Source organism: Glycine soja, chromosome 8, assembly GCF_004193775.1.
Source record: "Glycine soja cultivar W05 chromosome 8, ASM419377v2, whole genome shotgun sequence".
NCBI classification, from domain to species: domain Eukaryota; kingdom Viridiplantae; phylum Streptophyta; class Magnoliopsida; order Fabales; family Fabaceae; genus Glycine; species Glycine soja.
The window spans coordinates 7,980,685-8,035,277 of NC_041009.1; the positions used below are offsets into that span (position 1 = coordinate 7,980,685).

General features: G+C 32.0%; 6 protein-coding genes, 5 non-coding genes and 1 pseudogene across 18 annotated transcripts; 4 read left to right on the plus strand and 8 right to left on the minus strand.

The window, feature by feature from the left end:
- Nucleotides 1-1,401: 1,401 nt before the first annotated feature.
- LOC114421610 (endoplasmic reticulum metallopeptidase 1-like) lies at nt 1,402-10,908 on the minus strand. 2 transcript variants are annotated; one of them, XM_028387628.1, is made up of 21 exons: nt 10,357-10,908; nt 9,697-9,782; nt 9,437-9,538; nt 7,919-8,025; nt 7,697-7,797; nt 7,516-7,603; nt 7,298-7,386; nt 7,044-7,183; nt 6,798-6,963; nt 6,542-6,665; nt 6,256-6,352; nt 5,883-6,012; nt 5,292-5,351; nt 5,025-5,146; nt 4,656-4,780; nt 4,158-4,382; nt 3,794-3,954; nt 3,106-3,269; nt 2,594-2,676; nt 1,808-1,893; nt 1,402-1,736 (listed from the first exon to the last, which is right to left on the minus strand). In XM_028387628.1, exons 1-21 carry the CDS (start codon nt 10,564-10,566, stop codon nt 1,593-1,595), a joined length of 2,610 nt encoding a protein of 869 aa, XP_028243429.1. In that variant the 5' UTR covers nt 10,567-10,908; the 3' UTR covers nt 1,402-1,592. The 2 variants fall into 2 exon arrangements, with proteins under 2 accessions (XP_028243429.1, XP_028243430.1); XM_028387629.1 differs by having other exon boundaries at nt 5,025-5,143; nt 10,357-10,905.
- Nucleotides 10,909-12,147: 1,239 nt separating this feature from the next.
- Nucleotides 12,148-16,071, minus strand: LOC114421611 (F-box/kelch-repeat protein At1g67480-like). 4 transcript variants are annotated; one of them, XM_028387633.1, is made up of 5 exons: nt 15,941-16,071; nt 14,658-14,740; nt 13,672-14,567; nt 12,568-13,049; nt 12,148-12,440 (listed from the first exon to the last, which is right to left on the minus strand). In XM_028387633.1, the coding sequence occupies exons 3-5, from the start codon at nt 14,208-14,210 to the stop codon at nt 12,436-12,438; spliced, it is 1,026 nt and encodes a 341-aa protein (XP_028243434.1). In that variant the 5' UTR covers nt 14,211-14,567; nt 14,658-14,740; nt 15,941-16,071; the 3' UTR covers nt 12,148-12,435. The 4 variants fall into 4 exon arrangements, with proteins under 4 accessions (XP_028243434.1, XP_028243431.1, XP_028243433.1 ...); XM_028387630.1 differs by having other exon boundaries at nt 12,148-13,049; XM_028387632.1 differs by lacking the exon at nt 14,658-14,740 and having other exon boundaries at nt 12,148-13,049; nt 15,941-16,057.
- A 644-nt stretch (nt 16,072-16,715) lies between these two features.
- LOC114424852 lies at nt 16,716-16,815 on the plus strand. The gene has a single exon (XR_003669142.1). It is a non-coding gene; the product is annotated as a U6 spliceosomal RNA (small nuclear RNA).
- Nucleotides 16,816-21,868: 5,053 nt separating this feature from the next.
- On the minus strand, nt 21,869-23,064 carry LOC114422570 (probable signal peptidase complex subunit 1). Its single transcript, XM_028389001.1, has 2 exons — nt 22,911-23,064; nt 21,869-22,347 (listed from the first exon to the last, which is right to left on the minus strand). Exon 2 carries the CDS (start codon nt 22,345-22,347, stop codon nt 22,066-22,068), a length of 282 nt encoding a protein of 93 aa, XP_028244802.1. The 5' UTR covers nt 22,911-23,064; the 3' UTR covers nt 21,869-22,065.
- Nucleotides 23,065-25,849: 2,785 nt separating this feature from the next.
- LOC114421982 (60S ribosomal protein L17-2-like) lies at nt 25,850-29,100 on the minus strand. Its single transcript, XM_028388139.1, has 7 exons — nt 28,992-29,100; nt 28,849-28,885; nt 28,678-28,718; nt 26,593-26,823; nt 26,397-26,499; nt 26,248-26,315; nt 25,850-26,139 (listed from the first exon to the last, which is right to left on the minus strand). The coding sequence occupies exons 1-7, from the start codon at nt 28,992-28,994 to the stop codon at nt 26,077-26,079; spliced, it is 546 nt and encodes a 181-aa protein (XP_028243940.1). The 5' UTR covers nt 28,995-29,100; the 3' UTR covers nt 25,850-26,076.
- On the minus strand, nt 27,187-27,315 carry LOC114424822. The gene has a single exon (XR_003669119.1). It is a non-coding gene; the product is annotated as a small nucleolar RNA snoR74 (small nucleolar RNA).
- LOC114424821 lies at nt 27,620-27,750 on the minus strand. Its single transcript, XR_003669118.1, has one exon. It is a non-coding gene; the product is annotated as a small nucleolar RNA snoR74 (small nucleolar RNA).
- LOC114424819 lies at nt 27,803-27,933 on the minus strand. The gene has a single exon (XR_003669116.1). It is a non-coding gene; the product is annotated as a small nucleolar RNA snoR74 (small nucleolar RNA).
- On the minus strand, nt 27,983-28,112 carry LOC114424820. Its single transcript, XR_003669117.1, has one exon. It is a non-coding gene; the product is annotated as a small nucleolar RNA snoR74 (small nucleolar RNA).
- A 3,805-nt stretch (nt 29,101-32,905) lies between the features above and the next one.
- LOC114421612 (probable arabinosyltransferase ARAD1) lies at nt 32,906-36,482 on the plus strand. Of its 3 annotated transcripts, XM_028387635.1 has the most exons (5): nt 32,906-33,510; nt 34,410-34,515; nt 34,633-34,706; nt 34,972-35,067; nt 35,530-36,482. In XM_028387635.1, the coding sequence occupies exons 1-5, from the start codon at nt 32,911-32,913 to the stop codon at nt 35,950-35,952; spliced, it is 1,299 nt and encodes a 432-aa protein (XP_028243436.1). In that variant the 5' UTR covers nt 32,906-32,910; the 3' UTR covers nt 35,953-36,482. The 3 variants fall into 3 exon arrangements, with proteins under 3 accessions (XP_028243436.1, XP_028243435.1, XP_028243437.1); XM_028387634.1 differs by having other exon boundaries at nt 34,410-34,706; XM_028387636.1 differs by having other exon boundaries at nt 34,410-34,706; nt 35,576-35,760.
- A 541-nt stretch (nt 36,483-37,023) lies between these two features.
- Nucleotides 37,024-40,768, plus strand: LOC114423381 (flavonoid 3',5'-methyltransferase-like). Of its 2 annotated transcripts, none has more exons than XM_028390126.1 (5): nt 37,024-37,326; nt 37,789-37,874; nt 39,253-39,400; nt 39,788-39,916; nt 40,140-40,768. In XM_028390126.1, exons 1-5 carry the CDS (start codon nt 37,252-37,254, stop codon nt 40,431-40,433), a joined length of 732 nt encoding a protein of 243 aa, XP_028245927.1. In that variant the 5' UTR covers nt 37,024-37,251; the 3' UTR covers nt 40,434-40,768. The 2 variants fall into 2 exon arrangements, with proteins under 2 accessions (XP_028245927.1, XP_028245928.1); XM_028390127.1 differs by having other exon boundaries at nt 37,029-37,326; nt 39,256-39,400.
- A 1,804-nt stretch (nt 40,769-42,572) lies between these two features.
- On the plus strand, nt 42,573-46,659 carry LOC114420889 (annotated as a pseudogene).
- Nucleotides 46,660-54,593: the final 7,934 nt, after the last annotated feature.

A 54,593-nucleotide genomic window follows, 5' to 3' on the forward strand; every position in this document is an offset into this window, starting at 1 on the left:
AGCATCAGCAATCATTTTTTTTTTTATAAACTATAAGCATTCCTTAAGACTTTGTAGCATTCTGCAGCCTGTAATAGGGATAACTTCTAAATTTTTTGCCCCCAAAAAAATCAAATTCAGGAAAGAGGTATTTATGATAGTCCAGATCTGGGTATCAAGTTTTGGTTTAGGTTTTGCATCTATAAATACCATGTTGCTTTTTCGGCTAAGAACGTTTGCATAAAGAATGAATTCCTATGCTGGAACAAGGATACTACATGAACTGTTATAGCAACAATTATTAAGGGTATTGATGAACGTTAAATTTATTAGATTTTCACATGTATTTTGTGACATTTATTTGATATTTTAGTTAACTTTAAATTTTGTTTTGAATCAAATTAACTTTAAATTCAGTTTTTATTTTGTTTTGAGGTAGAATTTTATGTTATAATTATTTTTAATGAATTTTTGATAGTTTTTAAAAGAAAAATAGGTCATTCTGGTTAAAGTTTCAAAGGCCCAAAATTAGCAGAAAATTCTCAAGGGAGAAATTATGAAAACTTAAAATAAAAACTAGGAAAATCAAAATTAAGACATTTTTCAAGGATAAATTAGCTGGAAAAAAAAGATAATTACTTGAATTAATTAGAAATATTATTTGTTTGTAATTCTTGTGGTTATCTCCTTAATTAAACCTAGCTACAATTCTACAAATAGGAGACTAGACATTCATGGTAACGATATAGAAGTCTCAAACAGTTCTTAGAATTATATTTTATACTTTTACCTACTAGACGTTTTTATTATTCCATTAGACACTTTAGGTTTCATTGTATTATTTTTATAAGTACAATTCCTTCCTCCTAGGAGAGGAAAGGATGAACCTTATTTCGCTTTAATTCTATCAATTCAATAATTCGTCTTGAATTCTTTATTTTTTATTTGTTTCCATACTTAATGTTTTTATTTGATTGGTTATCTTATAGATGAATTTAGGAATTGACTTGTACTTTGGTGAACCTTGTTAAAATCCGAACCTGAATCAAATACTTAATTACCATTATCTCTAGGGATATAATAATATTGGTTAAACCTCGCTAATTCTTGACCATTAATGTTGATTGTTTGTGTTGGTATGTCTAGGGGATTGAGTATCAGGTGAGTAATGTAGAATCAATGACTATGTAGGAATTGGGGTAGAATATATTAATGAATTGAGAATAAGCAAAGGAGATGAGTAGAGAATTGTGAAGTTACAGTATATCGAACGAATTTCAAGTTCAAATCTAAACATTCATTCATCAAGATCGACGTCACCATCCAAATCTAGTATTTCTATCTTTACTTTTGATGATTTTAGTCATTTAATTTTTATTGTAACTTATTTTATGTTATTTATTTTGTGACAATCACAAAACAAAAATACAAAAATCTAATTCTTAGTTAAATAATTACATGAAATTCCTCCTTTATTCCTTTGGGAGATGATCACGATTACTATGTCATGATTGTATTACACTTAACCTATAAGTTGAATTTAATGTGAAATAAAATCCTAACAGCTATCCTATAGAAATTTGATCTTGGTTACAAGACTTGTTTATTAAGAATTAGAAGATATAGCTAGACATAAAACTAGAATATGCAACAACATCAACCCAATCTGGAAAAAGATTCTTCAATCTCTTTATTGGATCAACCAACTTTTGGTCTAAAATTGCTAGGTCCACTCGTAATGCTTCAGAGTTGTTAGCCTGACATTATCAAACAAAATAAAATTACGTTGTTATAGTAAAGACAAGTTTAATACAACATCAAATTTTACCTCTAACCAGAAGGTCCAATTCCCATCGCTAGGTCCACTAAGACGACATATATATGATTGTGGACCATCACCATAGGTTTCAGTTCCTGTGCAAATGCAGGCTACATTAGGCAATGAAAACATATTATCAATTGATAGGAACCTTGCCTCCTCTAGATGGGATAATCAAGGTTTATCAGCATAGGCCCAGACCCTGGTGAGTCTCTGTTAGTTGTTTGTAAGTGTGAATAGGGAGGACAGATTAGGAAACGCACCTCGGACAGTTAGTTAGTGGAGTGTGTGTGTGTGTGTGTGCACATTCTGACATTCTGTTATATAAAATTCTGTAATGATGATTCAGGATCATCCATTGGGATCCTTAGTGGAATTTGGGTAGCAGAGAGACCCTCCCTCTTGCTTGGGGAGCCTCGGCTCTTGGCTAACATCTCTTCCCTTTCTTGCTGTCTTCTCCTTTTGTGATTTGCAAGTACCATTGATACAGAACGTATCATCAAACCTCTTGAAATTTTGAGCTTAGCCTAACTCAACTCCAAAAGCTAACTCAAGAGATCAGTTATATATACTATTTTGGTCACATCACTAGTCAATATGAGATTTCCAACATACCCTCCTCATGCTAGGGATTAGACATCTAAAGCATGAAGCTTGTAAGATTGAACATTTGTAAGTGATCTGATAATGACTCAATAATAGGTAACCTCATAGGACTACCAATAACCACTGGGATAGACTTTAATACCATCTTAGAATTTTGAGTTTACTAAGTGAACGAAACAATTTTTGTACCTGGAAGCAAATTATCTGCAAATGACCAACTTGATAAAGGACCAGTGATGTTGAGAACCGCAACCCAGACCTCTTCCAAGGAACTAAAATGATAATAAATATAGTTATACATGATAACAAAGTAAAAATTTAGGTATTTTAAGATTTCATTTTCCTTCAACTTTTTTCAGTTCACACAAGGTGGTGTAAAATTGATTTAAGACCATTGAAAACAAATTGCAGCTAACAACTGTGAGACAAAAGTTATTTTTTTATAGACAAAAATACACATAATGTTTGAAATAATAGAATACTTTATGTAGACAAGCACCTGCCTAAGAATCAACCAAGTTGAAAAAAATTAGACTACTAATCCAACTACCATCACAATTTGTACCCCTGCAATAATTCTCACGCATTGACTGCAATAATCAAGATTTCCACACTAGGCCAAGCAATGAAAATCAAGACATCACAACATAACGTATTTTTAACTATGTAGATTAACTATGTTGATACCATGATCCACTCACCCTAAATAAAGCTCCAAGTGAACTCTTCTGGGTCCCTTTTTGGAATTTAAAGATGGATTTTGAACAGACAATTTCGGAAAGAATTCATACTGTTTCAAAATATCATCCTTTTTCGCAGGGAACTTGAGACTATTTGAGAAGAGAAAAGAAAGTGGAAAAATTGCCTGCAAAGAGAAATGCCTTCACATTAATTTCATGAACTCACATGCCCTAGGAATATAAACCATTATAAATAAATAAATAAAAAGCAGTTGTTTTTGTACTAATGAATATATATGATGATAACAGTATATCTAAAATTGGTTAATACATGTAATATGAACAAATATGGCAACTACTGAACAAATAAACCAGCTAGGGAAGAGAGCTTGAATGAATTTCATTACTAACTAATCTAAGTCATCAAATATTTGTTAAACAACTAAGAATGAGAGCAAATAGCCGTGGCAAATCATAGAGAAGTTTTAGCATATGCGTTCATAAAAGTAAGCTAAGATCACCAACTCAAAATTTTGCAACTACTTAAGAGTCTGACTCAACCTTGAACTTCATTAATTAAAGAACAACCAATTAATCATAAAAATAAATGTGGACAAAAATATTATTTCAATCTTTCCCATTTTAATTGAGGGAGATGAAAAACTGCCTGAGAAAAAGATTCACATAGTTATATCAGTGTGCAACTCACCATCCAATCATTGTGTTTAGACAATGATGCAGATTCAAATGAAAACTCTGAAGTAATATTCAATTCCTTTGCCACTTCAGGTGAATGTTTGAAAAGGAAAAGTAAAGAATTGGAGTCAGTTACAGAAAAATCATAAGTGGATTCCAAAATCTGACTTGAGCCTGCCAAACCATAGGAAAAATGTTAGAAATTAGATCATAGAGGGGGGAAAAGGGGATATTTGGGGTACTGCAATGATAATGGAAAAGAAAACAAATAGAGGAACTTGTATAAGCAATTGTAGACACTAGATTAATTCGTTACTTCAGAGAGTATCAAGAAAATTATAATTGCCCACCATACTGCCATTTCTGATAATCAATACCTGCAGTATGGAAAGTATGCTGAAAAACAATCCTCTTAGGTGCAGACATGGTGTAAGGAAAGAACTGAGATGATAATGCCAAAGCAAACACACTAAGATGCAGAAGAAATTGCAAGATGGATGACCTGGCTAACCAATGCCCACATATGGGCATTAGAGGGCCTGTGCACCAACCAGTTACAGTTCCAATTAATGCAGCCACAATAACATCGGGAACATAGTGCCCTGCAATAAAAAGTTATGGTCAGCTGCAAGCATTTTGACCATTGTGAAATTGCTAGCATTATACAAAGTGATGAGTTATGCATACATTTCATTTGATTTTAAACAAATAAACTAATAAATGTACTTAATTCAAATGCAGTAGCATAAAGCTTAGTGATTCCGTCCCAATGGTCCGGTTATCATTCGATGCCACTCTATTATACATTAATTTAATTACTGGGCCAATCTACCATGCATTAATTTAATTACTGGGGTGTGTATATATAGACTAACCATATGGTAGTGGAAGAGAACCCATCATTCCCATCCTCTCTATCAGAAACTGGGCAAGAAAGCCACCAAAATAAACAGAATACGCAAGGCATGGAACTAGAGGTAGTATGTAAAACATTGTTGACCTGGAGAGTAAAAAAAAATAAGGGGAAAAAATTACGGAGATGAATAACAGATGCCAAAAGAAATAAGATAAAATAACAGCATGCATATAAAAACAGCAAAGACACAAGACAAATCTATTGTAATGAGAAGAGAGTTAAATGAAATTAGTGGCAGTAAGACCAAAGATGAAGCAAGGCACACAAAATTATTTGTACAAAAATAGTACATACAGTGATTACAATTACTTAAGAATTCACAACCAACCTGAGTGACCGTTGTCCAAAGAATTTGACTGACAAGCAGAACGATATCCATGCAGGAAGCAGGGAAGCACAAACAAAAAAGGTCACAAAACCTCCACTCAACCCAGCTACAAGATAAGCCTGCTTTTACTAAACTTGTTTTAGCCACACAAAAATATTCAAGAGAATACATTAAATCATGCTGTAAATATATATATATATATATATATATATATATATTTGTGTGTATGTGCATGTGAGTGCATGACAATTAATTAAATCTGCACACCAAAGTTAATACAGCATAGAACCCAAATGCTCCCCAGAACCTTGCTTCATCAGATAGTGCCTGGCAATTTATGTGTCAAATCAAAACGTTAGTAAGTTCGGACTCACAACAAGAAGACAAATTGGAATCACTCATGAAGAATATGTCCAAATTCACAAGACTACACAAAATCATTTTTACAAAGATCATGCATGAAGGCAGCACAAGCCAAAGTAGGTATGCTAATTCTGTAGAAACAGTTTTAAGCCTTTCTATCGGATAATATATTTCATTTAATAACTAGAAGAACCAAGATATAAAACTCGTATTATTCAAAAAGCAACGTAAGATTTGCTAAGTAAAGCTTGAGACTCAAACAGTAAAGTAAATGTTTGGCCAATATTTTTATAATGAAAGGAAAAAATCAAATTTAAACACAACAGTGGTTGTTAAGGTAAGAAGTTTGATAAAACAAAGTCTTCTATCTTGATTTAAAAAAAGTCTATTACAAAGTGTAAAAACTATTAATGAATAATTTCATAAAAAAAAAAAAACTATGAAACATGGATCACAATAGACTTGTTAAACCCATTTCAACATGTGCTGCAATACCTCTTTTGATGTCTTGACAATGGAAATATCTTGAGAAAGAGGAAAGTGTCTCCAGATTATTCTTGGAATTAAAAGTCCAACAAGTGCACAAGGTACAAACATTGCGAAAGCCAAGTATGGATGAGCAAACCTGGGTTTCATCAATTATGTTAACACATGAACACAGAAAATGCATAAAGATTTTTAAATTATTACACCTCAGATACTTTAATGGCCACAAAAAATGGCACTTCTAAATCTTTAGTATTTACTAAGAGATTTTCAAATGCTTGGAGCGGCTCCATCATACTTTGTTCTCCCACTGTATAATTTGATTAAGAAAAAATCTGTCACTAACTACAAGAAGCCTAAAGTTAACGTTAAGTGAACATACCAATTCATTGTTTGAGAAGAGAACAGTAATCTCAGAATAGAAAATGCAACAGGAACACCAACGGCCAATATAATCCCAACCGCATGGAACATAAATCCTGCAAATCCAACAAATTACAAAATATTATTCAAAGTGTCTACAAATAATATTTAAATTCTTCTAGAATAACTTGCCAAAAAAATCTCCTAAAATAAAGATTATGGCAAAAATTTAAAGTGATTAACAAGGAGATCAATTAGAAACATCTTACAAAGAGGTAAATGGAAGTAAACATGTACTAATTTACCTTTTATAAAATCACACAAAGCTGCTGACCAAGAATGTGACCTACCATGAGTGAAGGGCATGACAAGAAAGAAGAAGACAGGAATACTGTGAAGAATTTTAGCTACCCATCTAGGATAAAATATCTGAAATCCATTATTTATATATAAGACAACAAAGAGAAAGAGGGCCCATTTATGAAGATCATATTGCTAGGAGTATCAAAGGAAATATTAGATCATTAGCAAAAGCAGGAATCTACCAATTTCAGTGCATACCATAAACCATGAGAAATAATCAAAGAATACAGCCCGCTCATCGTTGAATGTGCTAGCAGTAACTTCACTAGATTTTTTTTTATAGGTGTTCTGTATATTAGCAGAATTAGTAAAGGTCTTGATTATGCTGAACAGATTTTCTCCACGTGCTTGGATGCTTCCAGGTCTGAGACAGAGTAATACATCAAACACATTTGCAATTTCAATTAAATATCTTGTACCAAACCAAGCACATAGGATACATACAATAGTCTCTCTACTGTATCATAGGAGGTATGGTAAAAATAACCACCAAGGAGAAAGATAATGTCAAGCCCGGGAATATCCCCATAGTCTTGGGAAAATATTCGGTAATCTGTATCTCCAGGAATAACAGGAAAAACGTCCTGTATGTTAAAATAGAAAATTCATGTTAATTAGTAAATACAAAAGGGGAAAACAATGGCTGAGCAACACAATAGAGTATTAAAGATATAGGGAGGTTAAAAGAGAAACAAAACCTGGGCTGCACTATTAGCCATAGGGTATATTGCTGCTTCTGCATAGACATTAGAAGGCCAAGAACTGGGTCCAGATTGGCAAACTAAATCTGTTAATTTTAGCAACACTATTCAGTGAAAATGTCCTGTATAGCACACATCATAAGTTGATGGACAGAGATGTTGAAGATTAGTTAATTGTCCTACTACTAATAATAGAAACTTTGCATCACATTTACCAGGCCCTCCAGTCCCAGATGCCTCCACATTTATAAAAGCTCCTATAGTGTCATGCCATTTATGTGTCTTCATGAATCCATGTGCACCCTTAAGCATCAAAAGTAAACAATACCTCATTAGTTTCATCATGGTAAAATTCATTCATGGATAAGCATCAATCTTCTATAGACAACATCCTACCAACATAAAAAGTTCCTCAGCACCATTAAAAAGGAAAATAACTGGGCGGTAGGGAGCCCAACCAGAGTCAACAATTAGTCTTGCAATTTCCAGCATAGATGCTGAAAAGTAGGGAAATTAGATGAACGATAAGATTTAGAATACTCAAGTTGATAAGGTAGATTTCCCAAATTTAATAATCTCTTAAATTCAAAGACGACATCAAATGTAGCCTCTACTCACCAACACATGAACCACAGTCACCAGCACCAGGGGAACCAAGGGGACTATCAAAATGCCCATTCACTAAAACGGATGGATCAGTCTCTTTGGAATCCACAGATGATATCCTATAGTAAAATAAAAATGAAATGCAATCAACATTCCTTAAACTAACACAGATATGTCAAACTTTGTTGTTTATATGATGTACAGAAAATATGTGTAGTCACTTAAGGTACAATAATGATTCACTAGTCTTGACTTGACATAATATGTTCAATAACAAATCACTATATCCAAATGTCATATTTCAAAGACCTTTAGATTGCATATCATTATCTACTAATGAGAACACCCCTTTTTATCAATGTCTTTGCAAACCCTTTCTTCAATGAACCTTCTTAATTTATATTAAGAGTGTCATGTTAGTTCTCACCTTATGTTCACTCCCACTCTAAAGTTAAGAAATGGTATATATCACTTTTCCAGGGGACATGTGTGTGGATGTCAGGAAAAATATCATTTCCAATTTTTTGTTTTATAAAGTAAACAGACAGAGAGAGATTGAATCAAAACAGCACTGTTTATTGCAAGATGGGTAAATCCAGATTACCCCTTTCCGTGTACTTCATTCAAATTTTGCATTACATATACAAAACTCTTTTTTTTTTCAATTAACCCTCTGAAAACATTGTTTATCTTTAAAACTATTACATAACTGTATGATAAGTAAAAACACAGCAATATCTTTAATGTTTAATAAGCCACAACCAGAAAGAAAATGATTCAATAAACTGTCAATTGTGAATGACTGTTCTGCAATTGACAAACTAGAATAGTTAGCTATCATGGCTGCTAAGTGGCCTTAGACAAATGATCGATAAATATTAATAGGACAGTGCATACTAGTGATAGACAGATAGTTGTAAGCCAGTTAAAAATCCATGCCTCTATGTCCTCCTACATGTAATTGGATATTGGAAAAAGTTGAAATTAGTGCTTTCATTTTACTAAATTTAGCTTGCTAGTATGTGAAACATTTGCTTACAAATTGCAGAACATCTTTCCTTATCCTTTTCCAATGAAATTATGCTGCAATTCTAGCATGAGTTCTGGCCACTCCAGCATGCCCTCCTATATTGTGGACATTTAGTTGCATGCATTGGTCTTGACAAGGCATCCACAGCTTTAATTTTTTTCTGGTTTATACTCAATTTAGTAGATGAATCCTAGCAGTTGTATCACTTTGTTGGTCGGTTTAGATAACAGAGTGGTGACTGGTGACCTATCAACTATGGGTTGAATTTAGATCATATTTGAATTATGGAATGCATTGCCCTAACATATACTAAGTTTGCATCTTTAGTGGTGATATTTCCTTAAAAAGTAAGCAATGGATAAACTACCGGCTCAAAACGAGGAAATTAGTGTATGAACTTGAAGTATAGGGGGTAATCTATTGCTGAAGAATATTATTTATAAATCTCAATACACATAACTGAATCCAATACAAATGATTATATTGAACTGCCAAGGTACCTCATAAGAATATTAGTATGATTTCTGTATCCCAGAGCTATGTTATGGCCCAAAAACAACATATTGAAGGAGCCACTCACAGTTGTCTCCTCAATCTCAATTCTGTGAGTAAAATATTGGAAATAAAATTAAATCAGACTCCGAGAAAGGAAAAAAAAAATACACTAAAAAGTGTGTATATTAAATAAAAATAAATAAGTGGACCAAAAAGGCAAAAATGAGAAAAAGAAGTGTGACTAATAATAATAAAGTATTGCAACCTGACATTGGAGGTAGCTCGCTCCTTTATTACTTCCAACTGACGCTTAATATATTGTGCTGCCTTTTTCAATCCAGGACGCCCTTCCTAATAATTAATGCACCAAAGGTCAATTCATAAAATCATGTCAGATTCATAAGAGAAAATGTTATCCGTGATTAATAAATAATGTGACATAAAAAGATGCTGTTAGACTAAAAGTTTTTACACTGACAACTATTTTAAAATAGTTATTATAAAAGTCAATAAACTACCATATTTGACATTAGTTAGTTTGTAACTGGATTTCCAGTGTCAATGGAGATATAAGGTTAAGGAAGAAAGAAAGAAAAGGCCGCGGGTTTGATCCTCTTTACGAATAAAACTAACATTCTAACAAAAAGTATCAGTGTCAATGCATGTTCAATTTTTTCTTAAAACTGTTATACAAAATATTTATGAGCTATTTTATGAATAACAAACACTTCTCAGTTCATAACACCGATGGCGATGAAAAAAGAGCTATCAGATTCCACCTGTTCGAAAGCGATTGACATCATCATCATGTCACACACAAATTAAGATCCCAAATTGTAAACAATATACTTAAAAAACGCAAATACCAGTGATCAAGTTTCACATTTCCAAATTAAAAAATAAAAAATAACTAAAATTGGCTCACTTGACGGCCGTCGATTTCTTGCGACAACATTCGAACATGTTCTACAGTTCTGGCTTCGGAGAATCGATCAAACGGCGCGTCGTTCCCGAGAGGGTTGACGAACTTCATGTGGATGACGGAGTATGTCAGCGCCGACAAGAGTCCGTACATGACCGCCAGAAGGACAAGTAATTTGACACCTGAGACATCCTCGGAAGACCCGAACGCCATGTCAGCAGCGTTAGTTGTGTTTGCTGTTTCTGTTCGTAAGTGTTCAGTTTAGTTTAAAATTTATAGTACTAATTTATAATAGATTGATCAAATGGTTGTTTCTGTTCGCTCCAGTGTGTGTGTCTGTGACGTAAATGGTTGAAGGCTAAGAGGAACAAACATTATTTTGTTTTTAACGAAACTGCTGGTGCTGTTTTTGGTGAGTGAATCAACGAACTGAAATTTCCTGATGTTTGTTGGATTTGGGCTTTAAAATGATTGCATTTATGGATCTTGGGCCTACTGAGTAGCTATTCGTCCACTCCAAAAAAAGATTGGTTGTTGGAGGGTTAAAACTTAAAAGGAGGGATAGGAAGAAAAGATAAAAAGGATAAATAGTTTTATTAGTACTTAAAAGTATAATTTACTCTCACTTAAGGATCTGAAAGTATTAAAATTTCAAAAAGATCCTTAAGTGTAATTTGTCGGCTAAATTTAATCATGTTTTTAAAAAACTTTAGTCAATGTTAATGTGTATGCCTACGTAACAGTTGATTGTACATACATGGATGAAACTTGACAATATGGTGGTTATGTGATAATGCATGATGAAAATTAAAATCTACTGGCACTATGGAAAGCAGGGGGAAGAGCTACATCGTTTGACATTGCTTTGGATTATGAATAATCTCTCTGCATCTGAAACAATGGGTTCATCTTGGATCAGTACGCCAATGTGAATCAGGTATGTATTAATTAACCATAAGCTCGAAGGAGAGTTTGAAACTCTTAAATAATACATCATTGAAAGAGAATATAAATAAAATATATCCACATTCATTACGTCCATTTTTTTTACACTTCCTAAGAGTCTTTCACTCTTTCAGCAACTAATTCTAATACATGCTCAAGAGAGCAGCAAGGAAACCTTAAAATGTCTGCTACTATCTATCAGATAGTATAACACTTCAATACTTCTCGGGCTGCTAAGCTATTTCTTGTTATTCACTAAAAGACCTCATTGTAAGACAATGTTCTTGTATTTCTGGTACCGGTAGTACTAGGAGTAACTGTTCTGCAATCATAATTTTCACCTCATGGCTTACATATGTCAAGAATTAAGAGTTGCTGTATTCAAAATTTGCACCTCCTCAAGCATTACATTGTTTATCGCATACTATTTCAAGAATTTTCTATATCATCAAAAGCTACTATAAACTTTTCTTTTAATCAAATATTTTTTACTACTGGATACTGCAGATCAACAAAATATTAAATATCAGTGTATATTACTATCATCCAAAGTTACTTCATTTGGAAAAGTAATTTTCGTAATTGCACCTAGCCTGCCTTAAATTATCCTAAATATCATAATTCACAAAAGCATATCGACAGCTTTGCTCAATCCTCCATTCGAAGTTATAACTTTCCCATGATCATTTTCTTTTGTGAAAGATTCATACTTTTCATTTACCATTTTTTTTCTACATTTCAAAATTGGGTTCTTTGCCTTAATATAAATCGTGTGCAATGGTCACCAAGGTATATCAAGCAAGCAACTTTCATCTATAAATCAAGTATTCAGTATCAATACTCATGATGTGCACAGATTTCAATATTATTTATTAGGAAGAAAAAAAAAGGAAGATGAAAAGGAAAAAGAAACTTGCCCACAATAATTTGAAGTAGTGCTTGGTCAAAGTCAATGGTTACGTGAATAACTGTAGAAACAATCCAACCATAGATCAGAGAGATGACATGCCATGATAAAACCAACAAGAACAGGCAAAAACACTAAATTAACATCATCCATCCTAGTAAACCAACAAAGGTCCTTAGTTCCTCAAGGTCTCTAAATTCTGAATCAGCCAACTTTTCAGGCCTTAATAGTTACACTGCATAAACACAAACCAGATGGTCTTATATCAGAGGTGTGCCACTCAGATCCTGGTGCTGCATTTGGATCATACAACAAAGTCTTATATGAAGGCTCTTCCTCCAGTGAGAAAAGCAACAACTTACCATCCAATATCCCGAACCGAAAACCAATGCTTGAACTCCCTGTCAAAGGGACTGGTACCATTTTCCATGAATTGTCCTCTGGATTGAATATTGCCAACTTCCGCTGGTTCTTCCACTCCATGCAGAACAACTTCTTTTCCAGCACTGCATAAGCAGTGACCATGACACACCCATTTTTCATCTCACACCACCCGTGCTTCTCAGGGTTGTAGACATCAACAAACTTGGAGTTTCCAATTGTGAAGCTTGACCTTCCACCCATGACATAGAGCTTCCCCTCGAATCCACAGGCAAAGCAACCCCATCTCGGGCGACGGAGACTCTCTATTGGCGTCCACTTGTCGGTATCCAGATCATACACCTCTGCACTTGAGAGACTGTCACCGGTTGCGCCATAGCCTCCAACGGCATAAACCAAGCCGTCGACTTCAGCACAAGCAAAGTCATACCGAGCCACGTTCATGCTTGACAATCTGCTCCAGCTGCAATTGCAATTACAAAGTTTAATAATAGCACTGTGTAAAGATGTTTCCTTGCAAAAAAAGTGAGGCTGATGCATGATCAAGCATATTTCATGTTTCAGAATTCATGTAACAATGTTGCAAATGTAAGCATTTAGTTACATAACTGGGAAATAGAAATCATACAAGTCAATTTGTATCAACCCATTCCAAGCTTTATAGTTTTTATTTTCTACTTTCTAGTGTTTGAGTGAAACATTTGTCTTAGAAAAAAACACTTCTTCCAAAAGTTAAAATCTTGTGCCAGAAAGGCTTCTAAGCATAGACAGACAGACAAGCACTCCAGATCTAACTTCTAAAACCAACACATCCCAGAAATGGATAAATTATAATGGAGAGAACTGGTAGCAGGATTATTTTCTCCCTGTATAAAAAATCAAAGGCTCAAAATCAATACTACAGGTTTATATCTCTCAAACAACAAATACTCAAAAGATTTCCCATACCAGAGTTTCATAAGCACAATGGACAATTAAATAAAGTTTCACAATCCTCCACTATCTGAATCATAAAGCAAGAATTATCATATCAAGTGTAATAAGTTCCTAAGACGCTCAGGTAAATTTACAGCAGAAAAGCATACCTGTTGAGGCAAGAATCATATTGGTAAACCTCTGCTGAGACAGAAGCAGTCCCATCAATGGATGAATAACCAGCCATAACAAGGAGCTTTCCATTAAGAACTACTACCCCAAAGCCAGCCTTTGCTGGACCAGGCATTGGTGGAAGAGATCGGCGATTATGCCCAAGACAATCCATGACCTCCCAATGGCTCCCTTTTCCTTCACTGCCTGCTGTCAAGATATAGAGCCATTCCTCATGCATCCCAGCCAATTTTCGCACGGTTATAAATTCTTTGCTTCGAATAAAGCCCCTCCATCTCTTGCAGACACCACCCATGGCTGGGAAGTTCGAACGAGGCACGAGTGCAAGGCAGTGTTTTGAAACATCATCAGGCAGCCCAGGTAGGATGGGGCTAGTACCATCATCATCATCATCCAGAGCCTCAGACCTCACATAATGATTGTTTTTTGTAAGAGTTGGTCTATCATGGTTGGCCAAATTGGTAAAACACATATTTGGCTCTACAAATATCTTCTTTTCAGCCACAAAACTAGGCATTTTTCAAATTAGTGATCACAAATATGATGTAAGACGAAGATGTAGAGAAATTTTGTTGGCGAGTGGCGACCAATCAACCAAACAATGTGAAAATGTCTTACTGAGTAATGAGTACAACTAACTAAAGAAATTCATGATACCCATCACCAATTGGGATTCTACAAGACCAAGGCATAAAAGATGTCGCGGAACGAATAACATGAGCGGTATAAGAAGATGACTTTCTGTGCTTTATCCAGTCTGATTCAAATTCCATAACAGAAGTTATGGTCCTACAATAATCCCTCTTACTTGCTTTCTGCAATTTATATTTTAAGCTTCCAGAGTTGTATTTTCCCTCACACATTGCCCAAGTATCTATGAATTAAGGAAAAAATTTATTATATTTCAAAGTTGAAAATAGAAATTTACCAATAATATTCATTAGCAAAAAATGTAAAGTCACACCAGAGTAGGCCATAGAACTTGCCAAGCCTTAGCCACCTGTAACTTTCATTTTCTTTAACTCCATATCAGCTAAATGAATCAAACTGAGAGAGGGAAAAAAGTAGCACACTATTTAGAAAAATTGATTATTCAATTGGGGAACGAGGTTTCAATTGAAAAATGTTCAATCTGCAGGGTTAACAAAAACAAATCACTCTATTCCTTTTACAGATATCACTTGGACAAGAAAGCATACTAAATGTTTGTAAGCACTATAATCTAAAAATATAGCAAGGAACTACCATCTAACAAAACTCCATATTCCAGTGTTTCCAGAAAGTCCACAAACGATTGTGATCTAAAATAAAATAAAACAAAGCAACCAAGAAACTACAGAGAAGAACCAAGTGAGAAATGTTTAAGAATAAAATAAAAAGACCTTTGCCCCTATTGAATTAAATCCAGGCATAGATGAAGTCATAATAAAACCACTCAATTGAAAACTACGAGGTGTCAATTGTCCTCTTGCACCAATACCCGGAGCAAAAGTAGCCACTAGATGCGTTTATAAAGAAATGAAGCTAACAAGAGATTTAAAAAAAAAAAAAGGAAAAACACATCCAAATCCACCAATCCAAAAGAAAGAACCTTTCACTACAAGGGATTCATGTTTGATTTTATTGGTGTAACCAACGGTATCCTCCCCGAAGCACGAGGAGGCAATCCTATTTGAGCCAAACAGTATAGGACTACTATGAACAGTAAAACTCTCGTTGAGGTGTATCTAGAACTCAAATGTGAGACCACTTTTTGAATAAACCCAGGATACCCCTACCCGAAATTCAAAGACTACGAATTCAAGATCACTGGTTAATATAAAAGAGCTTTATTTTTATGTATTAATAAATGAGACTGTATCACAGGATCATAATAAATTTGCAAGTGTACATAAACCTCAGCTGTTGAGAACAAACAGATCAATGAGAAATTAAAAACAAAAGGAATTCAAATCGAATCTGAGGTTTCAGAAAACAGGAACACACGTTTTTAGCATTGTCCTTTGGTTCTGAAGAGAGGCCAAACAATTTTAAGACAACCAATTAACTTGACAAGGAGTGCATACAGTACAGGAAAACAAGAATCCTATGTGTAGCTATATAAACCATGAGACAAATAATAAGAGTGTGTAAACAAATCGGATTCAAAATACCAATTGGTAGATCTGTAGCAAGTAAAAAACAAGAATTGGAATAATAAGAGAACTAAACTTGGATTATGAATTATGAAAAGAAAGAGGAACTTACAAGAATAATAATGAGATTGAAAGGAAAAAAGAAATAAGAGAAGGGTAGTTTGTGTAGGCAATATAGAGTTCCTGGGAAGAAGAAGAAGAAGATAGGAGTTGTTGATGGCGCTGTAAGAAGTAAAGTGTTATTTATAGGATTTATAAGGTACCAAAACGGTCGGAGACAAGATATTAGGATAACACTGACACAATCTCACCACGTCAGGACTTGTTTTGTTGACAAAGTAAACAGCAGAGTTTGCAATTGGACTTTCTTAACATAATGACAGTATTACACCTCTGCTAAGATAAATTTTCTTATTATAGGTTATGAATCGTGATTTGTTTGAATTAGTCTATTAGTCTATTTAAAGATTGAAAAAAAAAATGATCTCATCAACTCAGTTTAACCTGTTAAATATGAATTGTAAGTATATCATATATTATATTAGCAAATAATTTATTTTTTTTTGAATTGTAAAATGGGTGAAGAGTTTAAATTACTCTTCCTCACTTCAGCCACATCAGTTATATATGATTTGTGATTATCTTAAAATATATTTATTATATTTTATTTTCATATTAATAGATTATTTTATAATTAAGTCATGACATTAATAACTCGTGTACTATTTTTTTAAAAATAATACATATAATAACAACTGTAGTCAAAATTATGATGATCATTCATTAGTTTAAGTTAAAAAATATTTTTACCGAAATAGTAATTGCACGTGTGTGTATATATATAATACATGCACTAGAATAGGCGACATGCTCATCCCTATTTAAGTGATAAAATTGTCCCTTCATCCAATAAAATTGAAACAAGAAAATTAGCATGATTCCTGCGCAAGGATGACACATACAAATCGAGAAATTGTCTAAATTTCTACTTATAAGAAAATATTACATACACTAGCGTAAGTAGGAAAGTTTTTGTTGGCTTATCGTCTCAATAATCACTTACTGATTATCTTGCAGAATGTTGTACCTTTTTTTTATTTTTGGTGAATAGAATAATGTATCTACAACTAATATTTCCCTTTTTCAAGCAAGCACCATTAAGAGCCAAATACTTTGAATTCCATCTCCATCAATGATCATCAAGAACCACTTATTGATCTAGTCATGTTGTGATGAGCCATTGGTAGATATGCACTGTGCCCTATCTTCTTTCTCGACTTTTTCCTCTTATTGTTGACATTTGTGGCCTTACGAGCCAGATTTTTTTTACTTTATTAAAATTTAATAAGAATAATGCTAATGGTAGGAAAATGATCAATTCGTGATTTCTACAGAACGATTTTTCTTGCATAAAATTAATGAGAATAATGCCAATGATAGGAAAATGATCAATTCGTGGTTTATACAGAACGCTTCTGATTGGACTTGTTTCCTTCTGCCTTTACCTCCTCTAATTTTCGTGATCTTTTTATTTTTTTAGTGGAAAGAAAATTTGTGCAAATTTGTTCCATACCAAATACTCTCTCCGTGGCAAAATAATTGAAAATTGACTTTACCAAAAAAATATTTAGGCTTGATTGTAATTTGTGTTATCATATTTTAATTTATATATAATGTCAGATTGCATAATTTTGATCGTTATTAAGTTCTTATAATTTCTGAATTCATAAAATTAGGTCTCAGATGTGAGATCCTAAATTTTGTCTAATACAACATTAATTAAAAAAAGTTAGCTAGTGTCATTTTATTCTTGTAATCATATTTAAAAAATCATTTTTTTCTTAAAGATCCTCCATTGAAATTTTATCTTGAAAATAAATAACAGTCATTCGAACAAGAATCGCAATTAATTAAATGATATTTTTAGAATGATATAAGATCAAAGTAATTAAAATTTGTTTATATTTGAATCTACTGATATTTTAATGTTTTTATTTTAAACTTCAACCTTAAATTAACTTTTACATCAAGCATAATGACTCAGACCAAATATGGATTGGTTTATTTCACTTCATCAAATATGTATTTCATAATTTGAAATAAGGGAAAGCCCGAGAGTTTGTTTATTTAATTTTTCTACAAGCAGAGTTTATTTATTTACATAATCATGTCTATTATGCAAAATGACATCAAATTATGTAGATAAACAACTAAAAAAATATCAAGGGATCTAATTCAATTAATTGAGTAGAGTGCATGAATTATTATAAATTCTTTAATAATATTTTTAATTATTATAGATAAAAAAAATAACAACTAAAAAAACACATAAAGGAGATTGAACGATTATTTTTGATTAAAATTATACAAAAATAAAGAAATAATTAAGTTATTCCAAGAATAATTCTTTTTAGATTGTTATTCTTGATTTGATCATTTATTCTTATTTGAATAGTTAGAAATTTTTTACCAATAATTATGATTAGTTATTCATTAAAACTATTAGTTTTTAAAAAATAAATAGCGAAAATAAAAAGTAACCTATGTATAATATATTAAGTAAGTTTCATTAGTTTAATTTTATTTATTTATTTATTGGTGAATATTCATTAGTTTAATTTAGTAAAAAGTGTACACATAAACCAAACCGACACAACTGAAAGTCTGAAATGGTTTGGTAGATTTGTTAAATTCATGGAATTAATTGAAACCAATAAACGTTCTTAATCTATGCTGTAAAAGAGTGACAGTTGGTTTAATAAATGCTAAAGTCCAAGTGACGCAATAACCAATTCCCGCAAGGAATATCATCATGTCATATACATATATAAAGTAAAAATTGAAAGCACCTATAAAAATTCAGGATAGTTGAGTTGACATTAGTTTTCTAGTTATTTATTTTTATGGATCGGATTTGGATTGTTATTCCAGCTCAGCCAAATGCGTTTAGCTAATTAAGTCCTTGGAATCAAATATCTTGACTGCGAAAAATAAGAATGCAATTCAATTGCATGATGACAATTGTTAAAGGATCCCTGCCCTGATTTTTTCACTAAGATATCTATCAAATGAAAGTTTATTAATAATTTCGAGGATTTTTTCACTTATAATTTTGAGGATTTCTGAAAGTTAAATAACCATTGTATCGGATTTTCTTAATCTAATAAATTCCTTCTTATGTCATAAAAGATATTTTTTCATTTTTTAAAATGTTAAAATGTAGTTAAAAAAATGTTAAAATGCCTATTGTCATTGCTATTCAGTCTTGGTGGGTAAAGGATTGAGACATACACTTGGTGCATGAGTTTAGAGAAGCAGACATTTTATATGTAAAGACTAAAATAACCCTTTTTTTTAATAATTTAAAGATTTTTTTGTGTACATAATTTTAAAGATTGAAACGATATTTTTATAATTTTTTAAAAAATTGACTGATACTCATAATTTCAAATACTGATTTAATATATTATTCTTGTACATCCTGTAAGCGAACATATACCAACAATTACAAGTGTACAAGGATTACTCTTTCCTTAAATAAAGCCAAAGTAGATTATGACAATTTTTTCCTAGAAAAAAACCCGTTCTGGTGTGTTTCGTTGTCCCACTAGAATCTATGATTTTGGTTACCTTTCTACTACGACTGGCTGATTAATTATAACGCTCCAACGAATCAGAATAATATTCCCACTTTTCGCAAGAGAAAGTTTGAAATTTTTGTGAAACTTAGGCCAATAGTTGATTCTATTGATGGAGGAGTATGCATAGATCACCACAGATTTTGAGATTCCAATTGATGATGTGTTGAATTTGGATTGCAGCATGTGTTGATTGCTACATCATTATTTGCTATAATTCAAAAGTGTGGCTCAACTTTTAAGTTACTAATGATAATATTGTTGCATGTACATCAGTACATGTGTGTGGTGAACCAAGGCTCCCATTTTATTGGACGTTGAACACTCGTGTCCAATTAACATCAACTACTCTCGTGAATCAGACTATTTACAAGTACGTTTGTTGATGTAGAATTCTGGGCGTTGTCTCAATCTCTAGAATTCTTGGTGCATATCTATCTGCTAGAGATATCAGATATGTTTGAAACGGAGAGTTTTGTGCCATGTTTTGAAATGAAGGCTATGTTTGGATTATTTACAGAAAAAGATGTGATCGATATAATGAAATGAAATATAATAGAATCAAACTCTCTACTTCCAGTATTTAGATATATTGTTGAAAAACCCAAATAGCTAGAATAGAGTTCTCATTCTATAATATTTCATCCTCTTTTTATAAATTAAATTATAGGACATAATATTATTCCCTTTTATTAAATTTCCTTTCATCAATCTAGATATAACTAAAAAAACAAGGAGGAAAGAAATAGTATCGGAAAATGTAGAAGGAAAGAGAAAATAAAAAAAAAGACTTTTAAGTTGTATAGACTAAAAAACATGGAAAAACTGTTTTTTTTCTTTATTTAGTTAATAAAATAAAAAATGTAAGAAAGAAAATATTTTTTAATGTAAAAATATCCTTATAATGAAAATGAATACTTTCATTCAAATGGTGCATTCACACTAAAATTCGATATTTATTATATGTTCTCCATCTCTTCATGGGAGTAATATATTTACGGGAGGCCAGGCAGACAGGTTTAATATATATTGACGGCCACTATTGAGCTCCACGTAGTCTTGATATATTTATAAATAATTTTAGGTAGCCCAACTGAACCATTAGTGTCACACTGACTCGTTTTGTAAACTCTAATGAAACGCTGAATTGTTCATTAATGGTCACAGCAAGGATTACTCTCAAGTCTCAAGTGAAGAAGTGCACTTTAGAAAATAAAGTACACTTACAATTGTCAGATTAAAAAAATTTATAGGTTAAGAATTGTCATAAAATTATATAGAATAAAATCTAAATTATTTATAATTTCAACTGTTAATTTTTTAACTAATGATTATCTATGCACTTTATCATTTGAAGAGGAAAGCAAAAAACACTCAGAAGTGGCAGCAAAACAAGAAGAGCACATTACCAACCAAGACTACAAAAAAAAAAAAAAAAAGCTTGAGTTTGCAACTTACATATAACATAAGCTACAAAAACCCTTAGACCTGAGATATAAACAAATTTCTTTGAAGCCCAAAGCAATTACAGAGGAAAGTAGCACTAAAGGAAAAAGAAAAGTGAGAGACGGTTAAAGAGGAGGTCCTCGTAATGGATTTAGAAAAAGTTTATAAAACAAAGTGGTCCCCTACTTTCTCAATTTCACAAATTATCCTTCCATTTTTTTCAAATTTAATCCCCCATTATTTTAATTGTATAATTTTTGTTCATTCGATAATTTAACATCTATTATTTCAATGGAAATGTTGATGTGCCAGTAATGTGTCACATCAACATAAAAATGTTTGTGGTAGCAGTGCACTAAACTATCATGTCAACATTTCTTTTAAATATTGAATGCTAAGTTAACAAATGGCGGAAGATCAAATTCACAAAAAAGAAAAACGGAGCATGAAATTCGTGAAATTGAGAAAGTAGGACGACTAAGTGAAATTTAGTCACAATAAATTGAAAAACATTAGTGGAACCCATAAATCAACGAGGTCTATCAACTATCAAAAGTCTAACAAGCAACAAATTGATTCACGACTCTAGATAGGAGGTTATATCTTGAATAGCTTACAGTATCATTTGGGTTTAACTTAGATGCAGTTCCATAAGTGCTTTTAGTGTTGTTATCTAATTAGAATTAGAGCTTCACCTTAGCAACCTATTTTGACCTTTGATGGAAACCTTTTTTTACGTGGATTATCGAGGTGAAGCACTAATTCTGGTTGGAAAACAGCACCAAAAGCACATATAGAACTACATCTAAGTTTTCTCCTTTGGGTAATCACCTCATAAGATATGAATGGTTGAAATTGTACCCAAAACCTAAAGCCATCAAGGGTCAGAACTCAGAAGCCCAATAATGTTCCTTTTCCCCCATCATATAATCAAAATCTAAAATCTAGAAAACAGGTAAAAAAGAAGGAAAATAGCTAACCAAACCAACAAAACTACACAACTATAAGTAATGTCTAAAAGAAAGCAAATAAATTGTTGTACACTGTAATATCCACTGAAGGGGGAAGAGGTTAAGAACTGCAAATTACTGTCAAAGCATCAAGTACTTCAAAGATATATCATCCCCCAAAAAAGGTTTATAATAAAAAAAACCTACTTCTTAACGGGTTTCTTCTTTTGAGTTACATTGACAGATGGTTGTGGCTTGGGATGCTTTTCCACCTCAGTTGGATCCAACCACGTAAGTGGATGGCGATTGAAAAGGGGCCAATTGGGGACAGTGAGCAAGGTGGTGAAAACCACACCCCCAGCATATATGAGAATCATCATTTGGAAAGAAGCCATGACATATCCACCAACAAATGCAATCACAGCAAATGCAAGCAGCATTATCTGCATCAGTTGCTCCGCTAGCTTTTGCCCTTGCCAATCCATCTAATCAATGAAGGGGAAAAATACCAGAGCATCAGCAATCCTACATGTTAATTTAGATCATATAATAATACAATGCCAAAAATCAAAATCAAGTTTTTGGAATCGGCGTGACCACAAATTTCCGCCACATTAGCCGCATTTGTCTACAATTTCCCACAACATCCAGAATTGCAACTAAACTGCTTTCCAATTTTAAACCTTGGCAAAAATCATGAATAAAGAAATTACGGCGAAAATTTGAAGTGTTCTAATGAATTATCTCATTCTCTGTAATAACACAAATTTCGGGATCAGATCTGGGACAGCCGTAACCTGTGTTGTGTGAAAGCCCTGGTCTAGGTTATGCTTTAAAATTTGGGGAAAAGAGAAAATTGCCATAAAAAAAAAAGTGAAAATAAAGGTGAATTGCAGAAACACGAGTCGTATAAGCATCGCGATGTTCAGTGAAACAAAACCCCCCAGAAAGTGTCCTCTGGTGAATGGGATTTGGCACGTGTGTGTGTGTGTGAATGTTAGGGGAGGAAAATCAAAAGGAAGAGAAAGTTAGTGTGATGATACGATACCTATGGGGGAGACAGCAGAAGAAGAAGAAGATGGTGAAGTCGATTGAACGCAGGAGTATGGCAGAACGCTCACACTGAGGTACTCGTCGAGGTTTAATGTCTGAATTTTAGCGTCGACTTTATACCACAAAACAATTTCAACCCCCCTTTTTTTGTTTTTTAAATAACATAATAAATTTAAGGTTAAAATTAACTACAAGTTCTAAATTATTTTAAATATATATATATATATATATATATACTTAAAAAATTAATAATTAAATCGTTGAATCTATAAATTATTTTTAATTAATCTATAAATATTTTTTACTAAAATCTGTTAAATACAAATATTTAATTTTTTTTAAAAAGGAAAGGACTATGTTATTAATTTAATTTTTTAATGATTTAAAATTAAAAAATTAATTACATCATCATATTTAATTAAAATCCTAATTTCAAGTCCATAATTTTTACATCATTATTACTCTCAGACGTATATTTTCTTAGATAAAATCCTTATACTATTACAGCACATTGGTGATAAACTATCGATGTGGGACTAAAATGGCTTCATATATATTCATGACTTCAAGTGTGAGATCGAACTGTGCCAAGATGTCCTTGTCTGAGCATCATAAAAGATTGATATCAAAACATCAATCCAACTAGGACCTGCTTACCTTTGAATTTTTTTGTCCTCCATCGTCTATATAAAGTTATTTTCTCGGAGTAATGATGGAGCATATGAGATATAGGGAGCTTTTAGCTTACCACAATGTTGGATAAGTTAGCTTTTTTCAGCTTCCTTATGAAGCTCCTTTGTTCTAATGCTGGCTTAGTGGTTAGTGCAAATGGATTGGCAGCTTCAAACATAGTCTGATTCCTCGTCCTCCACTTCCAAAACTGCAGGAGTACAATACTTATCAGAACTGTATAATCATGATTCATGAAACTCATTAAGATGATAATAGAGTTGTTGGTGCCACATATTGAACCATTGATTAATTGATAGGGATATACAATCTGTCTGACTTTGCAGATGTGTCAAAATATTTAGCTCTCTAGCAAAAACCACAACTTGTTGCTCCACCTCACAGAAAACACAACAAAGAACACTCGTACCTTTCTTTCTTCATGCTTCTATCCACATAATACAACACGAAACAAAAAAGATTCTAACTTTTTTCCTTCAGTGCTACAACTAGTCGGAGCTTGATATGCCCTCACGGGTTAGAGGGGAAGGATCATCAAGCTTTAGAAGTGTTCAAGTATGTGCCTTTTGTGTTTATCAACATTTCAACTTTTTTCTTAGTTTCTGGACTTGGAATCCACAAGAATCGGTAATGCCAAATTCCTACCATTACTATGTCAAACTCAATTTTAAAGATCAAAATTTAACCCTGCGATTTTAACTGGAATACGATTTATCAAGCCTTTTTGACTGAATCATTGTAGCCAGCAAAAGACTATTCTTTGCATCTCCCGTTTTGTACGTCTGAATCCAAAGTTTCTGTGTCCACTAACAACATGGAAGAAGGAACCAAACACTCACATAGCATATCTCTTGCTACTCTGAAAGACGCAACAGTAACCAACAAAGGCAGTAATTGAAAGTTGTGGTTTTTGCATGGACTTGAAAAGGCATAAGATGTTGCAAATGTTTTAACTGGACAAAAGCGATAGTGCTACAAGATTTAAAATCATGAAGATTGGTATCGGGTTGTTCCCTGTGAGCTACCTATAAGGACATGGAAGAAGGTATTGTCAATACCACTCAAAGCACGAAAAAAAAGCAAGAGCAGCTAACCGATTAATCAATAATGGTGGTGAAGACAAGATGGTTAAGAGAGGTTATTGATATGAAGAGAGCTGCAAGGATGAAAGACCAAAGTCAAGGAGAACAAAAGGTTCTCTTTATTCCGATCCTATGCTGGGTCTTGGCCTATATCATAGATGCACTCCAAATGGAAAAGTACCAACAAGAGCTTGTAAACCACGTCAACTATGTTTCATACTATTGTGCTTCTTTTTTGTCAGGGGATAATGCTCTTGTTGGCACTTCTCCATTTCAATGTGTGTGCTAGGGAGCATAAAGAGTTGAAATCTTCCATGAAAAGAGAAGATGAAGATACCTTCACAAACATAAGCATTTGGAGCAAACTAACATTGGTTGAAACCCATATCATTTGATCGGATTCAAAAGGTTGAACTTGTTCATATTCCACTTGTTTCTCATTCTAAAACGGCAGAAAATGCTTCTTCCATGTTGGAAAAATCACTTTGCAGACAGAAACCCGAAGGAGGTAGTTGATAAAAATTATTGCAAATTCTATATGAAAACCCCTTAAAATGTTATAGTTGATAAAACCTTTAGATTTTATGGACTTTTATGCTATTATACACAGGAGATGAAACACAAACAAGTACAAAAGTCAAAAACGGGAGATGAAGACTGGTTCTTTTTACAAAAGGCACAAGAGTAAGCTGCTAATTTTAGGGTTACAAATAAGCTGCTTTCATTAAAAATTTGTTCGTTTCAAGTTATAAACCATTTAAAAACTTTTATATAGAAACGCATTTCTTTTAAAGTTGAAGGAATAAAAATCAACATGTTTCATCCTTTAAGAATTTCCACCGTAGACAAGCTTTCACATCACATTACTAACATGAACCACGAAAAAACACGAACATAACTACCAACAAATCTATATATTTCCTTCACGGGTGAGCTCGTAAAGTGGCAACCTTAAAGCAAGAAAAAATTATGACTCAATTTGTAATTTTGTAATTCAAAAACATTTTCAACATAAGAATTTATGAACGAGTTACGAGAGGCTATTGTCTGTGAACAATAAAAAAAAATAATTAATTCTTAGTTTCATTAAGATACTAATTTTGAATAAAAGGAATTTGAAAGAATTATGGAAAGAAAACAAGAAAAAAAAATCCAGTACCACTTAACAACCGATTTATCTTCTAATGCTTAGTATTTCTTTTGAAACTACTTTTAAATATCCATCCAAAGGAAACACCGAAAGAAATCCAAACTAAGTTTTTCGAATAACTTAAATTAATTTGAAGCATAGTATAAAACTCATACCAAACCATAACAAAAATTAAACAAACAAAACTCTCCTCTTGACATAATCTAGGAATATTGTGCCTCAAACAATTAAGTTGTATTCTATGACGAAGCGCCACTTCGAAGAGCTTGGGATTTCTTGCTTGTTGTTAACTTAGTCTCGGGCTACAAACCAACAAAAGAATAAGAATTAGATCATCAATCATAGGAAAAAAAAACAGGGGGAAGGGGGGCGGGGGGAAGAGAATCAACACAACTAGATTAATCAAATACCTCCTTCTTCACAGGTTCTTCTTTTTCAGATAATATTAACTCTATGTGGCACGGAGATGACATATAAGCTGCAAAAACAGTATCCATAAATAAAACCGTGTAAAAGATAACAACCCGTTAAAACAAAATTCTCATCATTTAAAACATACGATTGATTCTTCCATGGGCTCGGTATGTTCGGCGTCTTTGCTTCTGTGCTTGATTGACTTGGATATGCGAAATGTACAGTGCATCAACATCCAAACCTTTCACCTGAAAAGAAAAAAATTTCAGTTAAATTAATTTGGAAACAGTTGGCATAAAATAGCCATATGGAAAAGCAAAAAAAAGTATATATAGACATACTTCAGCATTGCTCTCAGCATTTTTGAGCAAATCAAGAATGAATTTCGCTGACTTGACAGGCCACCGTCCTTGGCCATTAGAGTGTCTATTCTTAGCCTGGGCTGTCCTTCCAACACCTCGACAAAAACGTCTGAATGGAATTGCCTGCTTGTGGGCAAGAACATCTTCCAAGTACCTTTTAGCCTTGACCAAGGGCAACTTCCTGATTGCAAAGGCAGTTTCCCTCGTGTTCTGAAATTGCAATTTAAAAAGCAATGTCTTAAGTCTAGGAAAATGGTATAACTCAATAAAATAAACCCCATAGTATTGTTCCAGCATCAATGAAACAGCATTTGTCATTCACAAAGAAGAAACATATATATTAACCCAATAATGGTAGCCATGCCAAATAGTTACAAGGGAGCTATGCCCTGAAACCCAGCTGACTACAGCATCCATTGGTTAAAAAAATCAATTTTCTGAGGTTTTTAAAACAAGACATAAAAATTAGAAGCAATACAAATTTTTGTGCAAGACATAATTATAGCAACAATATGATGATGATTTGCACAATCCTCTACCAAAAAAATTCTAACCCAAATTACTCATAAAAAACTATGTTCCACCATTTACTGAACCTACAGACACAAACAAGGAACCGAGGTTCCCCCAACAACAATGATTACTATATCCCTGAAGGTTACGAGAGTACTGCTCGCATAGGCAACAGACCTCTGCTTTTTTCATCAGGCTATTCTGAAACATTAATTTATAACTACTCGATATATCTCATTTTAAGAAAATAAGTGCAAATTGTAAAAAAAAAAAAAAAATCAATTTACAGATATTTTTAAGTAATGACATTAACCAGGCAATCATGTATGATGAAAATTGTAACTGGGCTTTACCCTTTAAACTATATAGAAAATCATTTTCAACATGTAAACAAAACAGTAACGAAGTTACACATTCACCACTAGATAAATAGTAAAAAGAAGACATCAAAAACAAGCTCAGCCTGAATCAAATTCATGATACAACAAATTCATTGTGTTCCATCATTTACTGAACCTTTCAGTCACAAACAGAGAACAGAGGTTCACCCAATAACAATGATTATTTATATCCCTGAAGATTACAAGAGGCATACTCACACAGGCAACATGCCCCTGCTTTTTTTCATCAGGTTTATTAAACTTCATTTAAAGTTTTCACATGTTTCTTTTTAACAATGTGTTCCATCATTTACTGAACCTTTCAGTCACAAACAGAGAACAGAGGTTCACCCAATAACAATGATTATTTATATCCCTGAAGATTACGAGAGGCATGCTCACACAGGCAACATGCCCCTGCTTTTTCATCAGGTTTATTCAACTTCATTAAACGGTTTCATAAATTTCCTTTAACAATGTGTTCCATCATTTACTGAACCTTTCAGTTACAAACAGAGAACAGAGGTTCACCCAATAACAATGGTTATTATATCCCTGAAGGTTACGAGAGGCCTGCTCACACAGGAAACATGCCCCTGCTTTTTTCATCAGGTTTATTCCACTTCATTTTTGTTTTAAAAAGGTTTTCCCACACATTCCAAATTAAATTAAACTAGAGCAAAAGGGACAGCCTCAAGTAAAATTAATACAGTTAAGGGAAAATATAATGAAGAGGATGACAATTAGTTCATTTGGATTAGCTTCAGAAAAAAAAATCAACTTTTAGATATTTTTTCTCAAGCCAATCTGGTGAGATTACTAGAAAATCTCTATAGTCTTTTTCTTTTCAGGATTTGTGATTTCCCAGAACAAGTTATCTAAGTAACTAATAAAAAAAATCTTAAAAATAGAACAAACAAAAAAGCCATTCAAATGGGGATGCTGTCCCTGAAGTGTTTCTATTAAGCAGTATCTATTAAGCATACTTTCATGTATCTATGATTCTAATAATCAATCAAACCATACTCGAGTTACGAAACAAAGTACATGCAAAAAGAAATTGTAACATTGATGTGAGTAATCCACAATTGGTAATACATTATTGGGATCGTTATTCCAAAAAATAATTAAACAGAGCATAACCAAAACCAAAGCAACAAACAGTACTCACCTTAAAATGAACCCTAAGGTCGGCGCCTCTAGCCTTGCAAGCTGCATATGAAAAACGATAAGAAAAAAAAGTGGGGGGCTCAGATTGAAAGAGACCACAAACGCCGTCGTTTTAGCGAATAACAAGTATCGATATCAAAAAGTAAAAAAGAAAAGTGTGAATAAAACCTACACTTAGTTGGATTGTCAGGCTCCCTTGAGTACTTCACCTGCAGAAACAGATGGTATGAAAAGACGGATCGGAGATCTGATACAAACTAATTCAAATAATCAAAGTGAATGGGATAGAGGAGGTAGAAATACACAAGTGCATACCATTGCGGCTTACTAGGGTTGAGCACCTACACAAAGGATTGGCTTGTCAGCAACACCGGAGGAGGAATGACCAACTTTATATAATAGAATTTTAAACCCTAGTCTCATCGTTCAGTGATATGGAACTATGCTGGAGCAATCAGGCCCAACATCTATTCCAGCCCACCGTCCATTTCATTCAAACCTCATAAAAACATGCTCTTGCTATTTACACCTCCACATTTTCTACGTACACCCCCGTATCCCCTTTCTACCTCCCAAATACCCATTATAAACTTTTCCCTTAAATATGTACACCAATTTTGCTTTCCAAAAATGTATTTTTTGAATTAAATATATCTATTCTGAAAATATATCTGGAATTATTATTTATAGTTTCAAAGATATGTTTATGGAATATGTATGTTTTTTTTATAAAATATCACTTAGGAATTAAGATAATTGATGATAAATACAAAAAAAATCATTGTTAAGATAAATGTTTATCTTATACTCGTGTTTGTTAGTATTATTTTTATCCTATCATTGTGGTTCTTTAAATCTTATATAAAATCTTATTTTTCATTCTATCTTTATTATTCTTTAAACTCTAATTTTAAATCATTTTCATCATATATTCATTATATAATATTGTGTTTTCATCAATAGCATACAATATTTTGTGTTTTCCTTTGTGTGCCACTATGTTTCAAGGTATACTCGTGACTACCTTTATCTATTATACATCTTGATTGTAAAGCAAAGCTTTTGACGATGATTTTTTTTACTTTAATGACAATTATTAATTTTCTAATCCAATTCTGCGTCAATAATTCAAGCCTCGACCCTCAACGACTCTTAGTACTTTATTGAGATATGATTTTTTATTACTAGAAATGTCTTTCTAAAAGTGTATATCTAGAACTATAAATTATAGACCCACATATATATTTATGGAATAAGTATGTTTAATTCTTGAAATATATTTACAGGGACATACATCTTTAAAGGGAAATTGAATAATGGGTAACTGGGATATAGAAAGGTGGTATAGGGTGTACTTAGCAAAAAGGGGTGTAAATGGTGGTGAAAAAAAATATAACAACGGAAACACAATTTTGTTCTATAGTGTACAATGGAATCGTGTTTTCGTTGTATATATTTTTTTCTCCGCCAACGAAAACATCATTCTATTCGCCCAAATATCAAAACCTTGTATGTGGAAATATGATTTTGTGCGGCCAAATATTACCACCTCTCTGACTAGAACAAGGAGGCTATAGGTGGCAACGGTGGATGTTTGTTGTGACTCATGATAGTTCAAGGGGTGGTGTTGATGACACGGTTGTGATGGGGAGTCACACGCACAAAGCCCTTTATTTAAGAGACAATATGAGTGAATTAAAATGCTTTTAAGAGAGGTCAAGGTTGCGCACGTAGGGGTTGTGGATCTTGGTAGGGTAGTGGCTTAGTGTTTGTTGAGCTATAGTGGTGATGTGCGTGGCCGATTTTGGGGTCACTAAGTTCAGATCTAAAGCGACAATGGTATGATGGTTATGGGTTGGGTGGTGGTGCGATGATGGGGTTGCACGGATCTGTCCAGGGTGGGGGCGTGCGGTGGTGTTGGAGGACAAGGTTGGGTGGCTTGATGAAAATTCGAAAGAGAAGAGAAGGGAGTGTAAGGAAAAACTATCACCATCATCATCATAATTGTCGTTTACACTGTCATGATTAAAAACATATTTAAACATAACTAGCTTTAATGCCTAATAATGTCTCGAACAAAAATATCTCAAAAAGATGATACTTGTAGGGAATACAAAATTATATGTATTATGTACAAAAAAAAATACATATTGGTCCATGTATATTTCCTATTTATTAAAGATAAGTCTTATGTATTTTCTTATTTTACAATCATGCCTTTGCAATTTTTCTAATGATTCTCTTATTGTGGCTCATTGTTTAGGTCACTTTAGGGTGCTTTAAGTATACGTGGAGGTGATGCCCATTCACAAAGTATCCAATGAAGTAAACAACTGGTAGTGACAAAATGTAAGTGGAGAAAAAATATGCATGAAGATAAGGGTCTTTTGGTCTATATATTTAACTAGATGTGGACTCATGCAAAAGAAGAGAAAAACACTACAAAAATAATCAAAGAAAGGGTGCAAACCCAACTCGCACTTGAATAACATGTAACAATAAAATGTGATAATAACAGTGGATGAATAAATTGGAGGCTAAACATAGCTATTAACACTATTGATTAGTGATAATATGTTTGGTAAGTAATCCAATGCAAATCACTCATTTGATAATTGATAGGGAATCCTATACTAAAGTTAGGGTTGGTCAGTAACTCATGTTACAACGCACAGTGGTAGAACACAAGATCTAGATTGGTGTTGGAGGTTTATGCAAATGCCCATGGTCAAGATGAATGGTCAAACATGGACTATAGGTCTAGTGGGAGGAAAACCATTTGTATCAAGATACATGGTCGGCTAATAATCAATAGCATGTCCAAAGTTAAGCCATCATCCCCATAAATATATTTCTATAAATTTCAATCTAGAATTAAAGTTATATATACACTCACCCAAACCAACTCATTTGATTTGGCTTATTTTATTTTATGTTGTTCATGATAATTTCTTACTTTTAAACTAACTTAAATTAATTATTTTTTATTAGTTTTGGATCTAATTGTACTCAATCTTGAATCAATCATGATACATCGATGTTGGTAAGAATTGTAGAGTATTTTTTTTAACTCTAAATCTATGGAGAAAATACTACAAAGCTGAAGTTTTGAACAAGATAATTCTAAGGAGAATCCTTGAGTTTAAGGAGAAATTGTCACTCTTAAGATGATAAAAAAGAATTAAACTCAAAGTGTTAGTATATCAAATCCCACTCAATCTAATTTTTAAAGGATAATAGTGTGTTTGGAAAAATTTAAAAAACATGGATTGTTATCAGATTGGTAAGTGTATTAATTTTATCACAAGTAGTAAAAATTAAAATGAATGTTTAAGTGTCGAATCCACAGAGACTTTGATTGTACTTAAGTGATAAGTGATGCATACTTAAGTGATGCAAACCCAATTATTAAGCAATACAAGCTTAGCACGAAAAGATGTTAATTGTACTTTTTATACTTTCCAATTCTTCTAATAATATTGTATACTTTGTATATTTTTTATACTTTTCAATTCTTCTAATTTTTCTTCCTGTTTTTGCATCAATTTTTCCTTTAAATCATTTGAAATTTTCTTCTTTTGAATTTTGCTAATAAAAATTAACAAAAATGTTAATTTTTTCATTATTTCATTAAAAACAATAATAAAATAAAAAAATTACATTCACTTATTAATTAAAATTGATTATCAAATTAATTTATATTTTACCGTTATTGGATCAAGATCTTCTCTCTCCACATCTTGCAAGAAGTTTACGCTGAGACATGAAATAGTAGTTTTACATTTCTTATGCGTGTTTATTTCTATCAGATCGTGAATACTACGTTTTTTTTAAAAGCATGAAACATTGCATTCAAAACTACGAAAGTGCACATGCAAAATTTAAAAAGGTCAAATACTACATTTTTTTTTCGGAAGTGTGTGAGAACTACCAAAAATCAAGGTGCACATGCAATTTATTTTTATTGTTATAAGGGACGAGGGAAAAAATCAACTACAAGTGAATGAGAACTTGAAAAAAAAATCAAAGTTCCTTATTCAATCGTAAACGTCTGTCAACGTTGGCAGATTTATTACCTAAAAAATAAAGAGGTATATTTTAATGAATAATAAAGTAGGCTTATATTTGTTTATTAATATTATTATATAAGAAAATTATGCGTTGCTAGTTTACAATATTATTATATTTTTCAATTATAAAATCTATTAAATTAGAAAAACGACATACATGATACATGATCGCAGAGCTAAGAAAGCAACTCGAAACAGAAGCTGCAGAAGAAGATAACGTACAAGCATCAATCAAGCTCTCACTGCTATTCCCCAAAATATTTCAAAAAACAAAACAAGAAGAAGAAAAAACTGCAATGTATGGAAAAGTGGTTCTCTCGTTCATCTTCGTGCTCTTGCTCGTCTTCTCTTACTCAATTTTCATTGGCACCCTCGACATTCGATCTTATTTCTTCCCTCGCCTAAAGTTACCCGCGGCTGCACCTGCTCCCTGTGCACCCGAGCCTCCTCTTCGGGTTTTCATGTACGATCTCCCTCGCCGATTCAACGTCGGCATGATTGACCGCCGGAGCGCGTCGGAGACGCCCGTCACCGTTGAGGACTGGCCGGCGTGGCCGGTGAACTGGGGGCTGAAGAAGCAGCACAGCGTGGAGTACTGGATGATGGGGTCGCTCCTCAACGCCGGCGAGGGCAGAGAAGCGGTCAGGGTTTCGGATCCGGAACTCGCCCAAGCGTTCTTCGTGCCGTTCTTCTCGTCGCTCAGCTTCAACACGCACGGCCACACCATGAAGGATCCCGCCACGCAGATTGATCGCCAATTGCAGGTGCGTCGCTAGGTTTCTCGATTGTTCCGAATTGATTGGTGAATCATTCAAATGCTATGCTATGAGAGTTATTTTCACAGCTAGGTTTTGCATGTTTAGCCTTAGAACGCGATTAGTATGATCACTTGAAGATTTAGATACAGGATGCTTGTTGAACGACATTAGATGCTGAAAATCATAAGAAATTTGATGAATGCTAATATTCACACCAGTCTAGAAGGTAGGAATATCCTAATGAAGTTTTCTCAGGATCGCACGAGTTGAACTCTGCTTATGTACCTGCAGGGATTCCAACGCTAAGTCACTGTTTTATAATTGTAGCTACAGGAGGAGAATGGGCCTATTTATATAATTTATTTATATTATTCTACTATAGGCTATGGTAGTGCCTCTTACTTGATGAGGCGTGAGAAATACCTCCAAGGGTCAACCCTTTGAGGCTGCTTAACAAACTTTGGCATCAGATCTGGTACATTGCGACTGTATTGAGATTGGTGTGGTGCCAGAAGGTTCTTGCTGTTAGGCCTTATGTATCAGCTAATGAGCTTGATGCTGTTGGGCCAGCACATTGGCTTTATTCTTAGTTGTAGAACTGAGTCCTCCTGAGAGGGATCCGGAACAGCTAGTGTTCTGTCATGTTTGAAATTTGTGCTGTGGAACATAAAAGCTGTTTTCTCCACTTATTTATGTTGTGTTGTGGTAATTGTTAGTGTTTTGTTTTGATTGTTTTATGAGTTGATATGTAATGGATTTTATGTATGATATATAGTTTCTTGATTATTTTTTTTAGAAATGCAGGCTGTTTTATAGTTTGTAGTTGTACCTGTATTTGTGCAGCATAGCTATTGTTTTACAAATTTCTGTTGTTAATGTTAAACAGGGCTTGTTTCTGGTGTCAGGTTGATTTAATGGAATTATTAAAGAAATCTAAATACTGGCAGAGGTCTGGAGGTAGAGACCATGTATTTCCCATGACGCACCCCAATGCCTTTAGGTTCCTACGAGGTCAGTTGAATGAATCGATTCAGGTTGTTGTGGATTTTGGTCGCTATCCCAGGGGCATGTCTAATTTGAACAAAGATGTGGTGTCCCCATATGTGCATGTTGTGGACTCTTTTACAGATGATGAGCCTCAAGATCCATACGAGTCTCGCTCCACATTGCTTTTCTTCCGAGGGAGAACTTACAGGAAGGATGTATGTCTAACTGAGAGTTGGTTGAAGGAACAATGTGTTTCTTAATAGGACAAGATTCCTCTAAAGTAATTTTGTCTTTAAAGTGAGCAAGTAAGGCCATATCCACACCCTTGGTTTAATTTAAAGTGCATTGTGATCTTAACTCAGTAAAATTCAAATGTGGATATACCCATACTTGCTCACTTTAAATCCAATCTCAGTTTAGAGGAGCATTCTCCTTTAAATTCCATGAAAATTGATTTTGTGGTCTCTGTGATGTTTGCAGGAAGGGATTGTCCGTGTTAAACTAGCAAAGATATTGGCTGGTTATGATGATGTTCACTATGAGAGAAGTGTTGCTACAGAAGAAAACATAAAAGCGGTATGCAGTATAGTCATGCAATTGATCTTTGCTTACCTTACTTCCTGTAGTTGGAAATATTTGTGGTTAACCGTGTAAAAGATTGATTATACAACTATTTTTGTTTCTTCATTGTAAATCAAAGGCTAGGATTCCTTTAAAAAAGCAAAAGATATTTCAGATAAATTACAAAATAAGAACTGATAAATCTTGCATTGGTGAAATAATACTAGTTTTAGATTTTTCACTTTCTCTCTCAAAAACGTTCATATGATATCCTGAATCAAAAACATGCTTCATTTTGACGGTGCAGAGACTTTGAAACTTTTTTGCAATATAACCAAGATGAGCTACTTTCTTTGCCAAGGGAGAGGAATTACAGTCATTTTTTTGTTTGTTTAATCTTCCTTTTGTTCCCCTTTCCTTATCATGCCAAAATCATTAACTATAGTGTTCCTTTATTCACTGATCTTGATACAACAGTCATCTAAAGGGATGCGTTCATCAAAGTTCTGTTTGCATCCAGCAGGAGACACACCATCATCTTGTCGGCTTTTTGATGCCATTGTGAGTCACTGCATTCCGGTCATTGTGAGTGATCAAATTGAACTCCCATTTGAGGATGATATTGACTACTCCCAGTTCTCGGTTTTCTTCTCTTTCAAAGAGGCATTACAGCCTGGCTACATGATTGATCAACTTCGTAAATTTCCAAAGGAGAAATGGACTGAAATGTGGAGGCAACTCAAAAGCATCTCCCATCATTATGAATTCGAGTATCCTCCAAAAAGAGAAGATGCTGTTGATATGCTGTGGAGACAGGCCAAGCACAAGCTTCCAGGGGTCAAACTTTCTGTTCATAGAAACTGGAGGTTAAAAATCCCAGATTGGTGGCAGAGGAGATGATTTTTAGAGCTTTCGTGTTGATCTTGTACATTCTTCAGTTACAGTGACAATCCCAGGAAGGGAGGAATATCATTGATACGACCTCTTATCTCAACATTTTGAAATTGAGATTTTTGTATAAGTTCTAATCTGCTATTTGTTTTGGCATTGGCTTCTAATTTGGTGAACATTTAATCACATTTCACTTGGGGCCTTGATGTTCATGACATTGCCACTTCCTAATACGCAATTGGTGTATATCTTCTCTTGGTCACTTTGATTGAATATGGACTTTCTAGTTGTGCAACCGAAGATATGCTCTCAGGATGGGGGGAAGATACGGGAGAAAGGGATTTCAATTTCCACTTTGTGATTCTACAGTTCACCAACTTTATAGTTTGTACATCTCCAATCTCCATTCATGTTAAAGAACTAAAGTTAATCCTAAAATTCATTTGAATTCATTTTCTTTCATGATTTGGTTACATTTTCCTGTCCATTTCCCATGTGATGCCGGGTTGTTTGTAATATAATTTTGACTTAAATAACAATTTGGTGCTTATAAAATATCTTATTTTTTGTTTTAGTCTTTTAAAAATGTATTTTTGTTTGTCCTTGTAAAATTTAAAATTTCTGGTTTTAGTTTCTATAATTTTATAAATGTTAACGGATAACGTAACAACCTTAATTACAGTCCATGTCACCACATCAAAAGGCTGATATGATCATCACATATATATATATATATATATATATATATATATATATATATATTTTGTGTCTGTAAATACTAAATAGTATATTTAGTTTATTTCGGTCACAAATAATGACATCTTTAACGAGAATAAAATAGACGGTGCTTTAGCAAATTTAGCTTAGAATGACATTGTGTATTCCGTCTCAAATGTCTTGACTTAGCATTTTTCAATTGAATATTATAAACATCAGCCAATACACAGTAATTTCAACTTTCAACGGTATATCCGGTGCCCATCTTTCATACAGCTAATACAAATACAAATACTTGTTTGATAGTATCTTTTACTTTTAATTTCTCTTTTTCTTAAAATATCATATTATCTGTCAGATTTATACTTTTATCATTTCTGCATTTTTTTTCTTCCCTCTCTAGACGTTAATACTGAAGTATCAACTACTAATTGTTTTCGTTTTAGAATGTCGGGAAGTGTGGCAGACTGCCACGTAGGGAATGATGCTTCTCATCTCAAAGATCAACCTTATATTCTTCTCTACAGCAACTAAATTGAGAAATTCATAATTCATCTAAAAACACCCTGCAATTTGCTCTGTACTCCAACCATGGATGAGTTATTTTCAAATAGGGAGGGCTCATCAGCACAGAAGGGCCTTCTCAAAAGTCCAGCACTCCTTAAGGTAATTAAATTGAGCCTATTTTTTTTATTTTTTTATTTTCATGTATGCATATACTTGTAATCAATCTCATACATCTAATATAAAATTATAATCCTTAATTTGCTATAATCATTAATTCTTTCTCTGCAAGCAAAATGAAACACCTCGATCATCATGTTTGTTCTGCGATCGGCACTATCAGCAACCCCATCAAGCCCCATTTATCAATTTTGTGCGAAATATTTTTTTTATTAATCAATCATCAATCTAGCACTCTAGCTTCATCGTTTGCCCAAAAATAATATGAAAAGAATTTGCAAATGTTCATCTCCATTCAGAAAATCTAATTTCTTGCAAACAATTTATTCCTATGTATAAAGCTTGTGTCATCTTCCTAATTCAATCAAGATAGATACTTTGTACTTCCCGACAATTTACAAATACAAATATTAACTTTAATTTTCTGCATATGTTATTAACCAGTACATCTTTGAAAGGAGTGGCTATCCCAAAGAGCACGAGCAATTGAAGCAACTCCGAGAGATAACAGTGCAGAAATACGGGGTTAAGTAAGCTACATTTACATACAATTTATATATTTGCATGTGCCAAATTAATTCATGGCTGTTATAAACTTATAATTACTAATTAGTTAACCGGATGGATCTTACAGTTTTTTCCTTTTCTTTTTCTAGATTTTTTTTTTTAAATTAAGCATGTAACTTGTAAGAGACACATTTGGTCAAGGAATGATATATATAGTGATATCATTCCTTGACCAAATGTGTTATATGGTGATTTTAGCTTTGCCGATCGCCTCCTTCTTTTGGGGGAAGCCTCTATTGATCATATGGATACTATCATGATTCATGAAGTGCCTTGATGTCTTAAGCTTCTCTCTGGCCAGAAGGTCTCTATAACAAAAACCAGATTATTTGTTTCAGACCCACTAATGAAAAAGAAACAAAATTGCTCAAAGGTTTGGAGGGCGATTGAAAGCATTTGGGAGTGGATTATGAAAGGTGGTATGGGCAATTGCAAATTAAATGAGTGTCAATTTTTAGGTGGATAGGTGCCATCCAAGGTTATTGAATATGTTGATGAGAGTCGCCTATGGAATTTATCTAAATTTTCTCACCTGCTTTCCGTTTTAGATTGTTCGGATATTATAGCTTCTGTGCCTCCAAGACCTAATAATATTGTGGATGACAAATTCATCTGGAACCTTACCCCTGTTCAACCAACGCAGCCTATCATTTGATCGCTTTCTCAAACCCCAAACAAGTTATGCAGATTTGAAAATTATTTGAGAAAGTGATGTTCACACTATAAACATAAGGACTTTTTATGGAGGGTCCTACAAGATGATGGTTTACCTACTAAATTGACCCTTGCTAACATTGGCATTATAACAATCACTATCTGTCCTATTATATGTAATAGACTTGATGAATCTCTCTCCCACATCTTTTGGAATTGTGTTGCTCTTACTCTTGCTCAACTTTGGAAATCCCTCAATGTCCCCCCTCCTGATTTCTACCAACTAGACGTGAAGGAAAGGATATTTAAAAATATTAGATTCCCTTCACATCCTCCCTTGCTTGACACCATTTTTTCTTGGCCAAGTCTGTTTGTAGCTGCTGTATATGAGATTTGGCACATGAGGAATTATATTGTGTATAGTCAAATGCAATATAATGTTGAAAGGATCTCTAAATCACATGCTGCACCACCTAGCCTCATTAGATTGGTACCCCCTCCAATTGGGTGAGTGAAATGCAACACAGATGAGAGCAAGTTTATAGACACACACACCTAACATCTATAAAATAAAACAACTAGTTCAGCAACTTGTGCAGTGTCTTAGTATTAAGTTAGTCTTTCTTGTTTTTGGGCCTTTGGCCCCCTTATTACCAAAAAATAGTGATATGTATGAATGTATGGTAGCAGGAGTACGATGAGTGTACCGGTGGATGAGGCCCAATTCCTATCCATTCTTCTAAAAATCATGAACGCAAAGAAAACACTTGAAATTGGAGTATTCACGGGTTATTCTCTTCTTTCTACAGCTCTCGCTCTTCCTTCTGACGGCAAGGTATCATGTTAACATTTTTTTTTTGAGTATTTTTTTTATGGATATCACAAGAATGTAACTACTTCATTGACAACCTTTATTTTCTCTTATCACATTACATCTATATTTCTTTCTCTTATATTTTTTCCAATACTTGAGTGGCCATGAAACATTTTTCTTTTTCTTTCTTTCTTTGGGTCTTACCATCCCTCCTTAACTCGTTTTACTTTTTTTTTTCTTTGAAATCTCAGCCACGGCTGGTATCACATTCTCGAATCAACAATATTCATATATTTGTTATCATGCTTTCATATATTCATATGGATGTTTTCTAAATTCACACATATATGTATATATGAAATATAAAATAATGAATAAAGTGCAAAAATAATTTTGTGAATGATTCAGATAATAGGAATTGATGTCGACAGACAAGCGTACGAGACTGGATTGCCCTTCATTCAGAAGGCAGGAGTGGAGCACAAAATTGACTTTATCCAAACGGATGCATTATCTGCCCTCCATGATCTTATAAATGTAAGTTTTTTTTTTTTACTTGATAACATTTTTAGATCTCATATTTTGACTTTGAAATAAAAATTAAAAATAAATTATGATACATTTAATATATTTGTTATATGAATTGTCAATTTATATAAATCAATTACATCACATTTAATATTCAACGTCCTTTATATATTGTCTTTGAATTGATATTTTCAGAATGAAAAATAAAAAAACAAAATGCGATAAATTGCAGGGCAAACATGAAGAAACATTTGATTACGTGTTTGTGGACGCTGACAAGAAAAATTTTATAAAGTATCACGAGCTGCTGTTAAAATTGGTGAAGAAAGGTGGAATAATTGCATATGACAACACTTTATGGCTTGGTACGGTGGCTATGTCTGAGAACAATGATAAAATTGAAGATAGCTTATGGCAAAATAGGGAGCCTACACTCGAATTCAACAACTATATAGCAAATGATACTCGCATTGAATCAACAATTCTGTCGATCGCGGATGGTGTAACTCTTTGCCGATGTCTTTAATCTCTTTAAAGGGAAGGGAGACATAACAACAATAATGAAGATGCATGGTTCAAATACACAAATATTATATAAATAAATTTGTCATTAAATTTATAGCCAAGCAAACCATAGAGCGAAGGCAGGATTGTTGAGAACATAGCAAATAAATTAGTTTGTAATGCTTTGCATGTTTTATACCTCTACTCATAAGAAAGAGTACTACAAGAAATATGAAGATGTTTAATAATGACCCAATAATGGGTGGTCGAATAAGTCCAACCTATCAATTTTGTTAGGCCATTAATTTTCTCCCTGTATGGCCTTTTAATTTTATAAGTTTCAAAATATCCAAATTACCTTCCTTTAGTCCATTTTATATGTTCTTTTGTCACCACTGCTGTGTCTCCAAGAGCTTCAACAGTCAAGTAGGTGAAGTTAGCAAACCCAGAAAGTGAATCAGTAAGTAGAAATTGTTGCAATAGAAGTATAGAACCCAAAAAGAACAATAATGAGAGCAATGTTCAAAGGACCAACCTTATGCGGGAAATGAGTCAAGGATTTAAAGAAGATAAGTTTAACTTGCAGATACAAGTTTTACCACCATTTTGTGATTTACACTAAAGAAAACCATTAGATAAACCACCACGTAGGTGCATTAAATATAAAGTTATTTCATTATATGGAGGATTAAATATACTACCACGTCCACTTGTCTCACACCTAGTGCATTCTTCTTTTTCTTTTTTTTACTAGATGTTTGATATATCTTAATAATATGGATTAAATTAATGAAAAGATTTTAATATAGGAAAAACTCATAAACAGTAACATTAGAGACCAAAAAAATAACAAAATTATAAATATCCAATAAGAAAAAGTTTAAGAAAATCAAAGTGAAAATAACTTAATATTATAAATAAAATGTATGAATATACTTTATCCGTGGTTTATGTCAAAAATAAAATAAAGAAACAAGTTATGAGTTTAATTCATGTATATAAAACAGTTTTACACAAATAATTATTATAAAATTAATAAATTATTATATATAATAAATTATGATTAAATAATAATATAAATTATGTAAATTATTTTTTACGCCATCAATGTATTATTTATTTTCCCATAGAGTTATTTCAAAATTTACTACTTTAAGTCATGTCGTACGCAACTGGCAAGGAAGGAACAAGCGGTTCCGTCATTGAAAAAAAAATGCGTGCTAGCATTTAAGTGGTTAGAAAACTGAAAACCTATTCAAAACGGGCATTATTGGAAAACTGTAAAGTATAATAAAGCAAATAATATTAATTTTTATTAGAGATATTGATGAAAAAGAATCATTAATATCATATTAAAAAAACTAAATGTGATACTTATTTTGAAATATTAGATGTGTTTATTTTTATATAAATAAAATTTATAATAAAATCTATTTTTAAATATAAAAAATATATTATAATTAAAAGTGATGATAAAAAAAATTATGAATATATACAAATTGAATTTTAGATTCACAATAAATAATTTATATTTTGATATAATATTTTTAATTATTCCTAACTTTTAAAAAAATTATAATTAAAATTAATTCATAACCGAGGTATCACTTTTATTTTAAAAAAAAGCCAATTCGTTGAAGTTTCTTAAGTTTGCCTTCCTCCGGTTTGAATGTTTCTTTGACCCACATTTTAAGGAAATGTAACAAGATTGCATATTAGCTTGCAAAGTTTGGGTGCAATTCCTCAAGTGATTCGTTGAAGCTGTGGAATGCGTGTTCTCCTTCTCTTATTCTTGTCCTTATGGCGGATCCCTCAGCAACTTTGTATTCTTGGAGTAGTTAATTTTCTTTCTTTCTACTGCTTTGTTCGTTTATTTTTCCACAAATAGATCGATTAAGAGAAAAATTAGATGAATTTTATACCACATACATTTTTGTGTTTTAATAATAGAAAGTGTGGCGAAATATATCACTGCACTTCCTGATCCTGTTGTTGTCAACCAAAAACGTGCCTATTCCCACGATTTGCTACTTAATATTAATTCTTTATCGTTCTAGAAACTCACGATTTGCTCCTCTATATAAAGCCAGTAAATTAATTAAAAACAATTACTCTTCCACAGATATACATTGCAGCTAATTTGCATTGTACTTCTTCGACCATGACGAGTCCCTCAGTAAACAAGAACATCCTCCAGAGTCCAGCATTTCTTAAGGTAATTAAACTATAAGCAACACTTGATTATTTTTTTGCATTTATATACTTCACATCATGTGTAGTGTGTGTAATTTGCTGCCATGCAAAATGTACAATCCACATACTTCATCAAAACAAAATATGTATAACATTAATTTTTTTTTTACTTTTATGAAAATTAATTATGAATCTAGCTTAATTTATTTTCTCAAAATTGATGATATGCATGAAAATTATCTGCAGATCTTTATCCGGTTTAATTATGAGACTCATACTCAATACGACAATACTTGTGAGTTGTGATTATCCTAATTCTAATCAAACTAAATAAATGGAATAGAGATATTAATTTTTCCGAAAAATATATTTTGTACAGTACATCCTTGAAACGAGTAGCTAGCTATCCAAATGAGCACGAACAACTAAAGCAACTCAGAGAGACCACCGAACAAAAGTACCAGGAAAATATGTAAGTTAACTGAATACAACAGTTTTTAATTTCTGTCTATTTAAACTTTGAATTTTCATCTTGATTAAGGTATGATAATATATGAAATAAAATTGAGTTAACTTATTTTATTGATATAGTATATTAAAAATTATTGTTGTGAAGGGTTTATAATTTATATATATGTTAGCAGGGGTTATTTGTTGAGTATTCCAGCGGAGGAAGCGCAGTTCATATCTATTTTGCATAAAATCCTGAATGCGAAGAAAACACTCGAAATTGGAGTATTCACTGACTACTTTCTTCTTGCCACAGCTCTTGCTCTGCCTCTTGATGACAAGGTACTTTTTCTTTTTGTTATGCATATACTCCAAAGGACAGAAAAAAATGAATCAAAATTAAGTTATTTTTTTTTTAAAAAGTACTTTATTAGAGAATAAAAGCAACATAAAAGAAAACATTGAACAAGCATATATAATGATGATGGAGGAAAGAATAGGTTCTGGTGGCAAGCTTCTGGAAAAAAAACTAAAAAGTTATTTATAAAAGCAAGAACAAGAGTTAGTCAGTCACAATATAGAGTTAGAAAAAAAGAAATACTGAGAAATTTATATCGGTATCTTACTAATAGAATTATGTCTAGTCCTTAACCAAAGTTAAAATGTTCACTAACAACTTTCTTATAAAAAATAGAATTTTTTACTTTTCAAGTATTCTTTAGGTTTCTTACTTTGAGAAAATTTTATGCGATGTTTGGATTAAGAGTGAAATATAAAGAAATAAGGTTTAAAATATAAAAGATAAATAGAGTAGAAAATATGTGCTGGTTGGATGGATAAAAAATAAGAAAGGAAAGGTAAAGAAAATTCTTTCTCTTATAATATAAGTAAAAAAAAAAAGAGTGAAATAAATAAATAAATGACATAATTTTTTTAAACTAATTAAAAAAACTAGATTTAATCCAAAAATAAACCTTTTAGTTAGTTTTTTTTTTCTTAACAGTTTTTTCATGTGTATGATAATATACACATTCTAATAACTAAGCAAAAAGGATTTTATGATGGGTTCCTTCCAGATAACGGCAATTGATATGGATAGAGAAGCATATGAGATTGGATTACCCTTTATTCAGAATGCAGAAGTGGAGCACAAAATTTACTTTCCCGTGGTGATGCATTATCAGCCCTCAATGATCTTATTGATGTAAGCTTTTTTATAATTATTAAAAAACAATGAAAAGATACCCTATACATATCGAAAACATTACAAGAAAAAAGTTATATATTAACGGTTATAAGTCGGATTTGTTTGCATATATATAATCTTTATCTAATAACAATTTAAATTCAAACATTAATATTTCTTTTATAATAATAGATTAAAATTTATAAAATGATCCATACTGTCCAAACTCTCTGCTGACTCGATCCCTAATAAATGCATGTTAATATAAACAGTAACATAATATAATATAACGTGCAAAAGAATACATCATTGTTTTAAGAACATAATATAAATGCACGACAATTCGATTCTTATTGAATATCAATGTATATTGTTTATTCATAATACCGTTAATTAGAATAATACATCATATTCTTATTGAAAGTCAAAAGAATAACTTTGAATCCTTATTAGTTTTCAACACATTGTTTTTTAAGAACAATTCACATTATCATTAAGGCACGTGATTTCTGCATTAAGTATTTAGTTTTATTTGTATTTCTTATAGGTGTTATTTCTCAATTCTAATTTAAATTTTAAATTTTAAAATTTTTTAATTGTTTTTTTAACAGTATGTATTTTTTTTTGTTTGATAAAACATGATAAACTATCATGTTTACCGTGAATTTAATGCTGTGAATTTTCTTTTTCAAACGATATTACCTGAAATTTTTAAAAATTGTAGGTATTATTTGAACATCTGGACAATACTTGTATCTTTATGAGTGGTTGCATACGTCTTATACTTATATTTATAGCAAATAAAAATTAGATGTTCAACAATTCTGAAGAGAGCAAATTTTCACATTGATTCACGACTTCTTAGTTGATACGTAGCCAACATGTTTTTGGGCTTCTACATTTGCAATGGTTTGTTAATTGATGAATGCTGTCGTTGCAACTTGCGACAATCTGTTTCGCTAAGTTCACTCCCAAAATATTTGAATTTTTTTTTTTTACCAAAATATCTTCACGGAGATATGTTTTCGGTGGTTGAAAAACACAACAAAAAACATATTTTTGTAGTACCTAATTAATTTAGATCACTAATACACAAGGAAAATATGATTTTATTGTGTATAAAACAAAAATGCAGGATAAAAATGTTTTAATTTGTTATAATATTTTGAATTACACATTTTCTTTTATTTGTGGCCTTAAACCCTGAACAACTATCAATATATATTAACAAAATTAACAATATCAATTATCAAAACTAACACTCCTTAAGAACTGTGTAAAGCGATATTAATACCAATAATAAAATGAAAATATGTATAAAATAAATACAAGTTTAACGATCCAATTTTTATTTTTAAAAAAAAATCAAGAACCTAATTAAAAATTACCAAATAGTTCATAAATGTGCAAATTAGTTTAACCTTTATTTGTGGCCTTACCGAATGATTTTCACTTTGCGTTTAATTTCTAATTTGTTTATTGTCTTGCTTATCTTAAAATAACATGATATGAGTAAAAAAGTCTATTATATTAATTAAAATTATTTTTTATGTATTGTTATATAACTATTTAAATTAAGGAATTGTAAAATCATTAAAAAAAATATTTATTTGAGAAAAATTTATGTGATTCCATAATTTTTCAACGATGAATTGTAAAACCACAAAAAATTCAATTATTTTATTATATAGAAAATTACTTATTGTTATGTGTTATAAACACATCACCTTATATCTAGGATATGTGATAAAATTGTTTATTCCTAAAAAATATAATATGAAATTAGTTGTCATCAAATAATAAAAGTTAAATATAAGGTATATATTAATTACATGTATAAGTGTATGTTGGTAGTTGTGTAATAACAATTATTTGAGAGTTCAAGCTCTTTTATTGATGTGAAAATATATGATTTATATAGTTTAAAAAGTTCTAAAGTAGTAATAATCAATCAAAATGTATGGTATGATATTCAAATTTTAATCAATTACAATTATAAATTTTCGCGATTGTATTTCTAAACAAAGTAACAAGGTTGACTTATTTAATTTTAATATCTTTTGTAATATTGTTTTTCTTACGTTATAATTGAAGAGTTAAAAAGGGAAAAATAAAATGGTCAAAATTCCAGGACAGACAAACAGAATCATTTGGTTATGTGCTTGTGGATACGAACAAAGAAGAATATATAAAGTATTACGAGTTGGTGTCAAAATTGGTGAAAAAAGGTAGACTAATTGCATATGATAATACCTCATGGCATGGTTCAGTGGCAATTTTTGAAGATGTAAAGGAAGATATTATAAGGAAGAACAGAAAACCCTTGATTGAGTTCAACAACTTAATAGCAAACGATTCTCGCTTGGAATCAGCTATCATTTTTATTGGGGATGGCTTAACCCTCTGTAGACGTCTCTAATCCCAAATTAGTATAAAAGGAATAAAAAATGCAAAATAAAATGTCACTTTTAATATCGTATTCCCCAACTTATGAAGAGTAGTGTTATGATGTTTGTATTGGAGAAAATAAAATGTTCCCAACTTATGAAGAGTGATATGATTTTTGTGTTTGTATGTCTTTATTATTTCTTTTTCTATTTCTGGTTTGGAAACTACGTTCTCAAATTTATTTTGGAAATGGATTAATGTTTCAAAAAATTATTTCCAAAATATTGTTTTGGGTACATTGCTCTAGAGACTATTTTCTGGGGGAATCGGCCATCATGGATGGAAGAGTACTAAAATATGTATTTTATTTCATCCGTAAAATTTGTGAATAATTTTTTTATACCATATAGCAGTGTTCTAAAAATATAATTATAAATACTTATACAAATATAACTTTTACCTTCGTGTAGCAAGTAAAATAAAAATTTTACGTTTGAAAAGTTAGAACTAAATTTGACTTAAGAATACCGACATAAAAAATTGACTCAAGATTTGATTTTGCCTCAAATACCACTATTTATTTTTAATTTAAAAAGTGGTAGAATTACGCTCCCAATATTACTGGAGATAATGTTAATAACGTATTGAGACTATCGTGCAAGCTTTCAAACATGATACTTTGATAGTGGCGATTAAAAAATAGATAGAAGAATGTACTAGCCGCACGCTGCAGCTATTACTACATTCTTCCATGCAACTAAAAACATGGGTTTTATTATTGGTCATATCTACTATGAAGGTAATAACTGTGTAATAGGTTAGCCTTACATGGTACCAACTTAGATGGTTTTCAATGGTGGGATTTCACCCCAATTTTTGTTTCTAGTTTTTTTGTACAGGATAAACAGGATCTTTCCTTGTTGTGCCTTGGTTTGGTGTTGCCCCCATGGCTTTTGTTTCTTTGTCTCTTCTTTAATGGTATTTGGTCGCTGCAGTTGGCAGTGAGGTGCAGTGATATCAACATAGTTGGGATGATTACACCCTATAGCCCCCTGCTTTGTCTTGAAAAAAAAAACATAATAAGACTATCAGTAGAGATTTCACTCGAAAAGTTATTCTACAAGATTAAATTGTAAGTAATTTTATCCAATCTTAACACTCAACTAGTCCTTGAAAAATAAAGGAATATCTCTAAAAATAAAAAGGTACTCGCTAAACAGGATTTTAGGAACATAAAGAAAATCGAATTTGCATCTGTAGAGAAGATAAGTGTTTCCTCAAAGATGTTATTCTTGACATAATTCTCAATCAAACAAAAAACTTGAGTGGCTTAACATGAAAACAAACAGCACAGAAATATCAAGGAAAGTGTAATCATGAGTAGAATGCACCTTTAATTTATCTTGATTTAATGTAATTTTTGTTCCATTAAATTTATTTTAAGTTAAAAAAAATTCCATTTTTAGAATTTTATGTTATTTTAATTTATAATTCTTATTTAAGTTAACACCATTGATGCTGTTAACTTATTTTTTAAAAAAATAATGAGGATTTTAAACATAGGGGCGTGGGTAAGTGGGAACAGGTCTTGCATGGTGGGAAAATATTTTAAGCCGTAAAATTAAAATAAAGGGTTGAGATAGCCGAGGGTGCAGCAAATGAGAAAAGTATTGAGTTTGCTCCTTCTTCCCTTTCTGGAAACATGGAAGCCACGAGCACATACTTTCTTTTTAAAATACAAACTTCAAAAGACGGCCACCACGGTGCATCGAAGGGGAAAAGAAAAGAGAAACAATTATATGCTACTTTCTCCTTCTCTTCTGACCCTATTCCCACTCAATTACCCATACTAACCGTGCTCTCATAAATTTAATGAATGAAAAGTGAGGTTAAGTCATTATCTTTGATTTGTTACACTATATTCTCAGGAGTGAGGATTGCCTTGCTGGTCATGGTCAACAAGGCCCACCACTTTCTTTTAACGGTATGAAGAGGTGCTTGAGGCGGCCTATGGATCACTTTCCAATTAGGGGAAGCTCATTTCACACGGTTTCATATACTTTTATTATTTATTATTATTGCCCATTAACGTTCACATATATATATTCGTTCCATCATGGGGTATGAGTCTATAATATATATGCACCTAGGATTATATATAATAAAATATCAAAAGTTTGATTCCACTTAAGTTTTTTTCCAAGGGTCTCCGGAAGAATCTGCTATAGGGTATACCTTTCTTTTTCTCTCCTTCAAAGACAACAGCCCTTCTTTTCCATATTTATATTTAATAAACCGTCTTCTGGAGAGTCCTTTTGGTTTTGGTTTTGCATGTGTGTTGATGATATATGATTTTCTTAATTTTGAGCCATTGTGTAATAGGAGTATCATTTATATTATTTAAATATTCAAATAATATGAGGATTAATTAGTTATAACTCTACACGGGCCACTCATTTGGTGCTTTCATCCAATCATGATCACTCCACTGCGCAATGATATGCATTTTAGATTCTGAATTCAAGTATTTTAGATCCATGATTTCATGCTTTCGGAAAAGTGGAGCCCTCCCTATGCTAAAACGACAATAGCAATTAGATTGAATGGGTGCGAAGATAGCCACGCGTCTTCTTCAACTTCAACTTTAGGATAAAAAATTGATATGAACATTGCTGAAGATATTTTACAATGACAAAGGACAACAATATCACACCATTAACAAATATTGCATAGAAAATATTGGATAGATGCTGAATATTTTTTGGACGCTTTCGTCAGCCAAAATCTCCGTTGCTTTTTTTAAAAGATCGCACTGCATTCTGGAAGTTGGAACTATGAAGAATCCCGGCTATATTTTACTATTTATATTACTTAAAACTTTACAGATTTAATTAATCTGTGACCCATAATATTTTGACTAGTTAAGTGTATCGAAAATTCCTAAGTGGTCCAAGTACGTACGACTTTAAATTATATGATTTGCTGGAAACTATATATACAATACAACCCTAATAATTAACTTGTGGTGATACAATAGAAATTTGTATTATATGGATAATGCATAATGGTGCTTGAAATTTGTAACCACGTACTCACCAATGAATATGACCAGAAAACCATCTAGGAACCCCCCCATATAATTAAAGTATCAAAATAAGTAATGCTTGTAGAGAAATTAGCTAGAGATTAGATGGATAAATTAAGGTGCGAGGATAAGATGAATAGAGTAAAGTAGTATATGCACTACTCATTTGCTAAAGACTTAACAGAATGTTATTATTTTGTCGAGGATAACTAAAGAAATTCAAACTGTGGGCACAACAAAATTTCATTAAGAAATTAAATGACTCAAAATACGGCATGCATGACCCAAAGAAGGGTTGATGCCAACCATATTTCGTAAGCCACTGAACTTGAAAAAGAAGCCAACTCGCGTGCAAGCATATTACAAGTACGTTTATGAGGGCTTAACACACAAAAAAGGCAAGGCCAAGCTAGTCTTGTACTATGAGACATGTTGTGTACGGTTTTAGCTAATATCATATCACTTTCCTTTTCTTTTTGATTTCTCCACTTTTCAGTTTTCAAACATATCCTATCCTTTACTCAATTCCATTATCTTTATTTATATATATATATATTTATAAAAATGGTGATTGTTATCACATATTCACATAGTGGTAATGTGTTATATTGGTGACATAAGTAGTGACATAGTGGTAGCTAGTAGCATTATATTATTAATAGATGACAATAGAGAATATTTTTCAAAATTTTAAATTTATAAAGATTAAAATCAATAACTTTTTTTTGGAAAACTAAAACTAAATTTAACTACATATAGATATTAATAATAATAATAATAATAATAATTATTATTATTATTATTATTATCAATATTATTATTAAAGATGTTAAAGAGTATATTGTCAAAATTTTAACTAACTTGTGGGTCCTATAACACCACATAGGTTTAACTATTTCAGCACTTTACTAAAAAAATTAACTATAATACTAAAGTTATTAAAATGAGTGTTTAACTTTTTAATTTTGTGGATCTTAAAATTTATTAATTTCTCTTTTTTAAAAATAATGGATTAATTTCTCTCTTTTAGAACATAATAAACATGTTTTTAATGTTAAACAATTTTTAAGCAGCGTTAGTTTCCTTGAAAGAAAAAAAAATCTTGCTTGTATAAACAACAATACTAGTATAAACAATATCAAGTTGAATGCTCCAACAACATTACTTAATTGAAGTAATATTTGTAAGCAATTATTGGAGATAATATAACTCTAAAAAAAATTATTTCTTGATTAGCTTGAATTAAATCACTTTTCTTTTATCTTTATCTGCATATTTGATTTTCTTGATTGTTACCAAAATTTTCTTAGGTTAAATTATAATTTTTTTAGTTTTAATTAAATCTCTATTATTTAACTTTTTTAACTATATTCTTATAATTCTAAAGTTCTGTAATTAAACCCTTAAAACTAATTCTGTTAAATTTTGTTAAAAAATGAAACTATAACTACCCAACCACCACTTAAACTGGCTTTTGTTTCTTTAATTGCTTTTTTTTTTTTAATTTTAATTGACTATTAGATTGCACTCATCATCTCGCACAGTCGCACATGCACACAGTACTGCGCACGTTTTCTTCTTTTCTCTCACAACAGCACACACTACTATATATGTCTGCTTTATAAAAACCTTTATTAGCATATCTATCTTAATTAATGCAATGGAACTCCCTTCGTTAACATCAAATCATAAACTTGTGGCATCAAATGGACAATCATAAACTTGATATCTCTATCCCATTATTAATAATTCAATTAATTAGGTGAATAATTTTTTTTTGACAGAAATTAGGTGAATACTTATGTATCTTTATTCTTTAGTTCAACTTATTTTGAGAAAAATAATCTCCTAAATTTTATTTCAACTTTGTGAGAGAACTTTTTCAAAATAAGTGATTATTCACTCTGAAATAAAGGTCTCCTAAACATGCACTCGATCGCGCGCTATTAAATGAAAAAAAGAAGAAGCACAACGCAGAGTTTTAAATTACATTTCACTGCCATATATGATTAATTTCAAGAATGAAGATGGAATTCTTTCTAAAATACTCGTTAGTCGTTACATAAAAAATATAATTGATCCAAAAAGGGTAAGGGCATTAATTGACACATAATAATTGAAAGACAATCATGGCATGCTCCTAAACACAGGTAAGAAGCAAAAAAAGGAAAGACCAAAAGTACTCCATGCCATGCCCATGGTTATAAGTATAACTTATAAATAGTTAAGCAGTAGTACCCCACTCCCAATTCACCATGCGGTAGACGTAAAAATAAAGGATGCATATGAAAATGTGGAAGCAAAGAAATGAGTCAGAATTGATAAAAAAATCATTGACTTGAGTTATTCCAGTGCTTCATTTCCACTGTCTGAGGACAAAGCAATTGTATACTACAAAAGTATAAGATTGTTATAATGAAGACACAAGTTGTGCAAAAGTTATAGTGTATAGGCACAAGTTGTACAGTGCAAATGTTGAGTCGGTTCAGAAGAACCAAACAAATTACGCACAATACTTGACGTCTGAGTAAGTTATTGAATTTGTACTGTGACTTTGATCAGAGTCTTGTAGCAACACCAACAAAAGCCTTATGCTACTCTGGGATCAAGAAGAAACATGTGCCTTGTACAATTATTTATTGGACAACTTTTCCTCATGGGTTGTGGGATAACCATGCATGTTTCTTATAGCACATATCAATGGTTTGCTTAAAGGATCTGTAATTGGATTCAGGTTTGACATGACATTAATGAAATCAGGAATTTAATTTAGTCACTAATTCAAGGCGATTCCTTGGCTGTCATTGAATTGCGCAATACTACTCTCTCTACTCCTTAAAAGGAGCTTTAATAATACCATCTCAAAATTAGAATACAAAGACTAAAAAGTATAAGCACACGAGGTAAAGATAATACTTGAACCTGCTAAAAAGTTTTCGTTCGTACCAGAGAGAATGTATAATTAAGTAGCGGCTTTTTTGTGTACAAACGTGGTAAAATGAGAAAATACTTCTAATACTATCGGATAGAGAATTAATTAATGATATTTTGGGACTGACAACATAAACCCACTTAAAAGATTATGTACAGGATCGAATAACAAATAATTTCACCCATAATGACTTATTTACGAGGGATATATGAATTAGCTAGCAACTAAATACCCTGACTAATTGGTTTCCACTTAAAGTATGCAAGCCATTGGGTATGATGTTGGATCCAGATCCTAACACTAGGATTTCCATATCTAACACTAAAGAATATTGTTGGTTTAGGAAATGACCAAAAATATAAAAACAGAAGATCTATAATGGAAAATAACATTATCTCTTTTATAGGTACCGTTCTTATCAAAATGATTTGTGGTGGTTTTGTAGTAGAAGCAAACAAATTAAGAGTCAATTGTGCCTATAAGTATAAACGTCTTTGATATTATGTCTGATTGATGAAGTTTTGATTTTTCTTTATTTTTTATGACAATTTTCAAAAAAGGAAGCAAGATTTAGTTAAAGGTTGCCTACAAATGTCATCATCTCCGAGTTGAAAGACATTACTAAGCAACCAAGAATGAAAATAAAAAAAAATAAATTATTGGTTTGTCGAAAATAGGAAAGGAATTTCATCCATTGATGTAGAGATCTAAAAAAATAAAAATTTATCTTAAAGACAAAATGTGCAAATTATAAGAAACAAAAACATATTCGAGCCTTAACAAAAATAAATAGTTATTTTTCTAGAACAAGTTAAGCAAAATATATTCTGAATAAAGTGTATTTAATTTTTCTTAATCAAATTCTTCAAGGCACTAGCATAGTCCACAATCACATGGTTGATAGGTACGTAATTAGGTCCATTAAATATGTTAATTAAGATTCAATGCTTAAATATGTTTGTCCCTGGATATTTTTTTTTAGTTTTGATCCCTAATTTTATTTTTGTCAGTATATTAGCTTTATTAAGTGATTCCTGAAATATTTTTAAACTTTTTCCTTAGTCCTTGAATGTTTTTTTTATCACAACCACTTGTATGTTTTTTATTCTCAAAAATTAATTTCAATCATATAATTATAAAATTTGAGCCTTAAAAATTAAATTCAGACAATTACAATACTTAAAAATTCAGTTGACACCATTGCTTGAGAACAAAAAAGTGCAATCAATCCTAAATACAAGATTCATAAATTAAAAAATATTATATTTAAGTAAAAAAAATCTTTAAATGTATTTTAAAACAATTTTAAATATAAATTATTTTTTTATGTTAATACATGCAAAATTAAATTTATCAAAAATTGAAACAAACACAGTTGGCCAAAACCACAGACATGATTGTGACGGGTTCAGCTGCGAGGTAAACAGCACATGCCACGGTGAAACACATGTGCAGTTTTTGCTTATTCCAACTGTGAAATGAGTGGATGTGTTTGCACACTGCATTATTGGATGTAGGGAAGAATCATTCCGTAAGATTTGCAGTAACACATGGCAATGAGAAATGTGACTTAAGGCATATTATTGTAAGGGATTGTCCTTCACTTGTTAAAGAGAAGAAAAGGGAAAGCAAAGTAACCCAAAAAGCTTACAATAAAAGAAGAATCTATAATTGTTAAAGATAAAGTCATTGCATTTTCATGAATATTATATATGTGGACATAGTTGGGCATAGGTGTATGATTCGGATCGAAAGTCGATTCACATAAAGAATAAGATTATCAATTAATTTGACGAGTCAAGGAATTTAAAAAGCCTTAAAAAAAAGTATAAAAAAACAGAATATAGTATTAAAATGTTTTATATTTTTAATATAATATAATTTAATTATAATATTTAAAACATGTAATTTAATATTGGAGTAAAAACTTTCTCATGTAAAATAGATT

What these genes read in the sequence shown, in the direction of transcription:
- LOC114421610 (XM_028387628.1), bottom strand. Translation starts at nt 10,566, where the DNA reads ATGGCGTTCGGGTCTTCCGAGGATGTCTCAGGTGTCAAATTACTTGTC. An exon ending in CGAGCTACCTCCAATGTCAG is followed by an intron (nt 9,539 to 9,696) that starts GTTGCAATACTT and finishes TTTTACTCACAG; the next exon opens with AATTGAGATTGAGGAGACAA. An exon ending in TCTATGCTGTATTAACTTTG is followed by an intron (nt 5,147 to 5,291) that starts GTGTGCAGATTT and finishes GTTTAGTAAAAG; the next exon opens with CAGGCTTATCTTGTAGCTGG.
- LOC114421611 (XM_028387630.1), bottom strand. Translation starts at nt 14,210, where the DNA reads ATGCCTAGTTTTGTGGCTGAAAAGAAGATATTTGTAGAGCCAAATATG. An exon ending in TATGATTCTTGCCTCAACAG is followed by an intron (nt 13,050 to 13,671) that starts GTATGCTTTTCT and finishes TTGCAATTGCAG; the next exon opens with CTGGAGCAGATTGTCAAGCA.
- LOC114422570 (XM_028389001.1), bottom strand. Translation starts at nt 22,347, where the DNA reads ATGGATTGGCAAGGGCAAAAGCTAGCGGAGCAACTGATGCAGATAATG.
- LOC114421982 (XM_028388139.1), bottom strand. An exon ending in ACCTTAGGGTTCATTTTAAG is followed by an intron (nt 26,824 to 28,677) that starts GTGAGTACTGTT and finishes TTGCAATTTCAG; the next exon opens with AACACGAGGGAAACTGCCTT. An exon ending in ATGCTGAGAGCAATGCTGAA is followed by an intron (nt 26,500 to 26,592) that starts GTATGTCTATAT and finishes TTTTCTTTTCAG; the next exon opens with GTGAAAGGTTTGGATGTTGA.
- LOC114421612 (XM_028387634.1), top strand. Translation starts at nt 32,911, where the DNA reads ATGATCGCAGAGCTAAGAAAGCAACTCGAAACAGAAGCTGCAGAAGAA. An exon ending in AGATTGATCGCCAATTGCAG is followed by an intron (nt 33,511 to 34,409) that starts GTGCGTCGCTAG and finishes TTCTGGTGTCAG; the next exon opens with GTTGATTTAATGGAATTATT. An exon ending in CAGAAGAAAACATAAAAGCG is followed by an intron (nt 35,068 to 35,529) that starts GTATGCAGTATA and finishes TTGATACAACAG; the next exon opens with TCATCTAAAGGGATGCGTTC.
- LOC114423381 (XM_028390126.1), top strand. Translation starts at nt 37,252, where the DNA reads ATGGATGAGTTATTTTCAAATAGGGAGGGCTCATCAGCACAGAAGGGC. An exon ending in GTGCAGAAATACGGGGTTAA is followed by an intron (nt 37,875 to 39,252) that starts GTAAGCTACATT and finishes AATGTATGGTAG; the next exon opens with CAGGAGTACGATGAGTGTAC. An exon ending in CCCTCCATGATCTTATAAAT is followed by an intron (nt 39,917 to 40,139) that starts GTAAGTTTTTTT and finishes GATAAATTGCAG; the next exon opens with GGCAAACATGAAGAAACATT.